This window comes from Arachis hypogaea, chromosome 12, assembly GCF_003086295.3.
Source record: "Arachis hypogaea cultivar Tifrunner chromosome 12, arahy.Tifrunner.gnm2.J5K5, whole genome shotgun sequence".
Classification (NCBI taxonomy): Eukaryota; Viridiplantae; Streptophyta; class Magnoliopsida; order Fabales; family Fabaceae; genus Arachis; species Arachis hypogaea.
In genome coordinates, this window is record NC_092047.1 from 118,441,285 (window position 1) to 118,503,911 (window position 62,627).

Below are 62,627 nucleotides of genomic sequence, written 5' to 3' on the forward strand. Positions count from 1 at the left end.
TAGGTCTTGTTTGAATAACAAGAATTAGAGCTTTATGCACATGACGGTCTATTGATTAACGCCATTAGTCTTGTATTGCACAATTCCTGGTATTAAATTTGGCCGGCTTAGCACTAGTGAATTATGTATATGGAAGCATCAATGGGTTATCATAGATAATATGCGAGTCATAAGTAATGCGAATCGCTGGTTTTGGGAACATTAGGAGTTAATTCTTGAGGTTACTTGGTTAGGTGTCGAACATTAGGAGTTAATTCTTGAGGTTACTTGGTTAGGTGTCTTGAACTCTGCGAATATCACGTATCTTATTCCTGCTTTGTGTGCTCTAAGGTTCTTGTCTGCGATACTTTTCTTGGATGTGATCAGATTATCTTTCAATCCTACTCTCTTGTTCACGTACGCTCTTATTTGATCCTGACTGCATATGCCTGTTTAAAACCCTTGGTGTATTTACCTTCTTTATTTAGCCACTTTCTCTTGAATCATGTATTTTTTTATATATATATTTGAATCTATTTTGATACAATACACAATTTAAGTTCATATTTTGAGTCCTTTGTAAACAAATTGTAATTTAGTTTTTCTTTTATTTGATGATAATTACAGCCATTCTTTAAATCTTAACAAAACCGCTTTTGATTTGAAATATACAACCGCTTTTAATTTGATATATACTTCTTTATATAAATGTTGAAATATTTTTATACAGCTTAAAACTAATTATTTCCAATACCTCGCATGTTTCTTCACTGATTTATGGAAATGTATATATATTTTAAATATAATTTGATTTTCTAACAATTTTATTACAGTTTTTACGAATATCCTTATTTGATTATATACTTAGATATTTTTCAAATAAAGGTTTTTATCTCTTCCCAGTTGGTTTTTGCTTGGTAAACTTTACCTATTTTATTTTTAATTTGAATTTGGTTTAGCATACTACATTGTTTATGCAATTGTTGTTCTTTTAGAAAAAATGTTGGATTCATGTCTTTTTTTTTTCTTGTGAATAGACCAATTTCTTTCTTAAGCTTTTCATTTCTGAGAATGTCATATTTGATTTTGTTTTTAATTACTCTCTTACTTTTTTTGAACGTCACCATTAGTCTTAGTTTTCCATTTCTTATGAATCTCATTCTCATCCGAGTCAACTTGAATTCGCTTCCATCTAATGCACCATTTGTCCTTTTATTTGTCTTTCTTTAGTCAAAGATTCTTTTTTGAGAATTTTCTATTGATTAAATTGTCTTTCCTGATGCGTTTTGTATTTCTTTGGACCAATTGGAAACTCATTTGATAATCCATGCCTAGTGAGTTCTTGTTCGAATTCCTTTGATTTAAAGATTCTTTCTTCCATGAGTTGATTTCCTTTTGTGCGCATCGCGACTTTCTTAAATGATTTTTGCGAAGTAGTTATTCCAGGTATACTTTCAAAATTTAAAAAAAAAAACCATTTTGATGAAGTTTTGAGTTTTTTTTGAAGAAATTTAAGTTTTGAATCAATTTTTTTTAAGTTGCTGAGTTCCTTTTTAAGCTTTTCATTTCTATGAGTGACCTGCTTTATGAATCTTAATCGAAATCCTTTGATTTAGGTTCCTTTTTTAAAATGAATTAGTTTCCTTTTTAGCGCATCTTAATATTATTGAACATCCTTATAAAGTTGTGACTTCAAGTATATTATTAGAGTTTTGTTTTAAACCTTTTTAAACAAGTTTTGATTTATTCTTATGCAAAGTTGTCCTTGACTTTGAATTGCTTTACTTGAGCAGTGCCTCTCTTTGATGTGATTTGAACTTGTTTCGGGGCGATATAACCGTCTATTAAAGTTTTAATAAAATCGCTTTCAATTCAGCCTACACTCCTTTACCTTATACTCTGAAAATTTCTGTATGTGATTTAAACCTGTTCGATTATAATGCATCATCTTTTCTTTTATGAGTAAAACTTTATGTCAGGTTTTCTTCCAACAAGATTGTAGTTTTCATACATGCTTGAAAAAGAAGAGAAAATACAATTTATCTTTTAGCCAAATTAATCTTTCCATTTACAAAGCTTGTGTAATCTATTTTCACTTGAATTTATATTGAAATAATGCCACATTTATGCTTTTATTAATCTTTTGAAGGATATTTGTTACCCATTTTCTCTTTTAGAACATGAAATGATTTCTCCTTAAGTTTTCCATTCTTTACAAACAATACATTCGAAAATATTTTTAAACTATACTCTTGAGTTCTATAAACTTTGTCTTTGGTTTGGATATTCTTCTTCTGTAAACCTCATATTTCTTGATTCAGCTTGAATTCATTTCAAAATACTGTGTTATTTTTCATCTTATTGGTCCTATCGAATCCCTTCGACTCAAGAGTTACCCTTAAAGTTATCAGTTGATCCTCTTTCCAACATTCTTCATTACTTGTTTATCCTTGTCTACTTGTGATTTCAACAAATCTTTCAAATTCTCGCGAATATGGTCCTTCCCGCTTTTCTTTCTTTTCTCAGGTCTATTATCCTTCTGAGTATACTCGAGATTAGTTTTAGTATCTTGTGTGCCTATTGGACTTAGTAAACGACACATTAATTCTTTAGGGTACGTTTGGTGGACATAAAAGGTGAAACTTGTAAAAGTACGATATCATAGGTAATTGTGGAACCTTGTTTTACGTGACATAGTTCTGTTGATGTAGGACTTATAACCAGTAATAAAGTTTGTAAAGTATTTAACAAAGTTAAGAACCGTCAGATGAGTTGTCCAATGAGATACAGCTGAAAATGGTGGAGATAAGTTATGTTGAAATTTGAATAGTTGAATCTTTGAAGTTGGTATGAGATCAGAATGTGGACATTAAGTACATCGTTTTAACCCTGGCCGGTTTCATAACCTTTTGACGCCTTGCCTTACCATCACATATTTGAAAACATATCATCTTATACATCAAGCCTATCTTGTAACTTCTGTTTGCATCACACTTACACCTTTTAATACCTTTATGCCATATGAAAATCCTAATATTTGAAACTATATGTATATATTGAGGACCTTTTGCCTTTTCTTTAAATGAGTTCAAGAGCGAAGTAATATGAAATCTCTTTTATTTTGTATCAATTTTCGAGAACGAAAAATTTTATAAGGTGGGTAGGATGTAAGACCCAGAAATTTCAAAAAATCTTATTAAGAGCTAATTTTGATTTATTTATTCATTAAGTACTTTAATCTCAGAAATTATTTTATTAAAGATAATTAAAGCAAATTTTTATTAATTGAGTTTAAAGTAATTTAAGGTTTTATCTGATTTTATACTTATCGAATTATTTTCTATATTTAAATTATAAAGTTTAGTAAATATAAAATAATAAGAATTTTATATGATTTGGTTTAAATAATTAAGATTTTAGAATTTAATACTTTAATTTTCATAAACAAAGAAAATTAATTATATTATTTTATATTTTAAATTATAATATTTAATTAAAAGCTAATCAACAAATTGATAATTAAATAATATCTTAAAAATAATTTTAAAAGATTAATTTAGAATTTAATTTAATATAATATCTCTTAATTTTATTAAAATTTAACAAAACTCCAATTTGTCCAAAAATCTATAATTTTATATTAGCCCCAAATTAAACCCTAATTCTATACTAACCCCTAACCATCACCGCCGTACCCCCCTTTCTCCAAAAAAAAACATAGCTTCAGAATAAACTAAAAGAGAGAAAAGGAGAAGGGAAATGAAAACAGGGGAAGCAGGGAAGAGAGAGTGAAATCTGAGAAAATAGAGAGAAAGAGAGGGAAGAGCGCCGGTGGAAAGGGGAAGACGCGCCAGAGCTGGTGGAATGTTCCGCCGCTCTTCATCGCGGCTGAGGCCGTCGCCGTCGCAGATGCGTCTGTGCCGTCGTGTGTCGCCGTTAGAGGAAGAGGAGCGCGAACCAGAGCCATGGAAGGGAGGAGCAGAGCACGCGAAGGGGAGAAGCCACCGCTGCCATCGCATCTTGCCGCCGCTGCCACTGCTGAGGTCACCATAGTTGTCCTCACCGCAAGCAGAGTCACCGCCATCCATGGTGGAGTCGAGGAGATAGAGTGCGCGAAGAGAGGAGACTAACGGAGGAGGAGTCCAACGCGAGGAAGGGGAAGATGTTTACGCCGCTACCGCCCAAAAACTGCTACTGAAGCCTAGGTTTGCTTGTCACCGCGAGTTTTTTTGTGGTGCGCCGCCGTCGGACACCGCCGTGGCCACCACTGAACTCTATGCTGCCGTTAGTTAATGATAGAGGTATCTTTGCTGCCTATATTTTGCTTTAGGTCCTTCGCTCCCTTAAACTCGTTCTACTTCTCTACTTTTACTTTATTTTCTGCTACAATTAGGTTGAATATTGATGCTAGTGTTGTCGCGGAACTGTTGAAGCTGCTACTAGTTCTGATTTTGTTATCCTAGTGCTGGTCTGATCTTTCCCTTAGGTTTGGTCCATCTGTTAGGGGTGTTCAAAACCGATCCGGACCGAACTAAACCGACCAACCGAACCGAAAAAACCGAAAACCGAACAAACCGAAAACCGAAAAAACCGAAAAAAACACATTTTGCTATTTTTATTGCGGTTCGGTTCGGTTTTTGGTTCTGATAATAAAAACCGAACCGAACCGAACCAAACCGATTTTATACAAAACCCTAAAAACCAAACCTCCCAACCCCCAATTAACGTGACCTAACCTAACCCCCCCACCCCCAAACATAAACCTAGCCGCTCTCTACTCTCAGTCTCTCACTCTCTCAATTTCACTCTCTGCACTCACTCTCAGTCTCACTCGAAGAAACCCAAGGCCGGCTGTGAACCCATCTTCTGCAGCACCTCCCCAGCCGGCGAACCCCTTCCTCCCACCACCTCGTAGCGTCGTCGAAGCCTTTCTCCCAGCGCCGCCGGACCTTTCTTCCCAGCCCCTCCTCGCGGACAGCACCACCACCCTCACGGTCGTAGACACTACACCACCCAGCAGTCCAGCACCATCCAGTGGCACCCCAGCGCCACCAACAGGACCGATCTGGCCACCTGCAACACCGTTTGTGGCCACCCATAGCAGTACTGCTGCGTTTCTGGCCTGGCCACCCACAACACAGCAGCCACTGGTTGGCCTTCTTCCAGTGCTCTTCCTCGTTCCCATCCACTTGAGTTCAGGTTTGATTTTCTCTCCTTCTATGTATCTGAAGCAATTAGACATATTGGGTTTATAATTATGAAATAGTTAGGGTTTGATTTTGTTCATTATAATTTCTATGATTCTGAGTTGCTGGATTTGTTTAGGGTTTTGTTAATTTCTTGTTAATAACTCTGATTCTGTGCTTCTGAGTTGCTGGGTTCAAATTTGCTTGTTTTGCTTAGTTCAAGTTCTGTGATTCTCTGATTCTGTGATTATGTGTTTCTGAATTGATTTTTCATTTTCTGCACTTATTTTGCTTGTTTTGAAATTTTGTTAATAATACTAATGATTACTGTGCTTGTTTATTGATTTTGTTAATTTGAGTTGTTTGTTTTGAGTTGATTTTGTGATTTAATTTATTAATAATTCTGATTCTGTGATTCTGAGCTGCTGGGTTTAATTTATTTTTGCTAGTTTTGAGTTGATTTTGTGATTTATTTATATTCAATTTCTGTTCAATCTATTTGTTCATTGTTGCTGATTGTTGTTCATTGTTCATTGTTGCTGAATGCTAGTAATTTTTTATTTTGTTGTGTGTCTGCTTCTGTTTTCTTAATTATTTGTTCATTGTTGTTCATTGTTGTTCATTGTTCATTGTTGTTGATTCCTAGTATTTGTTTTTCATTATCTGGTATTGGTCTTTGGCAAGATATAAGAAGAGAATTTGGAATCAATATAACTGATGAACAGAAGGTGCAATTTGTCTAAGGTAATTGGTCTTTCTACACATGTCTCAGGTGCGGCTTTTAGTTTCAAGAGAACTAGGTGGGCACAATGTATTTATGTATTGCCTGCATTTTTTGTGAGACAGTGCATTTTTACTGGTGGGTGCATTGTTGATTTGATGAGTTTTTTTTTGTTGGTTTTGTTGCTGGCTTGCTACTTGCTACCTTACTGGTTGCTGTTTATTGTTGGTAATTTGCTGGTTGCTATTTATTGCTGGTTGCTGCCTTGTTGATTTGATGAATTATTTGGTAATTTCTTTTGTTGCTGTTTATTGAATTGCTGGATTGCTGCCTTACTGGTTTATTAAATTGCTGCCTTGCTGGTTTATTGCTGCCTTGCTGGTTTATTGAATTGCTGCCTTGCTGGTTTATTGCTACCTTGCTTGCTTGTTGCTGTTCTTATTATGTAACTGTTTTTTTTTTTTAATTTCAGGTTGGTTTGCATTAAGAAGTTTAGCTATTTTGTTGGAGAAGGCACTATAACTTTGCTATCAGTTTAATGACAATTCATTTTTATTTTCAGTTGTGTTGACTGTTGAACTATTAAACTTCTTTAATTGTCGTATTTGAATTCTGTTGTCGTTAAATTTCATTAGATCAAGACTTTGTTAGATATTGTGTATTTTGGTTTGTCGATTTCAATGTTATGGCTTTGCATAATAGTATGGTAGAATTTTTTTTTATTTGATTGAAAAAAACCGAACAAACCAAACCAAACCAAACCGATTTTAATTGGTTTGGTTTGGTTCGGATGACCTTTACAAAAAAACCGAACCAAACCGAACCGCACTTTAATTAGACGATCGGATCGGATGACTTTTCCCTCAAAAACCGAACCAAACCGCACCGCGAACACCCCTACCATCTGTATGTTCTGTTTTACCACTGCTATGGTTTTCATGTTTTGATTTTAATTCTAGTCCTTACTTTGTCTTGAATTTCCAGGGTTGTAATTGCTATTAATTCCTATCTAATCTGAATCTTTTATTTTGCTGTAACCATGGTCACTGCAGTGAAGGTTAACATTACCGCTACCACTGTTTTGGTTGCTGCTATTGCCATTCTAATTGCGTGAGAGTCGCATCTTCTGCCATGAATTAGAAGGAGAGGGAATTATCACGATAAATTTGTGCGAACTCGGTTAATTGAGGTAGAGTTTTTCTTAAAATCTATTTTACATTACAGAGTTGTGATAAATAGATATTGATGCAAAAAGATTTATTTCTGTGATTATATTTGTCTTATGAATGTGATGGTTTGTTGGACTGAATTATTGGGTGCTTGATTGCGTAAGTGGTGAATGGTTGTGGATAAAAACCGATTTGAAATGTCATTTACTTGATTATTAAGAAAGGTGAATTTTCTTGGTTTTAGAGTTTACTTGGTAACATAAATGAATCAATTTTGGAAATAATTTGAGATATGAAAATAAATTGATTCTGGGAGAAGTTTGATTGTGAGTTGGTTTGATTTTATGAATGATTTAATATTTGAGCTGATTTGATTTTAAAAAGAGTTTTATTGTAGAATTGGTTTGATTTGAAAATAATTAGATATTGGAACTGGTTCAACTCTAGAAAATGTTTGAGATTTGGAAATGGTTGAGAAAAGGTTTGAGAAATGTTTGGATGGGACCCAATAAGGGTGGCAGTGTCCGAGTTTTAGAAGAGATACTGCCGAAATTTTATAAAATTGAAAGTTTTATTTAATGTAATTAATTAAAAATATTTGTTTTTAAGCATTATACGTTTATGATTGATTTGTCTATTAGAGAAAGAATTAAGTTTTGGAATTGAGATTGTTAATGAACAGAATGAAAAGGAGGATGATGATGATTTTTTTAAAATATGGCTTTGAAATGAACTTGGAAATGAGATTTGGATTGATGAATGATTATGATGTTGAGAATATTGAGATGTGAACTTTGAATTATTCACATGGCTTATGAATTTGATATATCTGAGATACGAGGTTCCCTGGATTAAGTGTCGTGGCTTGCCACCACGTGTACCAGGTTGAAAACTCGATACTCTGTTGACCCTACGATGTAAGTGTAATCGGCCACTATATAAATTCCCAGGAATGTTACCCCCATTGAGCAATATTGATTATTTGAAAAAAAACTATGCATGGACTCTTGGGAATGCACGTTAGAGGACAGTCTAAGGACAATTTAGACTTGTCGGGTTGGCTGGATAACCGACAGATGAGCCTCATCAGCCATAGGACAGGTGATGCGTGAGCATCTTTCCTATCTTTTCCTAGTGAATTTGCATCTAATTTGTTGAGTTTAATAAAGAATTAATTATATTTTAGCTACTATGGATGCTACTTTGAGTCTTTTGCAATTCTGTTTATTTTAGGTAGCATTCGGCTGGATTTGATGGAGTTTCTACAGCATAAGAATCCAAACAGATGGCAGCGAGGAGCGACATGTACGCGTGACTGACGCGTGCGCGTGATTTGGAGCTTTCCATGGCGACGCGTGCGCGTGACTAACGCGTATGCGTGATTTGAAGATTTGCACAGCGACGCATACGCGTGACCGACGCGTCTGCGTGACTCGCGAAAAAGACCATCGACGCGTACGCGTGACTGACACGTACGCGTGACATGCGCCACATGCAGAAAGCACAGAAAAATATTGGGGGCGATTTCTGGGCTGTTTTGACCCAGTTTCCAGCACAAAAAACACATATTAGAAGCTGCAGAATGGACAAAGTAAGTGGTCCCCACCTATCAGCTCAAGACTTGTTAATTAATTCAAATTTATATTCAAATATGATTTTAGGAAAAGATATTATTTTAATTTTAATTTTAAAAATTAGATTTTAAATTTATTAGGATTAGTTATAAAAGGGAGATTTCTACCTAATCCCATGAGATTGAAATTCAGTACATTTGACCTGAATCCTTATTTTTTTTCTGAACCATGAGCAACTAAACCTCCACTGTTAATGTTAGGAGCTCTGTCTATTGTATGGATTGATACTATTATTTTTCTATTTTAATTCATATTTTGATTTATATTTAATAATTATTTTTGTTCTTCATTTTATGAATTTGGGTGAAACGGAAGTATGATCCATGATCTGATTGAGTTCTTGTATAACTTGGAAAATCTCTTTACTTGAACAATAGCTTGAAACATATTATCCTGAATTATTAATTGTTTGTATTTAACAGGATACGTGACATATAATCCCTTTTTTTGGATAATTAGGATTCTTGTGGCATTTAAACTAGAATTTGATCATCACCCTCTAATTGGAATTAATTGACCAAGAAATTGGCAGTTGATGAATTTTAGAGGAGACTAGGAAGGTCTAAGGAATTAGGGTCTAGTCACAAATAATTTGCCATGAATTAAATCTTACATGATTAAAATTAGTTAATAAGAAAAGTCAATCCAGAAAATAGAAAACTCTGAAGCCTTAACTGTTTTTCCATATATATTTCACAACTCATTGCTGCTTGCTTTCTGAAATTCTTAATTTACTGTTTAGTGCTTTTTGAATACCAAAACACTCTTTTCTGTTTGTCTAACTAATTCTATCAAACACTATTGTTGCTTAATCCATCAATCCTCGTGGGATCAACCCTTACTCACGTAAGGTATTACTTGGTACGACCCGGTGCACTTGCCGGTTAGTTTGTGGGTTACAAATTCCACACCAACAGGCATGCATCATATGCATTTGTATGCTTTGCTTGGGTTTGAACTTGTTTTGGTTTACCTAATTGCTAAACTGTTCTTAACTGCTACTTGAACTATTTGCTGTAACTACTACCTAAACCTGTGCTTTCCTTGTTTGACTTGCTTGTGTTTGTCCTGGCGTGTTACATTTGAGAATGAACTTTGGTACTGGATTAATGATTGTGTTGTTTGATTGCGTGATTGGTTTCTAATTGAGATTTTCCTATAAGAAAGGAAACGTTTCGGATTTCTGAAAGATTAAACATTGTTTTTTTGAAAAAGTTTTGAACGATTACCTATTGGTTTTTAAAAGATTCATAAGGCAATGATAATTACTGAGTTTGAAAATAGTTTTCTTATTAAATATCTTCTTATGACAACTTTGAAACTCCGTGATGAGACCATGTGGTTAGATTCTCACCCCCTACAGCTTTTCCTTTTCAAGAACCGGATGAAGCATTATGAAGAGTTATACTGCGTTTGGTTTATATGTTATTGTATTAATTAGATTATTTTCTTCCTTCGTCTTTTTTATTACAAGTTTGTAAGAGAGATATGAGTTGTATGTTTTATATGTATATTATATTGTGAGATATTATGTAAGGAATCTTGTATATGAATCTATGCCTGCTTGTATTTTTTTTAAGATGAAGTATTTATTTCCGATTTACGAGAAGTCAGCGATACAGTATCGAGTCACAGGCTCCTATTTTAATATTTAGTATGTAAAGTAGTTGTAATACTTCTTACTATCAGAATAGCACAGCTGAAAGTGTGACTTCTGATAATGAAAGTGTTACAATTCGCAATCTTTTCGACTATATTTTGGGTCAAGTAATTTGATGACCCTTTATAATTAATTTATTGAATTCAAAAAGGAGTTAAACAAAATTAAAATAATAATAAAGAATTCTAAGATAATATTCCACGCACTAAAGTAAAGACTTTTTTATTTCGTTTACATTAGCTATTTACTACTCTTAAGATAGGGAAGGGACACAATCCAGTTAAAGAATATTTTAATAATTAATTCGAGAATCATACGGCATATAATAATATTAATAATATTAACAATAAATGATTTTAGATTATATAAAGCCTAATTTCATTTATCATAAACTTGTAATTACAAAAAAAAAGATGACTAAACATGGTGTACTTTATGCACTAATAATAATATTGATAATTGGAAAAATGATTTATGTTAATGTTGAATTTGATGGCTTTGTTCGTGATGATAGGAAAAAGTATATTCCAAGTGTTGATGATGCCTACGATCTTAACTCGTGTTACAGAAAATGCAAGGAAGCCTATAACACCAGATTATCAAAAAAATTAAGAAGTATACGACAAAGATGCAGAGAGATTTGCAAAAGCTTAAATTGGTGTATAGAATGGTGCAAGAAGCAATGTCGTGGGGACGAAGATGCATATAAAAAATGCATAGAAGCATGGATAAGCCAAATACATAGAGGATATGCGAAAAATATTGAATATTAAAGTCTTTTTATAAATCAAGTCTAATCAAGTTAAATAAGAATATTTAGAATAATGTACGTTGCTTATAACTGATTTTTGTTATATTAAACCAACTTTATTATTAGTTAAACTTGATTAATAAAAAAACTTAAATGTGTAACGTTATATATTTTACAATAAATATTGATGAGTGCATCTAGTACTTTATTAATAGTAAGTATTTAATATGTTTTATTTTTATTTAATATGATAAATACTACTTTTAAATTTGGTCCTAAAAGTATAAAATATTATAAAATATAATAATTTAAAAAATATTTATTCTAAACTCATCGATTTTGACATTCAAATAATATAAATATTCCGACATAAGAATAAAGATTTGAGAACTTAAATATTGACATTAACCTATTACGTCATTATATTATATGATATTTAATGTAATATGTTATTATTTAATTAATGAATTGAAATAATTATTAATTTGATTTATGTTTTATTTTTTAATGATTAATAATTTAATATGACTAAAAGATTATTTAAAAATTAATTTAAAAAATAAATAATTTTTCAAAGACAAATTTAACTATTAATCCTAATTTAAATGCTTTGAAAGGAAAAGGGCATTATATACATCTAAAATAATGCCTAATAGGTAATAATATGTGAAAGTGATTTTGAACCATGACAGAGAAAGAAGTCATTAGTCCAATAAGGAAAAGAAAAATAGTATCCTATAAAAGAGAAGGGGAACCAATAAAAAAGACCAAGTCTAATAATCTTAAACACAAACATAAATATTAACTAAGTATAGAAGTACTTTGTAAATACATTTTCTATCATGGTTCATGGTTGTTAGATCGTACAATAATTAAAACATATTAACAATGATTATAAAACATTATAATTTGTTGTTGCCAGTAATATGTTAATTTATATCTAGACATAATTAGTTGGTGGATAGAACGACGACGGGTCGCAGCAACCGTGTTGGAGTTATAGTGAAATTGAAATAATTACGCAACAAAAAATTTAACTATATAAAAAAATATTGGAGGAGAAATATTAAATTTTGTTAGAACTTGAAAAGATATTATTATAATTAAAATTTAAAAAGGGTTGATATGTAATAAATTGAATAAGTAGAGATGTAGTATGGGAATTTGTAAATACCTCAAAATATGGCTAATTTTTTTTTTTTTATGGAAGTAGAAGTGGTGATATACTTTAACATTATAATTTTTGGTGTTTTTTAAATATGTGAAAGTACACAAATCGGAAGGTCCGATTTCTGTACCTTAAATTTTTTTTAATTTTTTTTAAACACAAATCGGACGGTCTGATTTCTATGCTTGTTAATTTGAAACGAGTTTGTTCGTTTGTGTATCATCATCGTTAAGTAATTTTGGTTCATTTGGAATTTAATTTTTGATTCATTTTGGATGTAATTTTTGGTTCATTTCTGAGTAATTATGATCATTCAATTTTGTTTGTATACTTGTTTTTTAACACAATCATTAAGTAATTTCGGTTCATACTGGATTATTTAAATAAAGTGCACTTGGTATGAGTTTGTTTTGAAACGAGTTTATTTATGTATCATCATCATTAAATAATTTCGGTTCATTCGAAATTTAATTTTTGGTTCATTATAAATGTAATTTCGGTTCATTTCTGAGTGAATTAAGGTGCATTTGGTCTCGTTATTCTATACAATTCAAAACTCTTCCTCTTCACATCCTCTCTTGAGAAAAATAAAACCAAGAAAAAGAAAAAATAAATCAGACAAAAAAAGAAACAAAAATAAAAAATTCCTCAAAACTCTTCATCATATTCTTCTTCTTGTAGTCTTGTTCATCTTCTCCTTCTTGTTTTTTCTTCTCATAACTCTTCTTGTTTTACCCTCTTAACAATAATAAAAACATGAAAAAATCACATAAAGAAGAAGAACTGTAAAATCACTTGATGGATTTGGATGTGTTTTTGTTCATGATTCAATTTTGTTTGTATGCTTGTTTTCGAACACAATCATTAAGTAATTTCGGTTCATTCTGAATTTAAATAAGGAGCACTTAGTCTGTGCTTATTTTGAAACGAGTTTGTTTGTATATTGTCATCATTAAATAATTTCGGTTTATTCAGAATTTAACTTTTGGTTCATTCTGGTTGTAATTTCGGTTCATTTATGAGTGAATTAAGGTGCATTTGGTTTTATTGTTATGCACAATTCAAAACTATTTCTCCTCATCTTCTACTACTTCTTCATCTTCTTCTTATTTCATTTTGTTATCATTTTTCTTGTTTCACTCTCTTGAGAAGAATACAGCCAAAAAAAAAGAAAAAAAATCAAACAAAGAAAAAGAAGAAACTCATAATGCTGCAAAATCACCAAGGAGAGGAGTAGAAAAAAGAAAAAAAATGCAGCAACAAAAGAATGACGATGAAGAAAAAACACGCGCGCGACAAAGAACTTTCCCGCGTGTATAATTACGCTTTTTTAATGAAAGTAATTTTTGTTGGCGTTGAATCTACTTGGTTGAACGTAGATGACAATAATACTTGGATATGTAACAGAATTATTTTTTTATTTTAACTTAATATAATAAAAAGTATAAAAGTCTCCTAAACTATTATAACCATCATATAGAGTGATTAAAAGAGTATTTTTTGATTTCGTGATAAAATTATGATGTTAATAAGTGAAATTGAGTGAATTAGAGGATACAAAACTGACAAAATATTAAAACAACGGAAAAAATATTAAATTCTATTAAAAAGACACTAATTATATTAAAAAATTTTAAATATAAGAAATATAAATAAAATGAATAAATATGTAATCCGCAATTTTAAATAAAATGAATAAATATAAGAGCGTGGTATCCAAGTATTTATGATGCCTACAATGTTGGGTATGTCTAAAACGAGCTCAACCATTATGTGCTTATTGAATGAGCCACATTTATATAGGTCATTAGATTTTATTAGATGAAAATCAAAGGCGAATATAAAACAAGAACATTGATGGACTCTAATAAATATAGAATATTCTAATACATAAATAAATGCTTTTTTGGTGACTACATAAATAAATGCTTTAAATGGTAATACTTTAATACACAATACTTTAAACGGCAACAAAATCTTTTATTCTTAAATAATTAAATATAAAATATATGAGTATTTTTTATTTGTTAAAATTAATTATTGCAAAAAAAATTTATAATATTAAAAAATTATATTAAAATAATATTTTAAACTATAACTAACATAAAAATATAAAATAATTAAAATTTTATTTTATATTATTTCACAAATAATTAGATTATTTATTTAAAATTTATTAACTAACTAAGTTTATTAAATATATTATTATATAATATAATTTTTTATAAAAATATTTTAAAAATATAATTTATTTAAAATATTATATATAATACATGAAAATATTAACTTTTTTATTTTTTTTAATTTTTTAAAAAAATAATAAATAATATAATTTTAAATACATACCTAAATAAAAAAGTTAATATTTTCATGTATTTTATATAACTTTTTAAATAAATTTTACTTTTACAAATATTTTGATAAAAAATTATATAATATAATAATATATTTAATAAAATAATTAGTTAATAAATTTTAAATATAATAATCTAATTATTTGTCAAGTAATATAAAATAAATTTTAATTATTTTATGTTTTTATATTATAGCTTAAAATATTATTTTAATATTATAAAAAATTTGCATAATAATTAATCTTAATGAATAAAAAAATTATATTTTTTGTATTTATTTAATTTATATTTTTTAGAACAAAAAGTTTCTACCTTTATATAGTAAAATATGTGATAATTTTCTTAATATATGTTAGGGGTGGCAAAATGGGTCGAGTCTGTCGGGCCGACCCACCAAACTCGTTAAAAAAGGTGGATCGGACTAAGATTTGAAACCGGTCAAATTAAAAAAATTTGCCAAACCCACAAAATTTTTATGCATAATTTTTTTATAATATTAAAAGATTATATAAAAATGATATTTTAAATAGTTATACTTTAATAGATTTAATATGTTTTCTGATTTTAATGTTATTATATAATTATAATTATTTAATATATAAAAAAATTACTAAATAATATATATATATATATATATATATATATATATATATATATATAGGGGTGGCAAACGGGGCTAAATCCGCCGGGTCGGCCCGCGTAACCCGCCAAAAAAAACGGGTTGGGCTGAAAAATTGGGACCGCCTAACTCGCACCGCTTAAACCACGGATTTTGGCGGGACGGGTCGGGCTTATTATTTTTAGCAAGAAGTATTTTTACAATTTTTTTTGCCAAAACCCAATTTTTCCCAACCTAACTTACAAGAGAATGAAGATGAAAATTGTGTGTTTTGGATTATATTTATTTTGTTTTAGAGACAATATTTATAATTATGTTTTAGATTATGTTTATTTTGCTTTGGGAACAATATTTATAATTATGTTTTGGATGAAAACTTGGTTTATATTTATATTTATTAGATATTTATAATTACAAAGACTTTAATATTTGTGAATAACAAAATTATAATTTGTTTATAACTTTTAGAAATTATAATAGTTAAAAGTAAAAAATAGGACAGATTTTTTTATGCCTTTATATATATTATTTAATAGTTAAAAGTAAAAAAAAAAAAGAAGATATTTGACGGGCTATACCTGCCGTTAGGCGGGGAGGGTTAGGATTTTTGGACCGCCTCACGAGGCGGGGCGGGACGGGGCGGGCTTCCCCGCTTGCCACCCCTATATATATATATATATATATATATATATATATATATATATATATATTAGGGGTGGCAATGCGGGCCGGCTCGCCCCAACCCGCCCCGCCTCACCTAGGCCTGCACCTTAAGCGGGACGGACCAGCCCGTCCCGCCAACTAAAGTTGGTACAAAATGTTAGTCGTTTGACTTTGTTTTTTTTTTAAATAAAATTAATTAAAATTAACTAAAAAATAATAATTAAACAATTAATTACAAATAAAAAATAGTCAAATTATAATATAATTTTTTATTATTATTTTTAAAATTTTTAACTTCAATAAATTTGCTTAAAATAATATTTGTCAATAGAACCATCTTTATTTTAAAAAATAAGTCACATAATTTGAACATATATACGAAATTATAAAATAAAATAAATAAAGTCACATAATTAGAAGTTAGAACATATATACATAATTTAGCGAATTTTTTTAATTTGACAGGTTTCAAATTCTAACCCAACCCACATTTTTTAGCGAGTTCGGCGGGTCGGCCCGACGAATTCGACCGGTTTTACCACCCCTAATATATATATATATATATATATATATATATATATATATATATATATATATATATATATATAAGAAGATTATCACTTATTTTATTATATAAGATAAAAAAATTTTATTTTAAAAAATATAAAATATAAATACAAAAAATATAAGTTTTTTTTAGTCATTAAGATTAATTATTATATACAAATTTTTTTTATAATATTAAAATGATATTTTAAACTACAACATAAAAATATAAAATAAATAAAGTTTATTTTATATTACTTGACAAATAATTAGTTTATTATATTTAAAATTTATTAACTAATTACTTTGTTAAATATATTATTATATAATATAATTTTTTATCAAAATATTTGTAAAAGTAAAATTTATTTAAAACGTTATATATAATACATGAAAATATTAACTTTTTTATTTAGGTATGTATTTAAAATTATATTATTTATTTTGTTTTTTTAAAAAATTAAAAAAATAAAAAAATAATATTTTCATGTATTATATATAACATTTTAAATAAATTATTTTTTAAAAATATTTTTATAAAAAATTATATTATATAATAATATCTTTAATAAAAGTAGTTAGTTAATAAATTTTAAATATAATAATCTAATTATTTATCAAGTAATATAAAATAAATTTTAATGATTTTATAGTTTTATGTTACTATTTAAAATATTATTTTAATATAATTTTTTAATATTATAAAAAAGTTTTGCATAATAATTAATTTTATTAAATAAAAAATACTCATTTATTTTATATTTATATATTTTATATTTAGTTATTTAAGAATAAAAGATTTTGTTGCTATTTAAAGTATTGTGTATTAAAGTATTGCTATTTAAAGTATTTATTTATGTACTAGGATATTCTATATTTATTAGAGTCTATCAATGCTCTTATTTTATATTAGCCTTTGATTTTTATCTAATAAAATCTAATAGTCTATATAAATGTGGCTCATTCAATAAGCACATAATGATTGAGCTCGTTTTAGATAATCCCTACAACGTTGTCTTGTGTTTAAAAAAATGCAACGAAGGCTATAACATGTTATCGAAACAATCAAGAAATAGATTGAATAGATGCAGAAAGAATTGTAAAAGACTAAATGATGCTATAAAATGGTGCAGGACGCGCTGTGGTAGGGATAAAGTTGCATATAAGAAATGCATAAAACAATGGGCTCGATTTTTAAAAAGAAATCCACCTCAGAGAGAGAGATAGAAAATTATAGAAAATATATTGATGAGTGCACCTAGCTAGTACTTTATTAATGGTAAGTATTTTTTATTTAAGATGTTTTATTTTATTTTTTTGAATTTTTGTGAGTTTTGTTTTTTAAAAAATAAATGCGCCTAGTACAGTAGTACTTGATGGGATGAATACTACTTTTAATTTTGGTTATAATAATTCAGGAAATATTTATTTTAAACTCGTCGGATTTGGCATTCAAATAATATAAATATTCTGATATAATTAAAAATTGTTAAAAACAAAATATATCTAAATAATTAAAAATAGATTTTCTTTTATCCTCTATATATATATACTCATCAACATTGATAATATATTTTTAACTTTTTAAAAGTATTTGTAATCTTTTCGACATATTTTGGGTCAAGTAATTTGATGACGATTTATAATTACTTTATTGAATTCAAGAAGGGATTAAACAAAATTGAAATAATAATAAAGAATTCTAAAATAATACTCCACTAAAGTATAGACTTTTTATATTATTTCATTTTTATTGGGGATTTATTACTCTTAAAATAGGGAAGAGACACAAACTAATGAAAGAATATTTTAATAATTAATTCGAGAATCATATTGCATATATATATATATATAGTAATACTAATAATATTAATAATGATTTTAGATTATACAAAGTCTAGTTTCATTTATCATAAACTTATAATTACAAAGAGAGATGATTAAACACCGTGTGTTTTATGCACTAATAATATTAATAATTGGAACAATTATTTGTTATGTTAATGTTGAATTTGATGGCTTTGTTCGTGATGATGAAAAAATGTGGATTCCAAGTATTGATGATGCCTACGATCTTAACTCGTGTTATAGAAAATGCAACGAAGCCTATTGTAGTGACCCTCAGTTTTAAAAATATAAATATAAATAAGTTATAATTTATTTTATAAAATTAGAATTCCTTATTTTAGAAAAAAAAAATTATTTTATTATCAAATTGAACTAATTTTATAACTATTTGAATTCAATCAAATTCATGTTCTTATATATATAAATATTTTATGATGAAATATTTTACATAATTAAGACTATAATTCCAGTAATTTATAAATAATAAAACTTATATGTATATTTTAATTTGAATAATTGATATTTTAATTATTTAAAAATAGAGTTTAGATTATAATATTATTATCGAGTTTGATACTTAATTATATGAATAAATATCGGTACTCTTTGGTGAGCTTAGCTTTGCTAATATTTCACCAAATATCTTTTATCCTTAAATTACTAATATCATTTATATTAATAACTTATATACTTTCAGCTTTATATATATTATTGCTATAATTGTATTATTATTATTACTATTACGCTTATTATTATTATTACAGCATAATTATCATTACTATTGTTAGTATTATTATTATTACTAATCATAAAGCATGGAAATAAAAGGCGGCTTCAATTATGGATTACATTGCATATATATATATTATTACATTAATCATATTATTATTATTATTATTATTATTATTATTATTATTATTATTATTATTATTAGGCATGTACGCAAGGCGGCAGCAATTTAGCTAATGGAAAGCCTTTCTATACGTATACATATATGTAATAAATAGTTATGAGAATTGTTAGCTTTATTATATCATTAGCTAGCTCTATATATAATAGTATCATATGAAAGAATAAGTAACCTTTACTTTATTACCATTATTATATTTACGCCGCCATACATATAATATATACATACAGAAAACAAAGGAATGAGAGACGAGAGAGAAGAGTGACCGAGAGAGAGAAGCGTAAGAACGTAAACCTCTTCTAATCTTTCGGTTTCGATTTCTTACAATCCGTAACTCCAATCAAAAATCTAATCCGGTAAGAGTATTCGTAACCTCTTCTTCTACACGTTGGCACCATTTTTGATTAGTGGAAATTGACAGTGACATAGCTCATCTTTTCTTTGGGTTTGGCCAACGGAAATTTTAGGAGGCATAGACGATTCTGGACATTTTTTTTCTTCGATAGCTCAGTCAGAAAGCTTCTCCGGAGCTTCGAATATTTTGATTCCGTACGAAGGTATGGTTTTGGTTTCTCGTAGTTAACATTTAATGTCACGTGAAAACTTAGGCTAGAAGACCTTAAGATAGGAATGAACTGAATGTATAATTGATGGTTTGTGTATATGGTATAAAATGTGAGGTTTAGCTGTTGTCAATAATTTGCTGTTGAAGTTGGTCGGTTTGGAAAAAGATTTAATATTGGTATTTGTTTGATTATGAAATAATTTGTTACTGGAAATGATTTGAGTGACTGAGAGGTGTTTGGTTTGATAGTTGGGACCCTTGAAGGGTGGCAGAAATTTGAGTCTTAGAGGAGATAATGCCAAAATTTCTTTAAGAATTGGAGTTTGATTTGAGGTGGTATTTTAAAAAGAAAGAGATTATTATGTGGCTTGTGCATTTGAGACTATTTATTGACCCTCTGTCGCAAGATGTGACCGGGCACTTTAACTCCCCGGATTCCCCCATGGGCATGCATAAATATGAATATTGAATATTATTGAGCTTGGAGTTTAACTCCATGGAATACTATACTATTGAGCTTGGAGTGTGACTCCATGGAATATTATATTTGAGCTTGGAGTTTGACTCCATGGAATATTATTGAGCTTGGGGATGCGCGCACAGAGGGACTGTCCAATGGTTAACTACCAGGACTTGTCGGGTTGGCTGTATAACCGACAGATGAGACTCATCAGCCATAGGACAGGCATACATCATATGCATTTGTTTGCTTTGTTTGGGTGTGCATTGCTTTAGTTTGTTTAACTGTTAAATTCTACTTATCTGCTACTTGTTCTACTTGCTGTAAATGCTTCTCTATCTGTGTTTTCTTTGCTTGAATTGTATGTGTATGTTTTTGGGAAATTCCTCCTGACGAAGGTGTGAGGAGAGAGGATTGTTCCACCAATGATTTGGAGGATTAGAGGAGACAGAACGTGAATTATTAGGTTAAAGTTAGATTCAGAATTAGAATACCTTAGATAGCTTACCTAACTTTTGGTTTAGTTTATTATCCTTAAGAATGATTCTGAGTGTCGAAGTTTTAGGAATGCCTCTGGCTTTCCCGAGACCTTTTATATTAACTATGCGGGCACCTTTACCATACTGAGAACCTCCGGTTCTCATTCCATACTATGTTGTTGTTTTTCAGATGCAGGTCGAGAGGCATCTCGTTAGGCGTCTGGACTCTTGAGGCGGAGTGGTTACTGGGATATTTTGTTATGATATGATGTATATATATGTACTTAGCTTTCTCTCCGCATGACTTATTCTTTTTGATCCTCTTAGAGGTTTATGGAGAGGCAGGATTGTATATATGTACTTTTGGGTTTTGGATATATATGTATATATGTGTAAATATTCTCCGGCCAGTCTTGACTTCGCAGGCTGAGTTAGGAGCTTGATATTATGTATCTTTGGCACTCTATTCCCACTTCTGTTATCTTGTGTTAAATAGTTATGGTTTTCTTAGCACGTAAGCTAACTCGTTCCTTGAGCGTAGCGCCTTTATTGTGCGGTTTTTATTTCCCCCTTTTCTTCAAGGCTCCTAGCATACTATAATTCTTCTGCTATTATATGTATTCATTTTATTTTAGAGGTCGTAATACCTCACCACCTTCGTTTTACGACTTAAGCGTAAAGCTTAGTGTGGTAGGGTGTTACATTATGGTATCAGAGCAGTTCGTTCCTATAGAGCCTGAGGGATGGACTGATTATGCTTCTGGGCATACTCTGGGTGTGTGTATGTGCTATTAGGATATCTGATTGATATATGTGGCATAAATGTTCATGAGCATGCATCTGGAACTTGAAACATTAAACTTGCGATATTGAGACTGATCAACTTAATATCACTTGTTTGGTGTGAACAGGGACCAAATGTCGTCTCGTGGATCCGAACGAGGTGTTCAGAGAGGAAATCCCGTGGTTGAACCAATGCAAGGACGTCCAGGTGGAAACCCTAGTGCTAGTACAAGTAACGTAAGTCGATACTATAGGTCTATGACCCTTACTGACTTCCTCAAGAGTGGTCCACCTCGGTTTAACGGAAACGCCAATGCCCTGGAGGCTGATCAGTGGTTTCGAGAAGTGGAGAGGTTTTTGTACACTCAGCATGTTCCTGAAGTACAGTCAGTAGAGATAGTGACTCATATGTTGGAAGGAGATGCTCAGAATTGGTGGCAAGAATTGTGTCATACCTTGCAGGTGGAGTTAACGGATGTCTCTTGGCATGGATTCAAGACAGAGTTTTATGGGAGATATTTCTTGCATGCGTTTCGCATTGCAAAGGAATTGGAGTTAATGCAGCTGAAGCAAAAGGATATGTCCGTTGCCGACTATACCCGTGAATTCGACAACCTGTGCCGTTTCTCAAAAACTTGTCAAGGAAATCCAGCTGATTGTGAGGAATGGAAGTGTGCTCAGTATGAGAAAGGACTAAGGAGAGATATCTTTAATTATGTGTATCCACAAAAGTTAACAAATTTCACTGAGTTGGTTAAGAAGAGCCAGCTCGCAGAGGATTGCTCCATGAAGTGGACACTGCTACAGGAAGGCTTTGGTGAGACTACTCCAGAGGAGCCACGCAGGTACGGACTGGGCATGTGCTTTCGATGTGGAGCACCGGGACACATGTCTAGAGATTGTTCGCGTGGGAGAGCCGCAGATGCGAGTTGGCCACGACAGGATCGAGGTAAGTATGATACAGAATGCGTAGGACAAATTTGTTCTGTGTAGAGCTAGGACCTCGCTTTCGTTTAGGTTACATAACCGGATATGGAAGTTTAGGACTGGAAAGACTGGACGTAGTTTTGGACTTGAATACGGACTAGGAATTTAGGCCGATAGAAATATCTCTTTGATAACCAGTTAGGTGTCGAGAGAAAAAGTAAGTTGTGATAGATTTAGTGTCAGAGGCTGAACCATTTTCGATAGTATTACGTATGATGGCACCATTAGAATCAGCAGAACTTAGGAGCTAGATAAAGCGAGTATTAGAAGCGATAAACCCGTCGTTCTAATACCAACCTGCCTTATAACCTTTCTGCGTCGAATCTATCTTGTATCTTCTGCTTTACGTAGACTTTTAAGCTACAAGAATATCCTGGATTTGCAAACTAAGCATGTCAAATCTTTCTGTTTTTCTTTGACATGTTTAAGAAGGGAAATTACGTCAGTATGAATCTTTTCTATTTTATATCAATTTTCGAGGGCGAAAAATTTTGTAAGGTGGGTAGAATGTAGTGACCCTCAGTTTTAAAAATATAAATATAAATAAGTTATAATTTATTTTATAAAATTAGAATTCCTTATTTTAGAAAAAAAAAATTATTTTATTATCAAATTGAACTAATTTTATAACTATTTGAATTCAATCAAATTCATGTTCTTATATATATAAATATTTTATGATGAAATATTTTACATAATTAAGACTATAATTCCAGTAATTTATAAATAATAAAACTTATATGTATATTTTAATTTGAATAATTGATATTTTAATTATTTAAAAATAGAGTTTAGATTATAATATTATTATCGAGTTTGATACTTAATTATATGAATAAATATCGGTACTCTTTGGTGAGCTTAGCTTTGCTAATATTTCACCAAATATCTTTTATCCTTAAATTACTAATATCATTTATATTAATAACTTATATACTTTTAGCTTTATATATATTATTGCTATAATTGTATTATTATTATTACTATTACGCTTATTATTATTATTACAGCATAATTATCATTACTATTGTTAGTATTATTATTATTACTAATCATAAAGCATGGAAATAAAAGGCGGCTTCAATTATGGATTACATTGCATATATATATATTATTACATTAATCATATTATTATTATTATTATTATTATTATTATTATTATTATTATTATTATTATTATTAGGCATGTACGCAAGGCGGCAGCAATTTAGCTAATGGAAAGCCTTTCTATACGTATACATATATGTAATAAATAGTTATGAGAATTGTTAGCTTTATTATATCATTAGCTAGCTCTATATATAATAGTATCATATGAAAGAATAAGTAACCTTTACTTTATTACCATTATTATATTTACGCCGCCATACATATAATATATACATACAGAAAACAAAGGAATGAGAGACGAGAGAGAAGAGTGACCGAGAGAGAGAAGCGTAAGAACGTAAACCTCTTCTAATCTTTCGGTTTCGATTTCTTACAATCCGTAACTCCAATCAAAAATCTAATCCGGTAAGAGTATTCGTAACCTCTTCTTCTACACGTTGGCACCATTTTTGATTAGTGGAAATTGACAGTGACATAGCTCATCTTTTCTTTGGGTTTGGCCAACGGAAATTTTAGGAGGCATAGACGATTCTGGACATTTTTTTTCTTCGATAGCTCAGTCAGAAAGCTTCTCCGGAGCTTCGAATATTTTGATTCCGTACGAAGGTATGGTTTTGGTTTCTCGTAGTTAACATTTAATGTCACGTGAAAACTTAGGCTAGAAGACCTTAAGATAGGAATGAACTGAATGTATAATTGATGGTTTGTGTATATGGTATAAAATGTGAGGTTTAGCTGTTGTCAATAATTTGCTGTTGAAGTTGGTCGGTTTGGAAAAAGATTTAATATTGGTATTTGTTTGATTATGAAATAATTTGTTACTGGAAATGATTTGAGTGACTGAGAGGTGTTTGGTTTGATAGTTGGGACCCTTGAAGGGTGGCAGAAATTTGAGTCTTAGAGGAGATAATGCCAAAATTTCTTTAAGAATTGGAGTTTGATTTGAGGTGGTATTTTAAAAAGAAAGAGATTATTATGTGGCTTGTGCATTTGAGACTATTTATTGACCCTCTGTCGCAAGATGTGACCGGGCACTTTAACTCCCCGGATTCCCCCATGGGCATGCATAAATATGAATATTGAATATTATTGAGCTTGGAGTTTAACTCCATGGAATACTATACTATTGAGCTTGGAGTGTGACTCCATGGAATATTATATTTGAGCTTGGAGTTTGACTCCATGGAATATTATTGAGCTTGGGGATGCGCGCACAGAGGGACTGTCCAATGGTTAACTACCAGGACTTGTCGGGTTGGCTGTATAACCGACAGATGAGACTCATCAGCCATAGGACAGGCATACATCATATGCATTTGTTTGCTTTGTTTGGGTGTGCATTGCTTTAGTTTGTTTAACTGTTAAATTCTACTTATCTGCTACTTGTTCTACTTGCTGTAAATGCTTCTCTATCTGTGTTTTCTTTGCTTGAATTGTATGTGTATGTTTTTGGGAAATTCCTCCTGACGAAGGTGTGAGGAGAGAGGATTGTTCCACCAATGATTTGGAGGATTAGAGGAGACAGAACGTGAATTATTAGGTTAAAGTTAGATTCAGAATTAGAATACCTTAGATAGCTTACCTAACTTTTGGTTTAGTTTATTATCCTTAAGAATGATTCTGAGTGTCGAAGTTTTAGGAATGCCTCTGGCTTTCCCGAGACCTTTTATATTAACTATGCGGGCACCTTTACCATACTGAGAACCTCCGGTTCTCATTCCATACTATGTTGTTGTTTTTCAGATGCAGGTCGAGAGGCATCTCGTTAGGCGTCTGGACTCTTGAGGCGGAGTGGTTACTGGGATATTTTGTTATGATATGATGTATATATATGTACTTAGCTTTCTCTCCGCATGACTTATTCTTTTTGATCCTCTTAGAGGTTTATGGAGAGGCAGGATTGTATATATGTACTTTTGGGTTTTGGATATATATGTATATATGTGTAAATATTCTCCGGCCAGTCTTGACTTCGCAGGCTGAGTTAGGAGCTTGATATTATGTATCTTTGGCACTCTATTCCCACTTCTGTTATCTTGTGTTAAATAGTTATGGTTTTCTTAGCACGTAAGCTAACTCGTTCCTTGAGCGTAGCGCCTTTATTGTGCGGTTTTTATTTCCCCCTTTTCTTCAAGGCTCCTAGCATACTATAATTCTTCTGCTATTATATGTATTCATTTTATTTTAGAGGTCGTAATACCTCACCACCTTCGTTTTACGACTTAAGCGTAAAGCTTAGTGTGGTAGGGTGTTACACCTATAACAGTAGATCATGGAGAAAATCAAGAAATAGACGACAAAGATGCAGAGAGTCTTGCAAAAGGCTAAATCGATATATAGAATGGTGCAGGGAACGATGTCGTGGAGATGAAGATGCATATAAAAAATGCATAGAAGCATGGATAAGCCAAATACAAAGAGGATATGGAAAAAATATTACACGTTTAAGTTTTTTTATGAACCAAATCTAACTAAATTAAATAAAAATATTTAGAATAATGTACGTTACTTATAACTGATTTCTGTTATATTAGACCAATTTTATTATTAGTTAGACTTGATTAATAAAAAGACTTAAATCTGTAACATTATACATTTTATAATAGATATTAATGAGTGCACCTGGTACTTTATTAATAGTAAGTATGTCATATGTTTTTTTTTTTGAATTTGTGAGTTTTGTTTTTTGAAAAATAAATGCACCTAGTACTTTATGTGATATAATAAATACTATTTTTAATTTTGGTCCTAATAGTATAAAATATTATAAAATATAATAATTCAAAAAATATTTATTCCAAACTCATCGATTTTGACATTCAAATAATATAAATATTCCGACATAAGAATAAAGACTTGAGAACATAAATATTAGCATTAATCTACTACACCATCGTACTATGCGGTACTTAACGTAATATATTATTATTTATTTAACGAATTGAAATGATCATCAATTTGACTTACGCTTTATCTTCCAATGATTAATAATTTAATATGACTAAAAAAATTATTAAAAATTAATTTAAAAAATAGACAATCTTTTAAAGACAAATTTGAGTATTAATCTTAATTTAAATGCTTTAAAAAGAAAAGAGCATCATATACATCTAAATTAATGCCTAATAGGTAATAATATGTGGCTAATGAATTATAGTTTAAATGGCATAGTCTCTCCATACTCATTTAAAAGATTACAGGTTCGAGTCTCCTATCTTTAGTAAAAAAAATATATGTGAAAGTGATTTGGAACAATAACAAAATCACGATACACATTAAGAAAGAAGTCATTATCCAATAAGAAAGAAAAAATAGTACCCTATAAAAAAGAAGAGGAACCAAAAAGACCAAGTCTAATAATCTTAAACACAAACACAAATATTAACTTAAGTATAGAATTACTTTGTAAATACATTTTCTATCATGGTTCATGGTTGAACGAACCAACGAGTCCTAGTTCTCATTACAATGTCTGAAATTCAGAAATACTCCGAATAGTTAGATCGTACAATAAAACATATTAACAATGATTATAAAACATTATAATTTGTTGTTTCCAGTAATATGTTAATTTATATCTAGACATAATTAGTTGGTGAATAGAACGATGAGGGGTCGCAGCAACCGTGTTGGAGTTACAGTGGAAATTGAAATAATTAAGCAACAAAAAATTTAACTATATAAAAAAATATTGGAGGAGAAATATTAAAATTTATTAGAACTTGAAAAGACATTATTATATTTAAAATTTAAAAAGATTTGATATGTAATAAATTGAATAATACTTAACATTGATATTACATTTTTTACTTTTTAAAGTATTTGCAATTTTTTTTACTATATTTTGAGTCAAGTAATTTGATAACCCTTAATTACTTTAATGAATTCGGGAAGGAGTTAAACAAAATTGAAATAATAAAGTCTTCTAAGACAATATTTTACTATATAGTAAAGATTTTTTGTTTTGCTTACATTGATAATTCACTACTATTAGAATAGGGAAGGGGCACAAACTAAGCAAGGAATATTCTAATTAATTAGAGAATCATACTGTATATAATAATATTAATAATACTAACAATGATTTTAGGCTTATATAAGGCCTAGCTAGTTTCATTTATCATCATGAATTTGTAATTGTAAAAAGAGAGAGAGATGACTAAACACAATATGTTTTATGTAATAATAATAATGATAATTATTGGAACAATTATTTGTTTTGTTATGGCTGAATTTGATGGGTTTATTGGTGATAATGAAAAAGCATCGTTTCCAAGAACTACTGAGGATGCCATAGATCTAGCAGCATGTTACAATAAATGCAACCAAAGCTATGACAAATTGGTGTCACCAATATCAAAACATAGATGGGAAAATTGCAGAATGTTGTGCAAAGCGCTAAACAATTTTACAGAAACGTGCAAAGAACTCTATGGTGGAAATAAAGATAAATACAAGAGATGCATAGAAGAATGGAATGAAATTGTGAAACCTATATTGGACTTTTAATTTATTGGTCAGTTATTTGATAATAAAGTTTAGGTCCTATATAAAAATGCTCCGTCAATATTAAAAAAAATTATTAAATTAATTATTATATATTTATATATAAATATATATTATTTAATTTATTTTTAATATATTTTTAACAATTTTAATGACATTTTTTATTTTAATATACTAAAAATTAATCTACCATAAATTTAAATTTTATTTAAAATTTTTTTATTAATTAATATATTATATATACAAAATAAATTTTAAATTCTTAATACTTATTTAAATACATATATGAGTTGATTATTTAATCACGTATTAGTAGAAAGGTCAGAGAAGAAAAATAAAAATATTTTAGCTACCCACCCATGCAAATAAACGTCGCAACAACCAAATTAAAGCATATATATGCGTTGCTAAATGTTAAAGTTAAATAGGTGTAATGATTCTTGGACTCAGGTTCATGAACTGTGAGAGGAAGCTTGCTAACTAAATACTACAAGCAATTAAAAATTAGGCACCAACGTATGTACCCAAAAAAAAAATAAAGAGAAAAATTAAACATGCTTTAAGGACAAATTAAACAAGTGTAATTTTGGACTACTTCAACTATCACTACAAAAATTTAATAAATTAGCGACAAATTTTTGCGAAAAATATTTTTTGTCATTAATCTGTCACTAACTAACGAAAAAATAGTGACGTACTAACGACAAAATTAATGAACAGTCACAAAATATTTAAACTTGAGACAAACGACTGATTAGCGAGAAATTTACGAGTAAGTTTGTTTCTCATAAATTGAATTTTATAGCTAAAAAAGAGTAGAAAATTTTTTCTTGCTAATTTGTCACAAATTAATTAGCAAGTGATAATGTTCTAGCAAATCAGTCGCTTAAGGGTTCAATCGAATAAAAGTAAAGTAGCAAGAGATATTATTGTTACTATTCCGTCGCAAGTGTTTGATATATAATTAGCAAGAAACAATTCACACACTAGTCCGTCGCTAAATAAACTTTGTGCGAAAAGGCTAATTAGTGAGAAACAATGTTCCTAGCTAATACATCACAAATACTTAAAATGCATTTTGCGATGAATAATTTCCTAGTTAATTTATCGCCATTTTTTTTAGCGAGCAACTAGTTTTTCGCCAATTTGTTGCATAATATTGTAAAATTTAAATTAGGTTAGCGATGGAAAACAGTCATCGCTAACTCGTCGTAACGGATAAATCATTTAATTAGAAAAATGTTTCTTGCTAATTAGTCGCTAAAGTGAAAATATGGATGTTGAGCGCCTAAGACCTTAATAGTGAAAAATTTGCGACTAACAATGAAGAAGGAGAAGAAGAACGTTCAAAAAGAAGAAAAATTTAAAGAAGAAGCGAATGATATGAAAAGATAACATATTCACATGGGTTAATAATAAAGTTAACTTTTATTAGATTTAAACCAACTTAATTAAATTTAATTGTTAAAAAGATTTAAATGTGTAATATCAGTGTTATGTTAATTGTATCTTTTATAAGGTAATAGATAATAGTCACTTATACTACAATTAAATATACTAAAATATATGAAATATAATAACTTATGAAGTGTTTATTTCTGGATATGAAATCCAAATAAATATTCCGTCGGAAGAAGAAAATTTTGAACATTATAATATTCACATATAATTTATTAACATTTCAATAATCTTTTTATTAAATTGCTGTAAAAATAAAGACACAAGGATAGACTAAACGAAGGTGTTAACAATAAAACACAAATTATTAAAAAAAAAACTAATGGTCTGTTGTTCATTCCAATCTTATATTTTTTGCAAACTAATAATAAGATTGTGTTTGAAAGAGAGTTTGAGAAATAAAAATTAAAAAATAAAAATTGAGAGATAAATTAAATTTTTATATTATACTTAATTTAAAATATATAAAATTGAGTTATGTTTTAATATTTTATTTAATTTAAAATAAATATAAAAATTAAAATAAAAAATTATTAAAATACTGTTATTTAAAAAAAAGTTATTCTTATAAAATAAGACCGAATGAAATTGTTGAATTTCAAATTAACAAAATACAAATTGATTCCAAACAACCTACATGCTTGGTCTTCGTTCTTCATTGTGTTTTTTTTTTTTTTTCAATTTTTTATTCATTGAAAAAAACTCAACTCAACTCTCTGAAATAGCACTGCCTCAGAAGTAGTCAGAACCCAAATTAGGAGAAAGATTGTATTTTTTTTTTAAATAGAAGAACAAACACCTCAATCATCAGCACGGCCAAATTTTTGCATGTTGAAAAAGGGTGTTTGTGTGTGTGTGTGTTTTTTTTTTTTTTTTTTTTAAATTACAAGAAAAACCCTTGTTTGATTAGAAAGACGGAAAGAGAGAGAATGTCTTGAATAAAGGTAAATATAGAAAGAAGTGTTATTAAAATTTTAATTTTTGTTTTTACAAATATAGAAAAAAAATCCTTGTTTTATTTTTTGAAATTATTAAAAAGATTAGAATTTTGAATCTTAAAATAAAAATTTCAATTTTATTTTTAATCACTAAATATAATAGTCAGTTTTAATTTCTATAAATAAATAAAATCTAAATAAAGGACAAACTTAATTATTTTACATTTCACACATCAAATTAATTTTTTTATTTTTTATTTGAATTTAAAATATCATATTTGATTTGAACCCTAAATAATTAATTTATCACATTATTTTACTATTACAAGAATATAAAATTTAAAAAATACCTGTATATATAATCCTAATAATACATTTTAAAAGATGCTCCAAAAACTTACTTTTGTTACTTTTTGTCAAAATTTTAACTGTGTTAGATTGATTAAAGACATAATTACTTAATATTCTAATAAATTTATTGTATAATAACTTAATACAAAATAACTTATCCTCTAATTTTAAAAGTACTAAAAAATGACAAATTTTTATATAAGAAAAAAAAAACCTCAACCTTTTTTTCTTGTCGTTATTCACCTGAGAATTTTTTCTGTTTCCCAAAAAAAGTTAAGTCAATTAGTACCAACACAACAATAACAGTAACAAAATCTAAAACTAGTAATCATATATAATCACTCATTTTAATGACACACTTTCCACTTAGAACCCTTAATTAATAATTTCACCTTTTTGTTCCTTTGTTGACAACCTTAATCTTCACCCTTTTAACAACACTTTCCACTCTCTCTCTTCTTCTTCTTCTGTCTCCATCTTCCATCTCAAGCTTCCACCAAACACAATCCATTTACACTTCTTTCTCAATGCAACAACAAGAAGAACAAAGCTTTTTGAACTCAGTTTCACATCTATAACATCATGATCTTCAGCATGGAACAACAACAAAAACATGTTCTTTTGCTACTATTACTTTTGATGTTAACACTTTGCTGTGTTGTTCTCACTGAAACTGACCCTTCAGATGTAAAGGTTCTAAACCAGTTCAGAAACGGTCTCAAGAACCCTGAGCTCTTACCATGGCCTGAAAATGGTGGAGACCCATGTGGAAACCCTCCATGGAAGTACATCTTCTGCAATGGCAAAAGGGTATCTCAGATTCAAGCTAAAAACTTGAACTTGATTGGTCCTTTGCCTCAAAGCTTCAACCAGCTCACAATGCTTGAGAATCTTGGTCTTCAGAACAACAAGCTCAATGGCCCTTTACCTTCTTTCATTGGTTTGAAGATGTTAAAGTTTGCATTTTTGAACCACAATGAGTTTGATTCAATCCCTTATGATTTCTTTGAAGGACTTGAGAGTCTTGAGGTTTTAGCATTGGATTACAATGTTAACCTCAATGCAAGCAATGGTGGTTGGAAATTCCCTTTGACTTTGCAAGGGTCAACACAATTGACCAATGTTTCTTGCATGAGTTGCAGCATGGTTGGTCCAATTCCTGAGTTCTTGGGTAGCATGGTGTCTCTTTCTGTGCTGCAGCTTTCAGGGAATAACTTATCTGGCGCGATTCCGGCGAGTTTTAAAGGAATTGGGTTGCAGATTCTGTGGTTGAATAACCAAGGTGGTGGTGGTCTTGATGGTACTATTGATGTGTTTGCAACAATGGTTTCTCTCACAAGTTTGTGGCTTCATGGTAACAATTTCAAAGGGACTATTCCTAAGAACATTGGTGACTTGGCTTCTCTGAAGGATCTTAATCTCAATGGTAACCAACTTGTTGGGGTAATTCCTGATTCTTTAGCTAAATTGCAATTGGAACATTTGGATTTGAACAATAACCATTTAATGGGTCCAACCCCAAAATTTGTAACACCTAAAGTTACTTTTGATTCCAATAATTTTTGTGAAACAAAACCTGGGGTTTCATGTTCCTATGAGGTTATGGCACTGATTGAGTTTCTTAGTGGGTTGGATTACCCTTTAAATCTTGTTAATTCATGGATTGGTGATAATCCTTGTGAAGGTCCATGGTTAGGAATAAAGTGCAATGCAAATGGGAAAGTTTCTATGATTATTTTGTCTAAGTTTAATTTCAGTGGTACTCTTAGTCCTTCTGTTGCGAAATTGGATTCTCTTGTTGAAATCAGATTAGGGGGTAACAAAATCAGTGGTGTGGTTCCTAGTAATTGGACTAGTTTGAGATCACTGAAATTGTTGGATCTAAGTGGCAACAACATTTCAGGTCCATTGCCAAGTTTTGATAAGAGTTTGAAGATTGTTACTGATGGGAATCCTCTGTTGATGAATCATAGTAACTCTTCACAAGCTCCCTCCTCCTCCTCCTCCTCCTCCTCCTCCTCCTCCTCCTCCTCATCATCATCATCATCATCATCATCATCATCTGTTAATAAGCCAAATCCATCTTCTGGAAGGGGCGAACTTTCTTTGGTTGATACTCCAACAGCACCATCAAATTCCAACTCTGGCAGTTCTCTTGAATTGAAGAATCCCAAAAGAAAGAACTTGGTGTTGATTGTGACCCCAATTGTAGGTATTGTTGCTGCAATTATTCTGCTTATTCCAATTTATCTGTATTGTTTCAAAGGGAGAAATGAAGCCTCCAAGGGTTCAAGTTCATTAGTAGTTCACCCTAGAGATCCATCTGATTCAGACAATGTGGTAAAGGTTGTTGTTGCTAGCAATGGCAATGGAAGAAGCATTTCCACAGTTTCAGCAAGTGGTTCTGGGAACCTAAACACCAGTGGAAATGCAGTGTCTCATGTAATTGAAGCTGGAAATCTTGTAATATCGGTTCAAGTCCTTCGAGGCATTACCAAGAATTTCGCTCCTGAGAATGAGCTCGGCCGGGGTGGATTCGGGGGTGTTTACAAGGGAGAATTGGATGATGGGACTAAAATTGCAGTGAAGAGAATGGAGGCTGGTGTGATAAGCAGAAAAGCCTTAGATGAATTCCAGTCTGAAATCGCAGTTCTTTCGAAAGTCCGGCACCGGAATTTGGTGTCTCTTTTGGGCTATTCAGTAGAAGGGACAGAGAGACTACTAGTTTATGAGTATATGCCACAAGGTGCTCTCAGTAAGCATCTTTTCCAATGGAAGAGCTTGCAATTGGAACCACTTTCGTGGAAGCGAAGGCTTAACATTGCATTGGATGTTGCTAGAGGAATGGAGTATCTTCATACTCTTGCTCACCAAAGCTTCATTCATAGAGATCTTAAGTCATCAAATATTTTGCTTGGTGATGACTTCAGAGCAAAGGTCTCAGATTTTGGACTTGTTAAGCTTGCTCCGGATGGCAAAAAATCTGTAGTGACTCGGCTTGCTGGAACATTCGGATACTTGGCACCAGAATATGCAGGTGATTTGTTTTTTCATAACTACTTTATAGAATTAATAGAGCCATTGACCTTGTATTATAGTATATATGTCTAAATATGTGGTTGTTAGAAATTAGTAACTAATGAAGACATTAATCAATTTTATTCATCTTTAGTGATAGTTTTAGAACTTCTACTGTCCTCATTTATTTGCTACATTCATAAATATTCATGGTTCTGTTTTTGTTTTGTTGATTCTTTTTATATGTTTCAGTGACCGGAAAAATCACTACAAAAGCAGATGTTTTCAGTTTTGGTGTTGTTCTGATGGAGCTACTGACCGGATTGACAGCACTCGATGAGGACCGGCCGGAGGAAAGCCAGTACTTGGCAGCATGGTTCTGGAATATAAAATCAGATAAGGAGAAACTTATGAATGCTATTGACCCTGCACTCGAAAAACAGGACGAAACCTTTGAGAGCATTTCCATCATTGCTGAGTTAGCTGGCCATTGCACTGCCAGGGAACCAAACCAGCGGCCGGATATGGGGTATGCCGTGAGCATTCTGGCACCGCTCGTTGAGAAATGGAAACCGATTGATGATGAAACTGAAGAGTATTGTGGCATAGACTATAGTTTACCCCTTAACCAAATGGTGAAGGGGTGGCAAGAGATGGAAGGAAAGGATTTAAGCCATGTGGACTTACAAGACAGCAAGAGTAGTATTCCGGCAAGGCCTACTGGATTCGCCGATTCTTTTACGTCCGCGGATGGCCGGTGAAACAAACGGTATGTTGGTTTCCTGAATGCATATTGTTTTCCATTTTCTTGTTCTCAATGTTGAGTTCAAATATTGTGTATAATAAGCTTTGGAAAGTTCCATATGTATGCATTGTAATTTTTTAATTTTGATGGCTTTAAGTGTTGCTTATTGTAGATAGTGATTAGTGAGCTTTGATCAATGGTAATGCTTGTTAATTATGTAAAATGGTTTTGTTTGGGGTTTGGTTTTGTACCATAAGAACAAAGAAACCTTTCAGTATGTTGTAAAATATATAATCATTCATGTATTTTATCTGATAGCTTATATAAACTTTTGGAATAAATAGTTTCATGACATGTTATCGAAACTTTTATGACCAAAAGGCGTAGAATTCGACTATAACTTCTTCAAATTTGCAACTTTTTGTTTGATTTAAGATTGGATAGCTTAGAGTTATCCATACAAGTGTAAGTATATGTTCATTTTTTTTTCTCTATATTATTGTAGGGACAAGGTTCCATGAACCAATCAATAAATCATTCAAAGTAGTTTGTCTTTCTCCATTGTTCTGATATGATCCAAACACTCCACAGATTTGGAATATAGTTATTTAAAGAGGGAAAGTAGACAAAAATAACAGCTTCAAAGACTCATTATTATGAATAAGGCAATGGAGGAGGAACCATTTTGGTGGGGGCAATCTAGTGTGAAAACAAATTTAGTGTTTGTGACATCATTAGCCATTTTTATTACACAGCTTCTAGCACTGTGCTAGAGATTCCATGTGGTAAATTTATTAAATGAATTTGGATTTTTTTATTGTCTGTTTCTCCTCTTCTTACACAGTGTATTAGATATTTTTTTTTCTTGCCAAATGATATTTTCTGTGACTAATTCTTTTAAGAACGAAAATTCTTCTAAAAATGAGTAATTTACTACTAGAATTTTTACCCACCTATGTAACCGTTAGAAATCAAACCTCTTCATTAGATGATGCTTGTAAATTTCATTTAACCACCAACTATGTTATGTCTCTTGACTAGAAAATATAGTTGATATTTACTATTATTAATAGAGTTTAATTTTGATACACTGACAGTATTAGTATAAAGCGTTTTATACCGTCGTACAATCACATTCGTTTTTTTATGATGACTATTCAGTCGGTCGATGTGAAAAGTAATTATTTTTATTGATGTATTGTTACGTAATTGAATGCTCATGTAAAATTATTTTACACTGACAGCACATTAAAATTAAATTCTTATTAATAATGTCCAAATCTTTTGAGACGGTTTATTTCTTTATTTTTAGTATTTTTTATTTTCAAAATTTTGTGGAAAAAAAACAGTGATAATCATAAAATTTTGTTTATTGTTTTTACCTTTTTTTATATTTGTTTTAAAATAAAAAATATTAAAAATAAAAAATAAAAACGTAAACTAAATCCATGCTTAATTTATAACTAGGAAATAATAAAAGACTCTAAAATTTCAGTTAATTGTGAACTACATTAGGTAGTATATCATGTATAGATGTGGCATGGAAATAAATTGAATGAGTTGCCAAATTAAGATGGCAACAAATTGTGGGGTCATTTCTCTTCTTCTCACATTGGAATATTTGAAATCATGTGACATCTGTGGCCTAAGGTTATCAGTGTGCTGTAAATTTAATAATAGGAAGCCTCACAAAGTAAAGAAAGAACAAAACCATTCATCATATTATGAGCAATAAACTTATAATAATGCATTTTCTTGTTTGGTATTGCAAAGTACAAAAATGGAAAAAATTGATCACTTTGAGACAAATTCACTTAGTTGGCCTCATCACATGGAAAATTATTGCATGATGCCTCACATTCTAAGCTCTTAGTTGGTGTTTCTTTGTAACTTTGCCACTCCAAAGCATTCAAATATATATATATATATATATATATATATATATATATATATATATATATATATATATATATATATATATATATATATAATATCTTATACGTGTTTTTAATTACATAACGCTACATCATTAAAAATAATTATTATTTTTATTGACCGCGTAAATAAATATCTAAAAAAATGAATATAATTATATAACTATATAAAATATTTTACTGTTAGTACATTAAAATTAAATTTTATATATAATGTGATCTATTTGCTGTTAGTATGTTAATTGTTACTATAGATCAATTATTTGCATTTAGGTTTGACCAAATATATTTGCAATATATGTAACAAATTTCATTGGCCATTTACGATATATTTACATAAGAATATTAAGCACCTTTGTTATTTTATTTTAAGTATGTCTATTAAAGTTTCTCCATAGAGAAATATACTGCCATATTGTGAAATATGCATTATGCTTGAGGTTCAATTTTATTTACTTGGATTAAATGGTATGTATTATGGGTTGAATAAAGCTTGGTCTAGATTCATTGACGCGTTTAAAATAACATGGTTGGTTGCACACAAAATAATCTCCGAATATATTCAAAACTCATCCAAAATAATTTGATTGTACAAAATTAGTTTGTAACATAAGCTTGTGTGTCTTGATTGTTAAATACATTTTCTGGAAAAAGCAATTGTTACTATCTAATACAATTATTAACTTTTTTTTTTATTTCACTCCATCCAAAAATGAGTTTAATTAGGATAATCTGAAAATAAATCTCTTTCAACAACCTACTTCATGCTTGGAGACATAATATCATAAACCATCAAGATTCTATTAAAAAATGAAAACTTTGGATGTTGTTCCGGATTTGATCTCCGGGTCTCCAAATGACCTCGCTATGATCAGGTTTCTGGAGTCCGGGCTTTGATTGCGATTTAAACTGGCCAAGAGATTATTAATCACTAACTACATTCAAATTCGAATACTATTTTTTTTTTCTAAAATATGAAATTTTATTAATAAATTGCAATAAAGCAATATTAGTCCATGTCTGAACTCTAGCAAGGATAAGGTGGGCATTAACCCAAAAAAAAAGCATGAGAATAACCTAAAAGGAAATAAAAAGAAAAACTAACAAGGACTTGTCTTAAGGTGAAATTCTTCGTTCATGTTGTATGCCTCTTCCCAAATAACAGCCGGTTCACTCCTTTTGCCATCAAAAAGTCAGTTGTTTCTAGATATCCAAATCCTCCATTGCACCATTACAAGGAGACTTCGTTGCTTCTTATTAAAACTCTCTTGTTTTATCTTTACCTGCATCTCCCTCCACCAATTGCCAAAACTATCCTCTGCATCCACTCTATTTGGACTGTTGAACAAGAATCCCATGTGATTCCACACTTGCCGCGAGTAAATGCAATTAAGCAAACAGTGGGTCAAAGTCTCGTCCTCCATTTCGCATCTTGGGCATATCGCAGGGACAGCTTGAATGCGGGCGTGCAGTCGGTGCCTCACCGAAAAACCATTATGGAGAGCTTTCCAGGTAAAGACCTTAACTTTAGTTGGGCAGTCAAGATCCCAAATCGAATTCCATAGATTTTTGTCTCCGAAAATTGGTGGAAGACTTTCGAGTGGCGGGTGAAAAAAATTGAAGCATACCTCATATCCTGACCTTATAGAGTAAGAACCCCCTTTTTCTCTGTACCAAATCAAGTTATCTTCTTCTTTAATGTTTATTTGAAGTATTTCCTGTGTAATTTCTGATGTGAAGTTGTTGGCTATAAGGTGCTCATTCCAATTACCTTCCTCAGTGATGAGTTGAGAGACCCAAATTAAGCTTGGATTAGGCTCCTGATTCTGTCTCAGTGTCAATGGTCCTTGTCTTCCAACCCAGCAATCTTCTCAAATCTTCACTGCTGATCTCCTCCCAATCTGCCAGAGAATCTCCTTTTCCAGAACCTTTCGCCCTTCTAAGAGACTCCTCCAAGCCCATGACGGATTGTATCCAATGTCAGCTTTTAGAAATGAAGAATGTCTAAAATACCTGCTTCTGAATACTTTAGTAACTAAGGAATTTGGTCTGGTCATCAATCTCCATCCCTGTTTTCCTAGCATGGCAAGATTAAAAGCTTTTAGATCCTTAAACTCCAATCCTCCTTGATTTTTTGGTCTACACAGTGTGTCCCACTTAATCCATTGAAGTCTCTTTTCTCCTTGTTTCTGTCCCCACCAGAATTGCATAAGCAATCTCTGAATTTCTTCTATAAAAGTTTCAGGTAGTTTAAAGCACCCCAAAGTATATATCGGGATAGCCGTACCCACAGATTTAATTAGAACTTCACACCCGCTAACCGACAGTAACGATCTTTTTCAGTGCTGTAATTTTTTTGTAACTTTATCTTTGACATATGCAAATGTTGCTTTTTTTATTTCTGGATTGTTGTTGGTAAACCCAGGTATTTGTCTTGAGCGCCAACATTCGGGACTTGAAGGATGGCTGCAAAGGTTTTCCTCTCTGATTGCGGTGTATTCCGACTGAAAAACACAGCAGATTTATTAAGGTTCACCTCTTGTCCACTTATACTATTGTAGTCATTCAACACCTGCATTATATTTTGGCATGCCTGAGAATTTGCTTTGCTGAAAATTATAGAGTCATCTGTGAAAAACAAATGTGTAATAGTAGGGCAGCTACTGTTTAATCTGAGCCCGACAATATCATTATTCTGTTCTCTTCTGTGTAGCAAGTGGGAGAGTCCCTTTGCACAAAGAATGAAAAGATAGGGTGAAAGAGGATCCCCTTGTCGGAGACCTCTTGTAGGTTTAAAGAAACCTTTAGGTTGACCATCCACAGTAACAGAATAGGAAACAGTAGTTACACACTCCTTCATCCATCCTATCCACTGATCACAAAATCCCAATTGACTCATAACCTTCCATAGGAAGCACCATTCCACCTTGTCATATGCTTTGCTCATGTCGAGTTTTAAAGCTAGATCCCAATCACCAAACTTTTTATTCTTCAAAAAATACATGTACTCATGTGCTATGAGGGCATTGTCACTAATCAACCGCCCCTTTATGAATGCACTCTGGTTATTACTAATTATCCGATTCATGATAAATTGCATACGATGTATCAAGACCTTCGAAATAATTTTATAGAAGACTGAGCTTAAACTGATAGGTCGTACCTGTGACATGGTAGCAGCTTCAGGTATTTTAGGAATAAGACAAATGAGTGTATGATTGAAAGACCTCAGCATTCTTCCGCCTGAGAAAAAACTAGTGACTGCTTTTATAATATCTTCTTTAATAATATCCCAAAAGAAGTGATAGAATTTCGCCGTAAAACCATCGTCTCCTGGGGCTGAGAAAGAGTTAATTGAAAAGACTGCCCTCTTAATCTCTTGCTCACTAATTGGTCTTGTAAGGGTCCAATTGTTCTGTCTAGACACCTTCCTTCTCATTGTTGAGAGCCATGCACTCGGGTTAGCAGGGGAGCTCGAACTGAACAGTGTTTCAAAGTATTTCTGCGCTGTCCTCCCTATTCCTTTCGGATCCGAGTGCACCTCCCCTTTTTCATCTTCAAGTTTCTGTATTCTATTGTGCTTATTTCTCATTTGCGCCCTTGAGTGAAAATACTTCGTGTTTTGATCACCATATTTTAGCCATTGCTCTCTTGCTTTCTCTTTCCAATAGCGTTCCTCACTTAGGTAGGCTTCTGTAAGTTCTTCTTCTAAAACCTTAATACAAAAGTTGTCTGCTTGCTGTGCTTTGCTTTTTTCTTCTTCTATCTTCTGTTTAAGCTGCTGGATCTGTCTTAGTGAGTTGCTGTCGGGCTGTTGTTGCCACTCAACAAGGCGATGTCGAATAATTTTAAGCTTTGTGTAAAGACGAAACATAGGTGAGCCTTCTATAGATTCCTTTCATGTGTCTTTTACAATCTGTCCAACAACCTCATTATCACACCACCTCTCCTGAAACCTAAACCTCCTCTTAAACCTCCGTTGCTCGACCTCCGATTCAAACAGCAGTGGTCTATGATCGGAACCTTGATCATTTAAATGGAAGATCGCTGCTCCCGAGTATAATTCCAATAAGTTCATAGAGACCAAACACCGATCTAATCGCTCTCTTATCAAATTTCCCCCAAACTGCTTATTGCACCAAGTAAATTTGCTTCCTTCATATCCCAAATCAATTAGGCCTGCTGCATTTATAAAATTATTAAAATTTTCAATAGATGCAACTGATTTTATTCTCCCTCCATCCTTCTCATCATGAGCCATTATGGCATTAAAATCACCAATAACCATATAAGGATCTTCCATTCCTTCTAATTGATTCAAAATGGTGCCATACTATTGGTTTCGCAGTCCTTCTTCACTGTGTAAATGCACTGCAATAACGCCACACTCTCTCTGTAGCCTCCTGTCTGTCCATCTAAAATAAATGAAAAATTCTGCACTTTTCACCACTGCAATATCTACACCTTCCCTCCATGCTAACACCAATCCTCCTGCTAGTCCTTGAGGTTCAACACAACTAACATTTGTAAACCCCAATTTATGGCATTGGCCTGTCACAAACGAAGAACTATTCTTTGTCTCACATAAGAACAGAACTTCGGGGGAACGAGATCTATTGATCTCTTTTATGTTGTGAACTGTCAGGGGTTTCCCCAAACCCCGACAGTTCCACATCATCATTTTCATACCTCTTCGGGTGCCAAGTTTGGGCTGGCACCCCCCCCTTTGTCTCTGAGCTTTAATCACTAATGCATTGTTTTTTTCCTCCATTGTCTGCTACCTTCTCCGTTATTCTCCTTTTTTCACTATTGAATTTTTTATACTTACTTTCACTCCTCCTTGCAAGTTGTTTTAACTTCATCCTTCGGCCATCGTCCTCTAGTGTGTCAGATTCTCAGCCAATATTGAAGTCTGAGCTCACTGCCTCCTCCACTCCTTTTAGTCCTCCCTTTCTCTTTTCTTCATTAGCTTCACTTTCAGTTCTGCCGTCATTAAAATCTTCTTTGTCTCCACATTTTTTATGCACTAACAACAGCCTCTCCCTTTGATCTGCCATTATCTTCTCGCATGCCCCATTACCACTATTATTTTCCTTCGATTTGCTTTCCACTTGCTCATTTTCACCACTGTTTTCCTGCATTGAGGGATTGGCAAAGCTCCTTAGCAAGTTAACTGGAGTCTGTTTTTTAGGGCCTTCAATCCGAGATATCTCAACCTTAGGAATATTAGGATTTGCATTCTCCTTGTAACTTTCAACCCTCCAACCTACTTGTTTGGCTTTTAACCAATTCCCCCACTTCTCCTCTTGCACTTCTCCCTTAATTGAATCTTCAAGGTGTTGATTGTATCCTCTACTTTCATGTCCGAGGTGACCACAATAGTTGCAGAAAGTCCCGATTCGCTCATATTTTACGGATAACTCAATCACGTTTCTATTAGGTCTAGCAATCCTGAGGCTTCTTCTTAAAGGTTTTGTAGCATCCATGAAAATTTTAACCTTTAAGATTCTACTTTCTCTTCCTCTCATTGAGTAAAAATCCACCTCCACTACCTCTCCCATAGTACCTCCAATCTTCCTCCTTAACTCCTTTGATTTATAGTGCTCTGGAATCCCCCACAGTTGTACCCAAATTGGGACTTGAGATAGTTCATCATTGTTATTAATATCCTTCTCCTCCCACCTTTTGATATTGACAATGTAATTTTTCAGCAGCCATGGTGCACCGCGTTCTACGCGAACCAGATCCACTTCCTTTTCAAAGAAGAATTGGAATAGGTTATCACCTAAATCCATAACCTTAAACCCTTTTGGGTGAGACCAGATCGTTCTCATTGCTCCTTCCACTGTACCAACTCCAAAGGATCGATCTGCCAAGATCCGGCCTATAAGACTTTTGGCACAGATCTGGAGACTTTCTTCTATTTCTTCCTTCCCAAACACAATAATGTCCTCGTCCTCCAACCCTCCAGTGTCATCTAACACCACTCGTTGACCAGCTTTACGTCTAGCCATGGTTACTATCAGAGCACAATTTAGTTTGTGAGAATTCGATTTGAAATCGAGAGAATTAACCCTACAGGGAGAAACTCTAGCAGAACACCCTTTAAACCCTAGCAGGGCACCTTTTCAGCAAAATTATAAATTCGAATACTATTTTTATTTTAGCTAATAAGATTAGATAAAATAATAGTACAACTTGTACTATCTCAATCCGTAGATGTCAATTTTTTTTTTAATATTCTTCGTCGTACAAATTGGACGCATAAATAAGGAGAACAAAAATCTTTTGATCTATAACCCATCTTTTTTAGCATTGCTATCAATGACAGATCATAAATTACAATATTACTAAAGCTATATTTGGTTGGAAGAAAAAAATAGAGAAGGAAAAAATAAAAAATAAAAAGAAAAAAATTTAATGAATTATTTTTTTTTTAGATGTGTTTGGATAAAAAAAATAAGAAAAAATGTTATAAAAAGATAATGTTATCCTTATATTATAAAATATATTAAAAAAAGTAAAAGAATAATATTAGAAGTAGAAAAAGAATTAGTTTTCTCTCAATTTTGTTTTTATTGTTAAAAGAAAAAAAAATTGGTGAGTCTCACCAATATTTTTTATTTATTTTTCTTCTTCTTTTATTTCTTTCTTCAACCAAACAAAAAAAATAACTATTTTTTTTAATTTCTTTCTTTTTTTTTCCTCCCATTTTTACCACAAACAAACACACCCCAAGTCCTAATAATTATACCTTACCACTTCTAACATTCAAGACACATAAATAGTATCCTCGTACAAAAATACTACAATTCATAATACATGACATTATATTATAATTGAAGTAATTTTTAATAGCATTTGCACAACTATCTGGCCAAACAGCAGCCACCTAATATATATATATATATATATATATATATATATATATATATATATATATATATCAATTACCTCTAATCGCATTAAGAAATTTTGTTGCTATTTTCAGATGTTACAATTGTTAACCATCTCACTTTACCAAACAGGTTATTCAATTTGTTACTTAAAGACAAAAAAGATGGCCTCAATTTCCAGGAAAAAACAAACAAATATCCCAAAATATGCCCCAAAAATACGGAGACATATGGTATCATTTCATCTATCTTTTTGGCCTGTAACATAAATCTTTATTAATTAAAATTAATAAATTAATTTTTGATTCGTCGGATAAATACCGTGCAACATAAAAAAATAATAATAATGAAGAATATATATGAAAAAAATAATTATTAAAAATTATATATATATAATCATGCTAAATAATATATTAAAAATATTTTTGATTAACTGTTTAAAATAGTTTATATATGCATGAAAACAATTTATAATTTATAGAAAAAGCTAATAAAATAAGAAGAAATACTTAAATGACTCTTACATATTTATAGATTGTGTTAGGAGAATTTAACTCGTATTTAAAAGAAGATAAATTATATGATAAAGATGTAAGTTTACAGATTTTTCTTTTAATAGAATGAAAGAGAGATTAGTAAATATAGGACTCATATTTTAAATAATAATAAAATAATAAAAAATAACTATAAAAGGAATTAAATTTTCTCTTTATACCACTCTAATAGAATGCCCCTTAAAAGAATATTCAATTTGAATAGTTATTTTGCAAGTCATATAATATTTTTTTATGAATTTAAAAATACCTATTAAACACAATTTTATAAAAAATTCAGTTAACTTTATAATTAACTTTGAACCAAGTCAATCGAAAAGGAAAGGGATAATGTAAATCGAGATATTTACAAAATATTATTAGTACGTGAGAAGAATGGTTTGTCGTAATATATGAATTTATAATAAATTTATCTATTTAATTGAATTTGAAAATACCTATTAAACACAATTTTATAGAAAATTCAGTTAACTTTATAACTAACTTTCAACTAAGTCAATCAGAAAGGATAATTGTAGTTTGAGATACTTACAAAATATTATTAGTATGTTAGAAAAATGATTTGTCGTAATACATGAACTTGTAACAGATTTATCTATCTAATTAAATTTAAATTTGATTTTATAATAAATTCAAATAATAAAACTAATTTTCTCATTTTTTCACATAGTTAAAGATTATTTAAATCTAATAAATATAGAATGAGAAAGTATATATTATTTATTGTAAATAATAAACATGATTCAAAAAATTTGTGATGCTACAAAATATATATTTGAAAATAAATAATTAATTAAAAAATGCTATATAAAAAAACCACGCCGAATAATATATTAAAAAATATTTTTGATTAACTGCCTAGAAATAGTTTATGCATGAAAACAATTTAAAACTTTTTATAAAATTAATATTAAAGATAAAATTTTAATTAATTAATAAATATTAATTCTTTATTTTTAAATCATTTTATTGTTGGAAGAATCAAAGATAAAATAAAAAAATTTATGCTTTAAAATTTTGAATTTAAAATTAAATTCGAGTTTGAACAGGTCCAACATGAAAATTTGGATTGGATGATAATTGAAAATTAGGATTCAATAAACTTAGCTTAGCTTCTAGACTCTAGTTAACTAGCTTAGTATCATCAGTTCAAAAATTTTGAAATGTCACACATTTACGGATCTACCCCTAAAACGGTCATTGCTACCCTATAAATAGAGAGCCACAAAACCCTCTCTTTCTTCACATTCTCTCCGTACGCTAAACAAATTAAAAGAAGCGCTAACGATATGAACGAAATGTTAGCCGGCGGGATTCGCCACTACCCCGTCGTCTACAGCGACGGAGAGAGAGAAGTCAACGTAGGAACAGTCTCCGTTGACCCGGCCGAAATCACCTTCAAGCGCCTGCTCCGGAACCTCAGCAACAAGGTCGGTGTTCCGTCGGAAGATCTCACCGTCTACATCTCCTCCCTCGACAGCGACCGGAAAATTCTTCTCTTCGAAAAGCTCGATCTCTCCCTCGTCTTACCTAACGACCGCTCCGGCGCGCATTACTTCCACGTCGTCAAGCGCGTCACGAAAGGCTCAGTAAAGAAGAACGCGGCGAGCGTCGTCAAGAAGAAACGGCGGGTGGATCCAGTTCGCGCCGCCATGGAAGCACTCCAGGAGTTACGTGTGAGGGCGATTTCAGCGAAGGCGCCTCTGTACATGGAGGAAGAGTTGAGGAAGAGGGATCGTTTCATTGAACGGAGAGGTTTATTGACGAACATGGCGATCAACGACAAAGTGAAAATTCCGAAGGAAGAATCCAATGGTTTCGCCGTGGAGAGAAGCGACGGTGCTCGCGAAGGAAGAGGAATCTTGAAGATTTGCAGAGTGTGTCAAAGAGCAAGGATGACAGGAATCGGCGATGGCGGTTTTCATCCTTGCGTATACGACAAGATAATTCAAGGGTTCCGCCGGTCACTGTGGGGACCGATTTCTCCGTCGCCGGTAATGAATTTTAGCAAAGATCTCTTTGATGATGAAGATTTTCTTTCATCTGTTATGGAATTGGAGAAACTTGTGAGAAAAGAAATGAAAGAAATGAAAGAAAAGAAAGAAATGAGCAGTGATCTTATGCGGTGTGAGATACTGTAAGGTAAATAAAAATGTAAAAACCATAAAGGTCTGTGGTAACCATAGAGATGGACATAGTCAAATCTAATCGCTTATATATATATATATATAGATAGTTTTGCCCCTGTAGTTTAGTTATGATAATAATGTGGATGTTAGAAAGAGAGTGTTTCAATTTGTTAGGGTTGTTTTACGTGGAGATTATAGATTTTTAGGGTTTTGTTTTTAGGTTTCTTTCAATGTGAGATAGATATTGGAACTTTGAAATTTGGGTTAAATTGATTTGGTGATGAATTGTTTAGTCTTTGAGAAATTTTGCAGTAGGTCTTCTTTAATTTTCTATGTGAATTGCATGATCAATTATTAGATGTTAAGAAGTGTGATCCATAATTTCATGAGATAAGACTTGTATGCCTGATTTAGGAGTAGGAATTATGAGATTGTGATCCTACTATGGAAGCTTTGGATTTTGATATAATTGTTAGGGTCTGAAAGAAAAGATATTAGGATTTTGTTTCTCATGCACTTTGTGAGAATTTAACCCATACATGTTGATTGTTCGTTATTATAGATTTTGGAGATATCTTATATAAAACAAAATATTTTCTTTTATCTAAAAGGGTTAGTAAGACTTAAAAATAAAAATAGATAATTGGTAATAGGTCATATGAAGATTGTGACTTATCTTAGCTTGCAATCTTTAAGAGTGGATGTATTGAATATGAGATATCAGATTGAGAGAAATCTTTGGGTGTGATCTTGAAGGAGATGGACACATGTCTAACTATAATTGACTAATGAATGTCCTCCAAAGTCAAAATTAGGTCTTTTCCTCCATGCTCTAACAAAATTTTTATTCTCAGTAGGTACATAGAAGTATAGAACATTATATTGTTGTGTAGAAGGGACTACATAAGCTTGTATATCATTATTGTTTAGCCATGAATAATTCATGGTGATGAAAAATCTGGACATTGATGATGATCCAATGAATATAATTTCTTACTTCATTCAGATAATTGAATGTGGTTACTGGTTAATGTATGGTGATCCTTATTAGGGAAGATATAAAGAGTTAAAGCTAAGTGCATGCTTCATGCAAAGGTTGACAAAATTTGAAAGAATTCGATTAGGAGCTGACTTTTTGACTTTACATTCTAAACTTAAATTTTAAATTTTAAAATTTGAATTTTAAATTTTAAATTAAAAAATAGTTAAAAAATTACAATAAAATCAATTAGATAATATTAATTAATTAAAAATTAATTAGCTATATTTATTATTTTGAAAATAATATTAAAAAAATAATCATGTTTACTTAGCATGTTGCTAAACAGCGTAATAATTGGCAGTAGTTGTGACTCTGTGGGTGGAGAGTCACTTGTAATTTTTTGTTAAAAGAAATAAGAACCATATGAGCCATCTTCTTATTCGATTCTTTCCAATATTTTATGGATTTAGTTAATATGTATTTTTAAAATATATAATAAATTTATTATTAATAAACTATTTTAAATTTTTTTATTCAATAAATATAAAATAAATATATTAAACATTTAAATTTTTATATTTTTAATAAAAAATTTAATTTATAATCTTAAAATGTATATATCCTTAAGATACAAGATAAATCTATATAAAATATGACAATTGTGTTTAGTTGCATATCATCTGCTAAAAACAACGCTAGAAAATAGTAAGAATTAAAGTTACTCATCAATTATTCGAATTCAATTGGTTAAATAATCTAATTTTATCTTTACAAGAATTAAGGCAATGATTCTTCTAAAAAAAATTAATTCCATAAAATATAAGTGTTCGGTTAATGCAATTGCGAATTTTATCAAGGTATTAATTAATGAAGCAGAATAAAGAGAGTATATTATATTATTCAAAATCTAACAACTTTTTAGCATCTTTTGTAGTTATTAATTATTATGCTTAGAAAGTTAGTTAATAAAATTTCATAATTATTTACTTGGTTTTAACTAGTAATGCATTTTTTTTCTTTTTGAATATGCATGGCCGGAGTCATAATTTACCTTTAATTAGTCTAAATATGTTAGAATACTATCATTATCTGCCAGAAATATAACTTAATAGCATATTTAATACAATTGATTGAACCTATAAGTTTGATACTAATTGGATTCTATGTATTTTGTTTGGATTTGTTTGTGTCCATTTTTTCTCCTTTTGCAATTACGATTTTCAGTAATAAAAATAGAAAATAAGAATCACTTATCAATAATAAAACTACCAAAACATAAGGGGTTGAATATAGCAGACAATTAGAATTCTAATTTCATATCATTTAATATTCAAAATCAATTAAAAAAAATAACAAAAATTTTTAAACAAACAGCAAAAGAAAGTTTGAAATTAAAGAGATTAAAAATATTTTTATCATTTTTATTTAATTGAAAAAATTAAAAATATTATTTTTAAGTTTGTATTACTTTTTAAAAATATTTTTATTGAAAATATTATAAAATATTCAATCAAATTTATTTTTGTATTTTTTTTTATTTTTATTATTATCAAAAATAAAAATAAAAATAAAAATGACCAAAGATTTTTGTAGGAGGAAATAAGTTTATCGAATTATATTCTTAATAATAGAATTTTTGCAATGATTTATTATTATTAATAAAAAATTAATTTTTATACACTATTAATATAAACGAATTTTACGTACGTCACATCGACGAAATAAACTAATTTTCAAATTCTTTTTTGTGACTAGCTAATTTTCAAATTATCATTTGTAAAATCTTTTATATGGAATCAGCATTTATCAAACTCAACATTACGGGGTAAAATCATCAACTATAAAATAAATCTTAATTTAAATAAAAGGTAGAAGAAAAAAGAACGAAAAAGAAAGAAAAAGTGAGTTAAGTTTCACTCTAGTCTTTAATATTAGTAAGTTGTACTCATTTAATATCTAACTTTTAAATTGTTAAATTTTAATTTTTTATATTAAAAAAATGCACCAATATAGTCTTTCGTATATTTCGTATATTTTCTATCGTCAGTAACTCAACGTTGTTAGTAACGTTATTAAAACGACGTCCTAAGCACTCTTGTGCTAAAAAATGTACTAAACAGTATTGTTTGAGAGTTTGAACAATTAGTATTATTCAAAAAGAAAGAGTATAAAGTTTTAGTATTGTTTAAATCCTAAAACAACGTCATTTAGATAGCGTTTGGTGAAGAGAAAGAGACAGAAAGACGGAGACTGAGGGATAGAGATTAAAAGATATTCTGTTTGATGTAAAATGGGAGACAGAAATTGAAATAAGAATAAAACTCTAATTTAATTTGCACAAAGGGTAAAATTAAAATTAATTAATTGAAATGATGATATTTTAAGTATAAAATGTTATTAAAGTTTCAATTTTCATCTCCAAAAATTTTAGTCTTCTGTGTTCCCACTTTTAGAGGTACTAAAATTTTAGAGACAAAAACAGAAATTTTAGTATCAGTCTCTGAACTAAAATATCAGTCTATGAACCAACAAATATAATACTACATCTGAGTCGTACCTCAAAATAAATACTACCTTAAAGTCTTTTTTAAAGTCAAAACGTGTATGACATTATTTTAATATATTCAGTATGACAAGATTTGAGTTACGTCACTAACAATGTTAAATTTCGACAATAGACAATACACAAAAATTACATTAATATACTTTTTTAAATTTAGAAATTAAATTATATATAACAATTAAAAAATCAAAAACTAAATTAATATAAATAGCCAATCTCAAAAACTAAAGTAGCGCTTAACTAAAAAAAAGCATCATGGCAATCAGAATTATGCTGAGGTATATATATACACTATTGCTTCTTGATTTAGCTCATTCTACTTGTATACATTTTTTATGGTATAAAAAGAAAATATGTATACACATGCAACATACATGAAAATGATTAAAAATAAATAAATAAGAGTTTAAAAAAAATCAACAAAAGAGACGAGAGAACGAAAGAGATGCAAATCACAATAACAATAACGAACTAACAACACCAACTGCCGCATTTCCATTTCCAATTTTTGGATCAAACGCATTCTATCTCGTGTTCTTCATTTTTTCTCTTTCTTTCTTTATTTGTTTCACTCTCTGTACGTAACAAATTTTTCTTTGATGCATTCTCTCTGCTGCGTCGTGTGTCAAATAAAATTGCTACGTAACAATGACGACGATACCTCAAACAATGGAGGCTCTACGCCAGAGAGCCACGCTCGTCAAGGAATCGCTCCACAAGAGCCAGATCATCACCGACAACATGGTCTCCATCCTCGGCTCCTTCGACCACCGCCTCTCCGCCCTCGAAACCGCCATGCGTCCCACTCAGGTAACCGCTTTCTTGTTTTCATCTGCAATCGCTGAATTCAAATTGCAATGCAGCTGAAATCTCAATCTAGAAGTTCACGGAAACAATGCGATATTGGATTATTAGCTTCAATTTTTCGTGATTTTTATTCAGCTTCAGTGTTTTTTTCTTTTCTTTTAATTTCTTATTTTATTTGTTTTTGTGTGTTGGTGCAAACGTGATTCTTCAGCTGGAGATTTTTTTCTTAGCTTGATGAAGTGATGCTTAGATTTTTTTTCCTTTTTTTTTAAATTTTTGCTTAGGTTTATTGCTAACTTTTTTTTTACATTTGTTGAGAAGTGAATGTGATTATCTTCTTTTTCCTTTTTCCTTTTTTTTATAGCTTGATAAAGTATTGTTCAGGATTTTTTAAACTTATGTTTTTTTTTTCCTTGTTTGATTATTTGTTTGTTAGATTAAAACACATTCAATTCGAAGCGCACATGATAACATTGACAAGACTCTGAAGGCAGCAGAGGTGTTTTTGGTGCAATTCGAGCAAACTCGCAAGGTAGGTCTCACTATTGTGCCTTTGTTTTCAGTTCATTCATGCATGACCATGTAGCAGGGTGGAAGAGTTTCTTGATTAAAAATTGGTCAATTCATAATTTAGATGTTAACCCCCAAAGACTAAGTTGTAATTTGATTATGTTCAGTGATTAAAATTGATACGCATTGATTTACAGCTAATGTTTCTACTTTCTATCATGTTGGTCTTCTTTAAATTATGTCTATAACTGAAATCCCAAGGCACTTTTAATGTTCAAAGTTAATTATTATTAGGCGGAGGCTAAAATACTCAGAGGGCCTCAAGAGGATCTGGAAAGCTATTTAGAAGCAGTTGATCAATTGAGAAACAATTTGAAATTCTTCAACAGCAAAAAGAGTTTCAAAGGCAGTGATGGTATCATCAACCATACCAACGGCTTGCTTGCTAAAGCTATCGCAAAGCTGGAAGACGAGTTCAGACTTCTGTTAACAAATTACAGGTTGGTCCTCTCATAATCTGATTTTTTTTAACCATATTTGCTAGCTTGATTGTTGTTATTCTCTCTGTCCATGTTCTTAAAGGAGGAGCATATCTTAGTGTTTTGTTTCTTGTTGATTTAGTTTGTTCAGTAAGCATTGAAGGTGAATTCTATGATTTCGTGATGGGAAAAGATTATCATTTTTTCACATGCAACTTAGTAAAAGCTAACCTGATTCCACACATTTATATCATTCTTGATGATCTAAATTTTACCAAACTGATTTCAATTTCAGCAAACCGGTGGAACCTGACCGCCTGTTTGACTGCATACCACACCGTCGACGATCGTCAACTTCTGGAAGGCAAAGTGATGCAAGCAAACTCGATCTTGATAAGCAAAGCGAGTCTGAGAAGCAAACAGAACCGGCTGTTTACACACTTCCAACCCTGATACCACCCAGAGTTATTCCTTTGCTACATGACTTAGCACAACAAATGGTCGAAGCTGGCCATCAACAACAGCTCTTTCGACTCTACAGGTAGCTGTGTTTCTTTCTGTTTAAGGAACATGTCTGCACAAAAAACTTCTTTCAACTTCAGATCGAATTTAACTGTATGTTGCAAATTTGTAGAGACACTCGTGCCCCTGTCTTGGAACAGAGTCTTAGGAAGTTAGGTGTAGAGAGGCTGAGTAAAGATGATGTTCAAAAAATGCAGTGGGAGGTTTTGGAGTCTAAGATTGGGAACTGGACTCATTTCATGAGGATTGCTGTAAGATATGAATATCAAATCTCTTTCTGATCTGTACTATTTATGTCCCTTGCATGCATCTTTCTAAATTTTCTTTGACAGGTTAAATTGTTGCTGACTGTGGAAAAGCAAATATGTGATCAAATATTTGATGGTTTTGAAAATATGAGAACTCAATGCTTTTCTGAAGTCACTGCTAGCAGTTTTGTCATGCTTCTTAGTTTCGGAGAGGCTGTTGCCAAAAGCAAGAGGTCATCTGAAAAACTATTTGTTACTCTAGACATGTATGAGACAATGAGAGAACTTCAACCTGAGGTATTGTTCAAGTTTATATTTCAGACAGCGCTTTTCTTTCCTTTCTATATTCTTTATGTATTGTTTTCTTCTTATCACCTTGGGGGTGTATATGATGCAGCTTGAGACAATTTTTGAAGGTAAAGCCTGCACGGAATTGCGCGAAGCTTCTCTGTCCTTGACCAAGAGACTAGGTCAGACAGCCATGGAAACCTTCTGTGACTTTGAGGAACTTATTGAAAATGATGCTACTAAAACTGCTGTGCTTGATGGAACTGTCCATCCACTAACTAGCTATGTGATCAATTATGTTAAGTTTCTCTTTGAGTAAGTGTTCTTCTACCTTTCGTGTATCCCTTTTCACAAAATATAAATAAAACTACATGAATAAGTATTCATCACTTATATACCATTCACATTCTATGCTACTACTCCCAATTCAGTTAATCTCTGTTTCATTGTTGGTGCTGAATGTGGACAGTTATCAATCAACATTGAAGCAAATTTTTCGCGAGTTTGATCCCAATGACCCAGAAGGTCAGTTAGCAAACCTGACAACAAGGATTATGCAGGCTCTCCAGAATAACCTGGATGGAAAATCAAAACAATATAAAGATCCAGCTTTAACCCAATTGTTCCTTATGAATAATATCCATTACATAGTGAGATCCGTGAGAAGGTTGGTTATCGTGAACTTACCATTTTATATGGATTCATTGATGGAAGATTTACGCATTGTTTATCTCTCACAGGTCAGATGCAAAGGATATGTTGGGAGAGGACTGGGTGCAAATACATAGAAGAGTTGTGCAACAGCATGCAAATCAGTATAAAAGGATCTCATGGGCAAAGGTTTGTCTTTGAATTCAAATAAGAACACAAATTAAAGGTATCTACTTTAAGTTGTGTTCATATAAGTTGATAGTTAAAAACAGTTAGATGACAATTTAGTCAAATATGTCGTGTGAGTCTCCGTCTGTTCTTGTTTGTATTAACTAATGGTGTGATATATGATGGTGCAGATTGCTCAGTGCCTCACTGTGCAATCATCAGGCGGGGCTGACAGCACCGCTGGAGTTTCAAGAAATATGATTAAAGATAGGTTCAAGAGTTTCAACTCTCAAATTGAGGAGCTTTATTGGAGGCAATCTCAATGGACTGTTCCTGACAGTGAGTTGCGTGAATCTCTCAAACTGGCTATAATCGAAGTACTTTTACCTGCTTATAGATCTTTCCTCAAACGTTTTGGGTAAGCAAATTTTAACCCTTTTTTGCTTTTCTCTCTAATTATCTAACTCTATATATGTATATACATCCTTCTCACGTATTTATAAAAAATTTGAATCTCTTAGGCCCATGCTTGAGAATGGGAAAAATCCTCAGAAGTACATAAGATACACACCAGAACAAATTGAAGAAATGTTGAATGGCTTTTTCGAGAGCAAGTCGTGGAATGATCAGAAGCGGTGATTAGAAAAATAGTTATAGAAACTTATTAGTCACTCCACTAACATGAATACAATATAATTCCATTATTGAAGAGTTATTACATGCTCCATGCATGTTTTTGTGGATTTCATTAATGATAAAAGTTAACGTGTAATATATATTTGTTCATCTGTTCTGATTGATAATGTTGAAGATGAAAGTTTTGGCACTAGAGTATAGCATGGAGAGATTGAACAAGTACAGCATAGAGAAGAACATATATAAGAATGCAAACATTATCAGAATATAGCATCACAAGTTATGTTCTCAATTCCACAATTTTTGACAAGCACGTAAACTTCAGCGCGCTACATTGCAAACTAATTCATATGGTACTTCAAAATCATGCAATTTTTCAGCCACTTGGAAGTTGGAATGCGCAATTGACCATGTCCATCTCCAATGGCATAAACTCAACCTCCATTATTATCTTCAATTTTATCAAGTGTTAGACAAAAAAAAGTTATAATTTATCTAATACTAAATAAAGTAAGTTTTTGTTGATTTTGACTAAATTTTGTTGGTTACCAAATATTTTTGTTTTGATACATTATTATTTTTATTGAAAAAGTCTAAAAGGACAATAACTTTATTAAATTTTGGTCAGTATGTAACCAACAAAAGAAAAGTGAGTAATCTCATACTATTAAATAAAATTTCAATGGCTACAAATCACAAAAATTACTGGTTCCTAACCTTCTCATTTTTATTATTGAATGAGTGGTTAGTTTGCTCACTTGAGTACAATTTGACTAAATTTACTATATTTTAAAATGAAAGGAGTATATTAAATAGAGAGAGAATTGAATATCATTAACTATAAGGTTGAATCACTCCGTAAGATTGTCGAGAAAGTCAAATAATAACAAAAATTACGTTAGATTCATTGTCATCTTCTATTGAGGCAAATATTAAAATTATAAATGGAAATTTTTTTTATTGAAAATATAAAAAATTTTAAAATTTTAATATATTTATTTTATATTTATTAAATAAAAATATTTAAAATATCTTACTAATAGTAGTTTTATCATGTGTCCTACAAATATAAATACATATTAGTTAAACTCATTTATCTATCCCAAATTGAAATATCCATGGCATTATAATATTATTCAAAATAACTATCTTAGATTGGTAGATTAATTAACTCATTTATCTGCTTAAATATATGTTAAAAAATTAAATTTTATCTTGTATATAAAACAACAATTAACTCCATAAAATCGCAACAAACGTTAAATAAAACTCAAATCTATAACATATTAATCATTAATTTTGGACATATTAGATTATATAAGATACTATAAAAAATAAAAAATATTATTCAAAGTAATTGATATTAGTATTTTAATAATGTTATCACAAAATTTATATCAATTGAAAAATTATTAATATTTTCACATACACAATTTTATTATTTCATTTTGTTTATCACAAATATAATTTTATCATTACATTTTTATTCCACTTGTTTTATATAAATACTTTCTTGTTTATTATATTTCCCATTATAATATATTACATTAACATATAAAAACAATAAATATTTTATCCTTTTTTTAATAAAATAGACTGATCAATTTTAATTATTTACATAAATTAATAATATTATTAGAGTATATCAAACGTACAAAAGTCAACAAGTAATACATTGATACTAGCATTTATTATTCTTCTTTATCAATAATGGTAAGAAATTATTATCAATATTGATCAGAATATATAAACGAGAAATACGACTAAAGAAAATTAATATTGAACAAATTTACTAATGGAATAAGTATCTATAAAAATATTATATTTTATAAATTAACCATTAATTAAAAAGATGAAAAGAGAATAACTTTTTCATGTACTAAAAAAAATGTTAAATGACTAATAAAATTTATTTTTTTAGCTATCATTTAGTTAACAATTTTAAAAAATATGGGCTAAAAATATCTTATTGAATTATTAAACTAAAAAATTAGACTAATAATTAAAAATATTAATAAAAAATAATAAATTATATTGATTCAAAATGACAAATAATATGAATGGAAAAAAGTAATGTTTTGACACTTATGATTATAAGAAAAAGATTATTATATTTTTAATAGTAACGAATTTATTAATTTAAATTCAAATATCAAAAATTATTAAAATAAAAAAAAATTAATTTTTACATACAAGCCTTTTTACTATACAAGACATATAAGTCCTAAAAATCCATAATCCCTAAAACATATTTCTTATGACACGTATATTTCACACGCCTCCTTAACAGATTTTTCAATCAATCAACGCGTGAACATATAGCTTTCTTTTTCGAAAGGATTTCGTTTCTTTTTTTGAATTCCTTCTACATTTTATTGCCTTCTATCTTCAATCTCTTTTGTGCGTTTCTCTCTCCCTTTTTCTTTGCCCTTTACGTAAGTTTTTCTCTTTGTTCTCTTTTTTCGTTTTTCTCATTTTTCATTGTTTCTGAAATTGTTTTGAAAATAATGGATGATTCAACTTAAATTATTAGCTGAACCAGAGCGAAGTGGATTTTGAATTTGAATTTAATGAAGTTCCTGAGATGTGGTTTAATTCCAGTTAATAATTGAATCTGAATTTGAATCCAGTTAGTAGTTTATGATTGTGTAGCTGAATAATGCGTGAACCTTGTTTGTGAAATTTGTTGTACATTGTTCCTTATTTGAATTGAATCTAATGTACTAGTTCTGATAAATTTTCTGCATTTTATATCAGGGGTGTAAATCAAGAATATTTGGGTGTATTTCAGAAAAGTTTGGGTGTATTTACAGTTTATAACTTTTCATCTCATTGAGGTTGAATTGTCTTATTATTTTAGTTGAATTGTTTTAGTTTTTGTTTATTGATGATTTATGAATCTGATTTTTGTTATTCTTATGATGATTTTATAGTTGTATTTGCATTCTATAGTTTATGCTTGTTTTAATATAGTGTATTTTGAGTGTATTTTGCAGCAAATCTATGGTCTTGATGAGCAGTTTGTATCCAAAGTTGGGATGACCTTTAACACATTTGAAGATGCTACAAAATTCTACAAGGATTATGCGAAGGTTGCAGGTTTTTCTACAAGAGTTCGGAATATAAATAAAAAGGAAAACAAAATTAAGAATCAATTGATTACATGTAGCATAGAGAAAAAAATGGAAATTGAAAATATCTCCGATCGAGAAAACAAATCCCTCGGTTGGATTTGAAGTAGGGAAATCAATTTTTTTATTGTTTTGAATCCAATCAAGTGGTTGAGATGTGGTTCAATTCAGAAGAAAAAATGTTAGAGAAAATATTTTTCTGTATTTGCACTAAATTTGGGTGTAACACGAAGATATTTGGATGTAAGACGAAGATATTTGGGTGTATTTGTAAAAATTTTGGGTGTATTTTTATTCTGATAAGTTCTGCATAACTTAAAACTCTTCCTCTTCCTCCTCCTCCTTTTCATCTTCGGCTTCTTTTTTTTTCATCATCGTCACTATCTTTTTCTTCTTTTTTTTATTTATCTTTTCTTTTCTGTTTTACTTTCTCAAGTTTCTTCTTGTTTTACTCTTTTAACAAGAATAAAAACAAAAAAATCAAACAAAGAAGAAGAAGAAACACATAATGCTATAAAATTACTTAGAAGATGATGAACTTACATTCATTTAACTAAAAGAAAGAAAGAAATAAGGAAAAGAAGAAGAAGAAAAAAATGCAGCATTAGAGAAAATATTTTTCTGTACAAAAATGCTATTTGTACATTAAAATTAGCCACAAGAATAGCCACCAATGTATTTGTGTATAAATACATGTGTGTTTTAATTTATTTTCAATGTATATTTGTATTCCAGTATGTATTTTATACTGGTGGCTAACTTTGGTGGCTGATTTTAGTGTACACGTAGCATAACTCATTTCTGTATTTGCAGCAAATTTGGGTGTAAAACGAAGATATTTGGGTGTAATATAAAGATATTTGGATGTAAAACAAAAATATTTGGGTGTATTTTTATTCTGATAAGTTCTGTATAATTCAGAACTTTTCCTCTTCATCCTCATCTTCTGCTGCTGCTTCTTTTTTTCATCATCATCACCATCTTCTTCTTTTTTTCTTACTCATCTTTTTCTTTTTTTTTAATCTTCTCAAGTTTTTTTCTTGTTTTAATCTCTTAACAAGAATAAAAATAAAAAAAATCAAACAAAGAAAAAGAAGAAACACATAATGCTGCAAAATTACTTGGATGAGGATGAATTTACATTCATTTAACTAAAAGAAAGAAAGAAAGAAGAAAAAGAAGAAGAAGGAAAAAATGCAGCACTAGAGAAAACAATTTTCTGTACAAAAATGCTATTTGTACACTAAAATCAACCACTAAAATCAGCCACCAATGTATTTTTGTATAAATACATGTGTACTTTAATTTATTTTCAATGTATATTTGTATTTCAGTATGTATTTTATATCAATGACTGACTTTGGTGGCTGATTTTAGTGTACACGTAGCATAACTCATTTCTGTATTTGCAGCAAATTTGAGTGTAAAACGAAAATATTTGGGTGTAATACAAAGATATTTTGGTGTATTTTCTGCATAATTTAGAATTCTAACTCTTCCTGTTGTTCATCTTTTGCTGCTTCTTTTTTTTTTCATCACCCTCTTCTTCTTTTCTTATTCATCTTTCTCTTTTTGTTTTATATTCTCAAGTTTCTTCTTGTATTACTTTTTTAACAAGAATAAAAATAAAAAAGTCAAACAAAAAAAGAAACACATAATGCTGCAAAATTACTTCAAAGAGGATGAACTTACATTCATTTAACTAAAAGAAATAAAAAAATAAAGAAAAAAAGAAGAAGAAAAAATGCAGCATTAGAGGAAATATTTTTCTGTACAAAAATGCTATTGTACACTAAAATCAGCTACTAATATATTTGTGTATAAATACATGTGTGCTTTAATTTATTTCAATGTATATTTGTATTCCAATATACTTTGGTGGCTGATTTCAGTGTACACATAGCATAACTCATTTCTGTATTTACACCAAATTTATGTGTAAAACAAAGATATTTAGGTGTAAAACGAAGATATTTGAATGTATTTTTATTCTGATAAGTTCTATATAATTCAGAACTCTTCATCTTTCTCTTTCTCATTTTCTGCTGTTTCTTTTTTTTTTTATCTTTTTATTTCATATTCTCATAATTTTTTTTAGGAGAAAATAATCAAACAAAAAATATATATAATGTTGCAAAATTAAAAGAAGAAGGAAGAGAAATATGACGATAAAGATCAAACACACGAAAAAAAGGAGGAAAAACACAAGAAGAAAAGAAGGAGAAGAAGCAACGTGAAGAAAAAATGACAATTGTAATTTTATCGAGAAAAAAAAAGAGTCATTCATAATGATGAAGGAGAATTTTAGAAAGTGATGTAGCATAACTGATTTTTATTGTGGTAATAAGTGATTGAATTAATTGAGTTGAAGTGGATTAATATGACAATGTAGCAACTAGCATCACCAAATAAAATTTAATCTGTTAACATTTTGAAACACAAACACACCCCAATCATAATCATACTTGTATCAATCTCAATCTAAATCTAAATGGATGCATACACAAGTACAAAGTACTACGCAGTTGAAGTTCATAAATTTCATACAACACTTTGAATAAAAATCTTTGATAACGACAGCACACATTCCTCATTTCCCTCCATAAAAGTCGCCAACACTTCTCTATTTCTGCTTCTTCTTTCTTCACTCTTCTCACTTCCAACTTTTCTCTCTTCTTTGTTTTTCTTTCACCGGCAATGCCCATGGCCTTACCCTACAAAACCGGTTCACCATCCTCCCATTCTCTCCACCGAGTCACCTCTTCAGCCGGTTACCCGGTTCTCTTCTATAGCAACCCTCCAATCACCGCCGCCAACACCGTCCCCGACTCCCCTTCCTCCGCCGCAATAACCGTCTTCCTCTGCCGCCTCTTCACCGCCGCCGCCATATCCATCCTCGTCTGCTCACTCGTCGCCCTCATTCTCTTCCTCATTCTCCACCCCAAACTCCCAACTTTCCGAGTCGACTCAGCTGTACTCATGGAGTCAAACTCGTCTCCGACTCAGTTCTCGCTAACGATCCTCTTCGTGAACCCTAACACCAAGGTGTCTGTCTCTTACTCTGTCATCGACGCGTTCCTCCGTAACAGTTCTGACGATGACGTGGCCATCACGAACCTTCCACCGTTCTCTCAGTCGAGGCGCGAGTGGACACGTGTCACCGCGCAGTTCGATCTGGGTCAAGATGGAACCTTTGTTATAAATAACAATGTTAGTAATAACGGGTCACTGGAATTTGGGATAAAGTTGATTACTTCGGTGAAGTTTAATTATGGGGTTTTCCGTGCTGGGCATCGTGAGTTGAAAGCTGCGTGTTACCCTTTGAAGGTTGTGTTTGGTGCTCGTAATAATAATAATAATAATAACAATGGAACTGGAAATGGAACTGCTGTCATGCATGATCCTTCGGATTGGTGCTCTGTTTGATGATAGTTTGTTATCTTGAAAAAATGATATAATGGAAAAGGAGTGATCTTCTAGTGTAGTAATATATGTTATTCACCCTTGTTCATGATATGAATAACTGAATAACAATAATAAGAAATGATATAATACAAAAAAAAAAAGTTCATGATATATTGAGACAATTGTGCTGTACTTTTTGTTATTTTTTAATTGGGGTGCGTGTGTCAGTGTGTGTGCTAATTTTCTAATGCTAAAATCATGCCATTGCAATTAGATATTCATATTTCACTGTGGGATTGATTAAGGTGGCAGGTGCTAAAAGATTACTAATTGGAAGGTGCATGCCGCATCATTGGGTTGAGCTGAGATAGTCAAATTCCTTATAACAGGGTCTTGATGTTGGTGGTTCATTCAGGAAGAAAAGATAGCTAAGTGTTTGATCTAGCAGTTGCTTACTATGCCAATGCTTTAGCAATAGAATTAAAATTTTGATGGTACTTGAATCATATAATACAGCTGATATGTTGATATATGATGGTGGTCTCTGATAGGTGGTGCATCAAAAACTCTAGTTTTAGCTTTTTGGAATGTGTTTGTGTTTTGTTTGTTGTATTGCTGCTATGAGCTGTTAGCCTGCGATGGATCTGCATTAAGAACTAATGTGATTTTGGGGTGCTCTGTTGGAGAATTTAGGTTGATGTGGGAGTGTAGGGTGATGTTTTCTGCATCATTGCAGTACATTTTTGCAGCTACTTTGGCAATTATGGTAATGCTGTATGCATACTATGCATTTTGATTATGTGCTTTATTTCGAAATTTTTGATTGTAATGTGTTGTTCTTAACAACTGAATTTGTTAATTTGCATAATCTTGCTGTGTTGCACTCTCTCTTGTGTTGTTCTCAGCAGATTTTAATATCAATGAGAATGTAAGAAGTGAATTGACTTGAAATGTATCTGCATGTGTTTTGCTGGTCTTGGCCAAAACCCTAGTGCGTAAACTCCGGCATTTGGATCAATTATTGTCTGCCGAATCTAAATAAGATTCAATGTGCTGGGTTGACTTGAAATCCAGTCAATTTACATTTAATATTTAGGTTGGATCCTTCACGAGTCGCGACAAACTTTGGCAAGAATGAAAATTAATGTGTATCAAACATCGCGACAAGTTGGCTACTTTTTAGCACACATTAAAATGCTTCGGAGATCTCGGAGGCTGGTATAAGTACGTATGTAATGTGATGTTATCGATACGGCCAAGTTTTAAAAGCCGTATGGATTGTGTACGGAAAATTTATATTTTCATATTTTAATAATGGTTCATGATTCATGATCTTTCCTAATGCAGTAGCTCATGATCATTCATAATACTTCCCCCTTGTATCAATAACTTTGCTATGGAAAAGACTACAGAAAAATTCATCTAACTATCTTATACTTTTTGCACTGTGCCTAAACTATGGTAGCTGTAGTGTTGTATAGTATGTGTATTTTTGACAGATATGCGATTGATTATGAGTGCGTCATAGTCCATGGCCACGGAGTTTGACAGAGACTTGTAAAGGAAGTCGGCATTGGAGAACGCACTGCAGAGCATAGTAAGTTATCAATTGAGAAAAATACTTTTACAATGTGTCTTCAAAATCTTGTTTTCTTTGGTTATTAGTGAGTTTTGATTTCATTTTCTGTCTTACCTTGTTCTTTGGAGAATTCAGATGAAGAAATTTTGTGAAAATCTAATGACAGTTCTGTCTCACTTTAAATTCTTAACTACTCAAGAACAGTAGTTGTATTCTTTCTCAGGTTAATGCTTGACCATAACTCATCAATTTATTTTGAAATTCGATGTAGATGTAGTAGTTTGGGGATTCCAGAATGCTGGCTAATCTGGAAGTACTCATTTTGTGGCGTGCTGTCTATTCTGCTGTTTTGTAACTCGATTTTATAGCCACCATATCTCTCTATTTTGTGTCTTAAAAAAGAACTTGGTAAATGCAGCCTTATATTTTGTACTTTCCATACAGTTAATGTCTTAAACAATTCGTACCTTCTCTAATGTCCATGTTAGGTTAGGTTCGTTTAGACTATTTATCATAAAGTTTGTGGTACACAGTCGT

General features: G+C 30.9%; 5 protein-coding genes and 3 long non-coding RNA genes across 9 annotated transcripts; 7 read left to right on the plus strand and 1 right to left on the minus strand.

Annotated features, from left to right (window-relative positions):
• The first annotated feature begins 4,751 nt into the window (after positions 1 to 4,751).
• Positions 4,752 to 6,585, plus strand: LOC140177216 (uncharacterized). Its single transcript, XR_011869051.1, has 2 exons — positions 4,752 to 5,178; positions 6,359 to 6,585. It is a non-coding gene; the product is annotated as an uncharacterized lncRNA (long non-coding RNA).
• Positions 6,586 to 19,400: 12,815 nt separating this feature from the next.
• LOC112729481 (uncharacterized) lies at positions 19,401 to 21,184 on the plus strand. The gene is made up of 3 exons (XR_003166556.2): positions 19,401 to 19,564; positions 19,676 to 19,765; positions 20,903 to 21,184. It is a non-coding gene; the product is annotated as an uncharacterized lncRNA (long non-coding RNA).
• Positions 21,185 to 23,833: 2,649 nt separating this feature from the next.
• Positions 23,834 to 25,617, plus strand: LOC112729482 (uncharacterized). The gene is made up of 3 exons (XR_003166557.2): positions 23,834 to 23,997; positions 24,109 to 24,198; positions 25,336 to 25,617. It is a non-coding gene; the product is annotated as an uncharacterized lncRNA (long non-coding RNA).
• A 5,634-nt stretch (positions 25,618 to 31,251) lies between these two features.
• LOC112728768 (receptor-like kinase TMK3) lies at positions 31,252 to 35,431 on the plus strand. Of its 2 annotated transcripts, XM_025779057.3 has the most exons (3): positions 31,258 to 33,882; positions 34,116 to 34,632; positions 35,114 to 35,431. In XM_025779057.3, exons 1-2 carry the CDS (start codon positions 31,428 to 31,430, stop codon positions 34,622 to 34,624), a joined length of 2,964 nt encoding a protein of 987 aa, XP_025634842.1. In that variant the 5' UTR covers positions 31,258 to 31,427; the 3' UTR covers positions 34,625 to 34,632; positions 35,114 to 35,431. The 2 variants fall into 2 exon arrangements, with proteins under 2 accessions (XP_072066083.1, XP_025634842.1); XM_072209982.1 differs by lacking the exon at positions 35,114 to 35,431 and having other exon boundaries at positions 31,252 to 33,882; positions 34,116 to 34,913.
• Positions 35,432 to 41,437: 6,006 nt separating this feature from the next.
• LOC112730721 (uncharacterized) lies at positions 41,438 to 42,556 on the minus strand. The gene has a single exon (XM_025780782.1). It carries the CDS (start codon positions 42,554 to 42,556, stop codon positions 41,438 to 41,440), a length of 1,119 nt encoding a protein of 372 aa, XP_025636567.1.
• Positions 42,557 to 45,255: 2,699 nt separating this feature from the next.
• On the plus strand, positions 45,256 to 46,377 carry LOC112729483 (uncharacterized). The gene has a single exon (XM_025779661.3). The coding sequence runs from the start codon at positions 45,282 to 45,284 to the stop codon at positions 46,131 to 46,133; it is 852 nt and encodes a 283-aa protein (XP_025635446.1). The 5' UTR covers positions 45,256 to 45,281; the 3' UTR covers positions 46,134 to 46,377.
• A 3,694-nt stretch (positions 46,378 to 50,071) lies between these two features.
• On the plus strand, positions 50,072 to 54,172 carry LOC112729484 (exocyst complex component EXO70A1-like). Its single transcript, XM_025779662.3, has 11 exons — positions 50,072 to 50,476; positions 50,910 to 51,005; positions 51,278 to 51,483; positions 51,758 to 52,003; positions 52,097 to 52,235; positions 52,317 to 52,529; positions 52,630 to 52,835; positions 52,990 to 53,187; positions 53,261 to 53,360; positions 53,531 to 53,757; positions 53,861 to 54,172. Exons 1-11 carry the CDS (start codon positions 50,315 to 50,317, stop codon positions 53,976 to 53,978), a joined length of 1,911 nt encoding a protein of 636 aa, XP_025635447.1. The 5' UTR covers positions 50,072 to 50,314; the 3' UTR covers positions 53,979 to 54,172.
• Positions 54,173 to 59,564: 5,392 nt separating this feature from the next.
• Positions 59,565 to 60,682, plus strand: LOC112728769 (NDR1/HIN1-like protein 1). Its single transcript, XM_029290970.2, has one exon. The coding sequence runs from the start codon at positions 59,804 to 59,806 to the stop codon at positions 60,530 to 60,532; it is 729 nt and encodes a 242-aa protein (XP_029146803.1). The 5' UTR covers positions 59,565 to 59,803; the 3' UTR covers positions 60,533 to 60,682.
• Positions 60,683 to 62,627: the final 1,945 nt, after the last annotated feature.

Coding starts and splice junctions, on each gene's coding strand:
- LOC112728768 (XM_072209982.1), top strand. CDS start 31,428: ATGATCTTCAGCATGGAACAACAACAAAAACATGTTCTTTTGCTACTA. Junction 33,883..34,115: donor CTTGGCACCAGAATATGCAG/GTGATTTGTTTT, acceptor TATATGTTTCAG/TGACCGGAAAAATCACTACA.
- LOC112730721 (XM_025780782.1), bottom strand. CDS start 42,556: ATGGCTAGACGTAAAGCTGGTCAACGAGTGGTGTTAGATGACACTGGA.
- LOC112729483 (XM_025779661.3), top strand. CDS start 45,282: ATGAACGAAATGTTAGCCGGCGGGATTCGCCACTACCCCGTCGTCTAC.
- LOC112729484 (XM_025779662.3), top strand. CDS start 50,315: ATGACGACGATACCTCAAACAATGGAGGCTCTACGCCAGAGAGCCACG. Junction 52,236..52,316: donor CTCATTTCATGAGGATTGCT/GTAAGATATGAA, acceptor TTTCTTTGACAG/GTTAAATTGTTGCTGACTGT. Junction 53,361..53,530: donor AAAGGATCTCATGGGCAAAG/GTTTGTCTTTGA, acceptor ATGATGGTGCAG/ATTGCTCAGTGCCTCACTGT.
- LOC112728769 (XM_029290970.2), top strand. CDS start 59,804: ATGCCCATGGCCTTACCCTACAAAACCGGTTCACCATCCTCCCATTCT.